This window comes from Lytechinus pictus, chromosome 14 (assembly GCF_037042905.1).
Source record: "Lytechinus pictus isolate F3 Inbred chromosome 14, Lp3.0, whole genome shotgun sequence".
In the NCBI taxonomy this organism is placed as follows: Eukaryota; Metazoa; Echinodermata; class Echinoidea; order Temnopleuroida; family Toxopneustidae; genus Lytechinus; species Lytechinus pictus.
The window spans coordinates 25215352-25287440 of record NC_087258.1 but is presented as its reverse complement, the minus strand read 5'-3'; the positions used below and the strand labels follow the sequence as shown (position 1 = coordinate 25287440).

General features: G+C 37.8%; 2 protein-coding genes across 2 annotated transcripts; one reads left to right on the top strand and one right to left on the bottom strand.

Annotated features, from left to right (window-relative positions):
* Positions 1 to 7336: 7336 nt before the first annotated feature.
* On the bottom strand, positions 7337 to 10126 carry LOC129276873 (toll-like receptor 3). The gene has a single exon (XM_054913271.2). It carries the CDS (start codon positions 10124 to 10126, stop codon positions 7376 to 7378), a length of 2751 nt encoding a protein of 916 aa, XP_054769246.2. The 3' UTR covers positions 7337 to 7375.
* Positions 10127 to 15949: 5823 nt separating this feature from the next.
* LOC129276874 (procollagen-lysine,2-oxoglutarate 5-dioxygenase 1-like) lies at positions 15950 to 49092 on the top strand. The gene is made up of 18 exons (XM_064109432.1): positions 15950 to 16166; positions 18216 to 18316; positions 20885 to 21021; positions 21445 to 21559; positions 22697 to 22852; positions 23928 to 23991; positions 24936 to 25033; positions 27998 to 28099; positions 28855 to 28986; positions 33827 to 33948; positions 35658 to 35759; positions 36258 to 36383; positions 37266 to 37401; positions 40841 to 40957; positions 42414 to 42485; positions 42873 to 42977; positions 44884 to 45030; positions 45773 to 49092. Exons 1-18 carry the CDS (start codon positions 16070 to 16072, stop codon positions 45986 to 45988), a joined length of 2145 nt encoding a protein of 714 aa, XP_063965502.1. The 5' UTR covers positions 15950 to 16069; the 3' UTR covers positions 45989 to 49092.
* Positions 49093 to 72089: the final 22997 nt, after the last annotated feature.

The following is a 72089-nucleotide window of genomic DNA, read 5'->3' as shown; positions in this document are numbered from 1 at the left end:
TCTTTAAAAGGATGAGGTGTTCATTTAGTTGATTTACGAATAAATTGTAAATTGTGTATGAATGAGAAAAAAAATATAATCACATATAGGATTCGTATATACTATAGTGAAAGTCAGCCTCTTTCTTTCATGTTATCTAATTTAAGCCAGTATTTGGATTTGGTAACGTTACAAAATGACATTTCCAATATATTTCTCTAAGGTTGGTTGATAGGAAGAAGATATAATATATATACTTTCAACTACTTAATAGTTCCATGAAGCTGCAGATCAAGATTTTCCTTGGATTTATTCATTCATCCATAATTATGAAAGGGAGGTGATGAAAATGGTGTCATTCCTCCCTAATTTCCTTTCGTTTTCCTTCCCCATTCAGTGAGTGGCCTCCTCTTCAATAGAAAAGAGGTATAGAGGTAAAGTATAAGTACTCAAAGTGATGGTGGACTTCATTTTTTGTTTACAGATATACTATTTCGTCCCCACCTTTTCTTATAAAAATTAAGGATCCGCCTGAAAAATTGTTCTCATAATAGTCGCTGAAGATGTCAAGGCATTTTTTTATCGGAGCATAGGAATTTTAACTGAAGTATAACGCCCCAGCTCATTCAAACACTGTACTTTGTGGATATCTCTTAGTGAAATACAATGTAGCTATGTCCAGTGGCATAATGAGCAATGTATATATATATATATATATATTTGGGGGTGCTGCTTTTTTTTTTTTTTGGGGGGGGGATAACCCCCACCAGCTCGCCAGTGACTTTATCTAGCCGACTCTGGTGTTCACCGAGTATTAGTATTCCGCTTTCAAAACTTAGCGAGCGAGCAAAAATGCTTTCTCATGCACTTGTGGTATTTTATTTATCTATATATGCGGCTAAATGTTCAGTTGCTTTAACAGTACGATTGAAATACGGGGCATCTGGTCACCCTGATGTCAATCCCATGGGCATGCTGTCAGCTTTTCCCAAAGATTCACAAGACATTATTAATATTGTCGGTTTCGTGGGCTGTCGCTCTCGTGGGCCGTCGGTCTGCTATGGGCTGTGCTTCTGCTAAGATGTCCCATAAAATATGGGAGAATCAGGGCCGGAGAATCACTCACTGGGAGGAATGTCAGAAGATTTTTGAGGGAAATGATATTGGAGGAAGATATATAGGGGGACAGAGAGATAGGGTACATACAGGGGCGGATCCCTAGCGGCGTTCCGTGCTTGCACGGACAGAGAGGAGTCTGAGGGGGGATGTGCCCTCCTGGAGAAGCTGAAGAAAAATCGAATGTTCAAACTCAATTCGTGCGATTTGGTGTATACTTTTTGCCAGGATATCATTTAAATTCTGTGACTTTTTCCAGCATAACATAATGATCAGCCTTGGATTTCTAGGAGGAAAAGACTGTAAAGACAAAAAGCGGAGCGTACATTGGCGCGTGGTCCGCCCCGGAAGCTCAGGGGTTTTAGCAGGCCAGGGGCGGTGGAGCGTCATTCAAAGTGGGCGGGGGGGGGGGGGGGGGGGATGAGCACCGGCTCGATGTAAAAATGGCAGAGGTAAAAATGGCAGAGGTAATAATGGCAGAGGTGAAAATGGCAAAGGTAAAAATGGCAGGGGTAAAAATGGCAGAGGTAAAAATGGCAGAGGTAAAAATGGCAGAGGTAAAAATGGCAGAGGTAAAAATGGCAAAGGTAAAAATGGCAGAGGTAAAAATGGCAGAGGTAATAATGGCAGAGGTAAAAAATGACAGGTATAAATGGCCAGTCTTAAACCCCTATGCCAAAAACCCTAATAGCCCCTCCATGTAGAGTAGATTAAATAAGAAAGGTTCTGAGAATAGAGAGAATAGAATGGGTAACATTTTTTTAATCATAGGCCTACGTAGATTTTCTGCACCAAATTGATAACACCTAAGTTGGTTTTTCTTAATATATCCCTGCATGGACTTTAATACATGCACAGCCTTCTCATGTCAAATCGCTCTTCTAATATTCAAATTTGAAGCACACTTTGGATCCCAAGTATTGTACTTAGTTCATTAAAGGGGAAATTCACCCTGACATAAAGTTTATTGTAAAAATAGCAGGAAATAATTAAAATGATATTGGTTAGGGCTTAAGGGAATCCATCAAAGATTTAAAAAGCTATTAGAATTTTATATTTTAATGGTGACGTTATTTTCTAGCCGTATTTTCCAAATCTGGTGTAATACAATATATCAATGAATTGTCATTAAAAAAATGAAAATGGTTTTTATTGTATTTTAATTTCTTTCAATTTCAATTTCAATTTATTTCATTTTCAACAGAACAAAGTAAAGTGGTCGAAATAATTACAATGAACTTATACATACAATATAAAGTGAGGCATGTACAATATATGATATTTTTCCATAAGTAAAACACTGAAAACAAAGTACTATATATTAGCAAAACATCATTATAAAATAAAATTCTGGGAAAATGGAGGGATCCACTAAACACAGTGCTTGTATTGTGTGGACGCCTCTAAATAATTATTGTTGTATATCAACATACAAATCATTTTACATCCGCTCCTGAAAGACTTTTTTAGCAATCAGGAACCACTGATTAAAAATTTGAAAAGTAATACGTGACAGCTGCTCGTATTATTACGTCACAGATCAAAAATTCAAACTTCTAATAAATTTTTTAATATTTGATGGCTGGGTTTTCCGTAAACCTTTACCAATATTTTTTTCAGCTATTTTTACAATAAATAAATTTTAAATAAAATCCTTGATTCACTACACATTTCAAAATCCATGCGGTAACCGTAACCATAGAAACTAGTTTAGGAACCTGACATCCACTTGGACTACATGTATATAGCTGCAATGAGGTATTTCTCTGAATAACTGAACGCTAATTGCTATTATTATATCATTTACACTGAACTATATACGTATCATATCAATGTCTATTCGGATCCATATATGATGTTGAAATATGAAAATTACTTTTATTACAGAACGTTTTGTTATTTTTTTGTTATCAAAGTAATGCAAGTGGTTCGAAGAAATCCCGAACTTGTTCAGTGTGTTAATGGTATAGCGCACATTATTGTGGTGTTTACATTAAAATTCGTTTGGTATGTATGTGATTAACTGCTACTCTACTCTACAAAATGGCCAAGATAAATAATTTCATCACTCACTAATTGAAATCATTTTGGCATGAAAACGTTTGAGTTTAATCATATCAACGATAAAGTATAGAGCTGACCTAAAATGAATAAAAAATCTAAATAATATCTTTTCAGTTCATAATGCTCATTGCGTCGATAGGAGTCCCTTCAAGGCCAATAATTATACCGATATTAACTGAAAAGGCTAGCATGCCATGATCTACACCTCTGTTATTTTTGCCTCTGCCATTTTTACCTCTGCCATTTTTACCTCTGCCAATTTTACCTCTGCCATTTTTACCTCTGCCATTTTTACCTCTGCCATTATTACCTCTGCCATTTTTACCTCTGCCATTTTTACCTCTGCCATTATTACCTCTGCCATTATTACCTCTGCCATTTTTACCTCTGCCATTTTTACCTTTGCCATTATTACCTCTGCCATTATTACCTCTGCCATTTTTACCTGGCACCGGAGCACCAACAATAAAGGGCACCCTCCGGGAAAAGGGGGCACCTACAAAGGGAAACCAAAGCGAAAATATACAATTTTTTCGGCATTGGTATATACCCCTACATTGAAGTACATTATCAGGGATTACATTACCGTCTAAACATGGCTAGAGGCTTGTCAGACATAGCAGCAAGTAATGTATGCAAACTGGATTCCTCCATTATTTAATGGAATGCCTCGTTACTAGGTCCCCAGGAAAGAAACATCCATGAATTTGAATAACTTTGTAAACAGGTCTATTGACCCCGACTAAGCCCCGACTAAGCACGCTTTGGCAATGAATATGAAAACGGTGTAAGTAACTTATAAAAACAAAAAACAAAACAGAACGCTATCTGAGGAACCTCCACAAACCCTTCATAAACGAACTTTATGATAAAGTATGTATATCAAATTAAATTTTAAAAAAAATAAACTTTAGCAGTAATTTCACCTGGTAATTGTCGGTAGAGGGGGGCGGGTTGTCCTCGGGGGTGGTGGTCCATGGAGGGGGCGGGGATTTTCCTGGGGGGGGGGGGCTAATCTTCCAGGGGGTCATTATCCTGTGGGTATTTTTCTGAGGGGGGGGGGGTAACTGCCCTGGGGGTGGTTGTTCATGGGGTAGGAGGAATTTCCCAGGGGGTAATTGTCCTTGAGTGTAGTTTTCCTGGTCGGAGTTGTTGTCCATGGGGGGAGTTGTTGTCCATGGAGGGGGGGGGGTAATTGTCATCGGGGGTGGTTGTCCATTGTGGGGGGGGGGGTTAATTTTCCGGGGCCAATATCTTCCAGGGGGTAATTGTTCTTGTGGGGGGGTAATTTGTCGGGGGTGATTGTCCAGGGGGTTATTGTCCTCGAATCCTTTTTTATGTATAGGAATATGGAACAAAAATATACTGTAACTTTGTACATACTTTGTACGTATTTTGTGTGCACTCTTTTGTGCAAAAAGTCGAGAAGACGAGATTTGGAATCAGCTCGCCTTCTCACCTTCTCATACCCGAGAAGTCGAGAAGACGAGATTCGGAATCTCGCTTTCTCATCTTCACATACCCGAGAAGACGGGAAGACGAGATTTGGAATCTCGCTTTCTCATCTGCTCATACCCGAGAAGTCGGGAAGACGAGGTTTGGAATCTCGCTTTATCGCCTTCTCGTATCCGAGAAGTCGAGAAGACGAGATTTGAAATTTCACCGTCTCGCCTTATTGGACAAAAAAAGGCTGAGAAGACGAGATACCGGATCACGCCTTCTCGCCTTCTCGGACCAAAAAAGTCGAGAAGACGAGGAATTATCTCGTCATCTCGGTGGCACTTTTAAGCTTCCGTACATACGAGCTACGCATGTTGGGGATGATCTTTTACATATAATTCTAATTCCCCGAGTTTCGTAATTTTGTCAAAATAATGAGGTAGAAATTATATCTAACAGAACGAGTGACAATTTATCCCAGCCACGGCCACGTGAAGTTTATCGTCGGTAAATATCGTCTGCTGCTATTCGATGAGTTGATTTGCCTTCAGATTTGGATATATTCACTTGTTTGTAAGTACAGTAATATATCATTATTTTCCTTCTTTAGAGCCTTGACAGAGGGAAGAGACTCTGTATGGATGGTCAGGCTGGAATTTTCATGGATTTATTTTGGCCCGCGGTAGGCCTACGTGCAGCTAGCACTAGCAGCTGCATGAGTTGGTAGCGAATCGGCCCGCATGCAAGTTGAATTGTCCGACTCATTATCATAGACGTAATTCCCCTAATTTACCTCCATCCACGTCACTAGAGCTAGAAACTTCATCATCATTCTCTTCATCTTCAAAATCATCAATTTGAAAATCCAAAATCTAGATAAACTTCTGGGTTTTCTTTCATTTTGTGATCGAAGTATTCAGTAACAGTGTGGAGAAAACGAATCATCGCAACAGGTTTTGCATGCAAGTGGAGCTTAACGTGGGAGAGCCAATCACGTCTCTCGTACACTTATACACGTCATCAAATTCTAGTCAATTCAGAGACCGATGGGAGGCGTATTTCGGAGAGGCATTTTAGCACTTTTTAATTTGCGATTTCCACCTTATGTTGTACTCTCGTTATTTTTGAATGACCAAATGATAATCCCCACATCATGACCTTTCCACTGATATATAATAAGGCCATATTCATAATCAATATATTTCTCCTTTAATAATGCGAGTGCGAAGCGCGAGCAGAACATTTTTTTATATTCTGATCTGAAAATTATAATTTAAGCACGTTTTAAATAAGAACAATCTGCATATGCGTGCGCGTGTTTTCACTAATGCGAGAGCGAAGCGCGAGCTGAAAAAATTGATATTCTGATCTGAAGAGGGGTCAATTTAAGCATTATTTAAAGAAATGTGTAGAAAAATTGTGAAGTGGATGTGGATCGCACTAAATAAATAATGCGAGCGCGAGCTGATTTTTTAAAATATTATTTGGAGCAGGACCGGGACATTTTAAGGACATTTTGTCATCATATGAAAATTATAATATATTATATTATCTTCTTAGCTCGAGATGAAACTTGTCGACATTCCATTCTGAAAAAAGAAAATTTTAATATAAGGAATTCATGAATATGTTATCTTATCTATTAATCTAATATTAAGCCTAATGAAAGCGCAAACTTTGTTGAAACTAAGGCCTGAAAACTGGACATTTTTAGCACTTTTGTAATTATAGATAGGATGCAAGGGTTGATATATTTTAAACAGTTAATGCGAGCGCACAATTCGCAAGCCGAAATTTTTGATAAACTATCCTGAAAAGGGGATTTTAAGTGTAGTTTGTTGGAATTAATATAGAGGTATTATTACTCACCTGGATCCGCCTGCATCCGCCTATGAAAAAGGGTTTGCCATTTTCTTGTTTATTCCTGGGCAGAAAATTTGTTTATACCTATATACATATTGAAATTCTCGTGCAAATATACCTTAACAAAAGTTCCAATGGTAGATGGAATCATTTCCCGCGGTGTGCGAGAGGAGAAATACTAATTTTGCACTGTACTATAGATTGAGAAACCAAATTTATATTGTATTTGGTTACTTTGCCGATTTGTGAGTAACATTACAATTTCATTTTATTTTTGTACTTCCGAATTTATTGGGGGAGCTAAGCAGGGATCGACTCCTATGGTGATGAAGTAAATTTGAAAAGTAAAAAAAAAGGGGGGGGGGGTTCATTACAAAATGAAGGTCGTTTTGGTCCAAAGAAATCTGACAACCAAAAAAAATATATATTTATCTAATTTTGCACACCATACCAGAATTCCAGGTGCTGCCTATGGAAAATAATACACGCAGCACCCACTGGGAAAGTCTTGGGGGTGCTTCAACACCCCAAGCACCCCCGCTTCCCAGGTCCATGGAAATACGGGAACCACAAAGAAACACTGCTTTTATAGCGTGGACCCCCAAGCATGTTAAAGAATAATTATTGTAGAAAATTTTGATGATGATGATGAAATTTCGAATAGAATAATTTCAAATCACATTTAAGCAAAATTCTGTCAGCTTTGAATGGGTTCTCGCTCCCGATCACGTGTAAATCCCATGCTCCAGATCGCAGAAATCAGTTATAACTATAAGCGACCTCGTACATTAAACTTCGAACTCTCGGTCTCGAAATCCATCTTTTCGAATTTACATTAATGTTTTCGTTTTTAAAGGTGCACCTTATAACTATCTTGAATATTATTGTAATGAAATATCCTAAGGTTTTTCTCCTATGTTGGGAGAGTGTCATTTATTTGCTTGTTTGTCTTCATCAATTTGGCAAATTTGGCCCAGAAGAGGGCCTGCCAATCCATGTTATCGGACCACAGGAAATATGGTTTGTTCTTGCTGAGGAAGAGCCTCATCAGGTACGGCAGGTGATTGTCCGGAATATCTTCGACAAATATCAGCACCAGCTTTTCAAAACCTACCTCGTTCATGTGGTCGACGGCCATATGAAATTTGTTGATGAAGGAGTGATCAAAGATGGCTGTGTTAGTCACAATGAAAGCGACTTTGTAACTATTTTCCATCAAGTCAATGATAGCGTCCATGTAGAACATTCCGAAGGCAAGATCCCGATCACCATAGGCAATCCTTTGAAAATCTGGCAACGCCTCATCGATACCGGGTCGGAAGACGCGCTCGACCCACTCCTCGTCATCGTCATGAAATATGACGTTGAGGTCGCGCCGAAAATCCTGATGCTCGCGGGCGTCTTCAAACTGGTTGAAACCGAGCACTGCTAGTTTTAGGTGGAAAAGTTTGTAGTTAATCTTCCAGCGATAGTAATACGTTGCCACAAGGACGACCAGAAGCCCTAGGACGATCGCAGGGGCACAAGCCAAGATGATGATATGTGGGACACAGTCGCTACTGTCGGGACGGGAGCTGAAAAGTCGTTTTCCGATAAATCTCTGAATAGAACTTGGAGAACAGATCGTATTGTTTGGATTCACCAAGATGAGATTATTTGTAGGGTTATCAACGTATGACATAAACCACTGCATCTCACAAACACAAGACAGAGGATTATTCGAGATATCAAGCATCACGGTGGGTAAGACTGTTCCCTCATGGACAACTGATATGAGATTGTATGGAAAGTACACGTAGGAAATTTTAGGAGTATGCTTGAAAAGATCAACTTCAATTTCTTTAATGGCATTGTTGTCCAGCAGAAGTGTTCCTAAGGAGTGTAACCCGAAGAAATGGGAGGCGGATAAAACTTTAATGTTGTTGCGTGTCAGGTAGAGATACCTCAGTGATACCAGGTTTTCGAACAATCCTACAGGTAGCTGGAAAATTCCGCATTTCTCCAGAAGCAGTCTAGTCAACGAAGTCAGATTCTGAAATGACCCTGGTATCAAACCATTCAAAGTATTTGAGCTCAGTGATAGATATTCTAATCCAAACAACGTGTCAAGTACTGAAGCGTTTCGAAAATTGTCCCAGAGTTTGAGAGGTGTCAGTAAGGTCTTTCGTAGTTTGAGTGTCTTTAGAAATACCAGACCTTTAAAGAAGTTCGTAGATGGATTCATATTTGATCCGGAAAGATCAAGGGATATCAATTGGACAAGATTCCGAAAAGGTCGACCTGAGCCGCTCCCAATGGTTGTCAGTGATTGCATAGTAAGTGTTTGCAAATTTTCTACCCCACTAAAGGCATTATTCTTTATCACATTGATTGGATTCGATGATATTGTCAGCTCGGTTAGATTTGACAGCCCATAGAAGTTCCCGTCGTTGATACGAAAAATCAAATTGCTTGTGAGATCCAGAGTCAGCAAAGAAGGAATGTCCCAGGTTGTTCCGATCTTGGCGATTCGATTATTGGTAAAATCCAAAACTTTGAGTGATCTCAGGTCCTGGAAAGCTGTTGTAGGAAGGTATCCAAACTTATTTTTGGCCAGGATGAGTGTATGGAGTCGGGTTATTAGTTCGAACATTTCTCGCCTCAAAGTAGCGAGTCGATTAGAACTCAGATCAAGGATCTCGAGAGCCAACATTCCAGCGAAAGAATCGTTCTCAATTGATTTTAGTTTTCCCTTGCCAAGATCGAGACGTGTGACGCTACCCATTCCAACAAAAGCTCGCGACGGCAGAGTAAACAGATGATGCCCCGAGAGAATAACGTGTTTCAAAGGGGGTAGATCTGCACGTGGAGTGGTGTCATTGAAAGGGTAAACGCTTTCCAATGGATTCGATGATAAACTCAAGTTTATTAGTGATTCCATACCAAGAAATGGATACAGGCTGAAATTTTGTAGACCATTATGAGAAAGAACGAGGTCCTTTGTCATATGGAGTTGGCCAAACACACCGTCTGGCAGAGACGTCAATTTGTTGTAATTAAGTCGGAACGATTTAGTGCTGATATTCTTAAACGGTGAGAACTGATTCTTACGGACACTCGTGATGTTATTGCTTGATAAGTCAATGACTTCAACGTCTTGACTTTTGAACCCGGTAAAGTTGACACTGTTAATCCTGTTCTTTATCAGTATTACACTTTCCAAGTTGGTAGCGCCACGGAGTGCCAAAATAGGAACGGAGCAGAAGAGGTTTAGGGTAAAATCTACAAGTTCCAATTTCTGGTTCTTCTGAAATATAGTTGTGGGTAGTTCCGCAAGGCTGTTCTGAGACAAAGAAAGTTCCCGAAGCAACGGCAAGCTATCGAAAGTCCCTTCGTTGATTGAAGCCAATTTGTTCCGGTGCAGATTCAGTTTGTGCAGGAGTGGGAGATGCGAAAACGAAGATCGATTTAGATTTTGTATTCGATTGCCCTCAATGTTCAATTTGGTGACGCCACCTGGAAGTTCAAGAGGAACACTCTGTAACCCAAGCCAGGAACAATCTGCCTCTAATCCATCGCTGGTGACCGACAGCCGACAACGTGGCGATCGAATTTGACTAGGAATGAATTCACTATCCAAGACAGATACAGCGCTTAGTATCAAGTATGAAAGAAAGAACGACATCTCGACTGCCAGCGGAGAACAGTGATACCACAGAGAATGCGCTGAATCTGCTTTGGATTATTAATCGCCGAGTTTTCCACCTTGGATAATAGAGAGGATTAAAAAAATGTATTTACGTCTTATCATGTCAAACATGTGTAAGTAAATGCAGCAAAATACTTTACCTTCACCACCACCGGGTCTATAAAAGGCAGGAGTTTTAAAAAGACAAGCATACTGTATCAGGAATGACACCAGGGCCCCGTCTTGCAAACAGTTGTAATTGATCTAATCTACCTCAATTATACGGAAATCCATCAATGTCATAATTCAGAAGACAACGATGAAAGTATGATATACATTAAATCTAGAAAACTATTGCTCAGAGGCCGCGGAACCGGGGGGGGGGGGGGGGGCTTCAGCCCCACCACACATTTTTCCAAAACCGTGTACAAAAACGTAAAAGTAATTTTGGAACAAGCGTTAATAAATCGGTTTGTCGCGATTAGTTAATCTGGCTTTCTTTTACATTTTAGAATGGAATTTTCATCTTTGTTTTGTAGCAAGCATCGGGCAAGTGTTTCATGGAGCAATTAGTCAGTGAATTTCACACACGAATGTTATAAGCTACTGGAAATACTCGAATCTGATTAGCTGAGAGCAATTTTAGTCAGTGAAAATCACTGACACAACTCTCCATGAAATGTTCCCTAGAACTTTTATCGATGATAACATCCTCTTCCACTATTATAAGAATCGTATACCAAATATGCATTTTCAAAGGATGCAACTGGCGATAATTACAATCATTCACGAAAAGATCATGCAAAAACATGGGCTATAATATAAAAAAAAATATACTTACGAGAATCTCGAAAACAGGTGGAAAATCCCATCTACGTTGACAAAATGAATCAAATATTAGAAAATTAGAAGAGGACCTGTGATGGTTTCTTTAGTCATGATATCGCAGGAAATCATGGTATACACTCCATTTCCTTAAATATACATCCGTTATCAGACGTGCCCAGCTCAAACTCCATTATGCTAGAAACATTATCTTTGTCTCAATATAAAGATCAAAATAAACAAAGTAATGGTTTCTTTCAGTTATTTCAATAGATCTTACTTCCTATTTAAGATAATAATAATAATAATAATAGTTGGATTTATAAAGCGCTTTTTGCCAGAGGATACAAAGCGCTGCTATTATTACCCCGGCTTTAGCTCGAGCTACCATCACCGGCGCTCAGTGCATGCAAGGAATTACTCCTGCCGGGTACCCATTCACCTCACCTGGGTCGAGTGCAGCACAGTGTGGATAAATTTCTTGCTGAAGGAAAATACGCCATGGCTACGATTCGAACACACGACCCTCTGTTTCAAAGGCGAGAGTCAGAACCACTAGACCACGACGCACCCACAAATGTGCTGTCATTAAATCCTACAGGTTTGGTAAATTCCACAAATGCGTAATTTCTTTTATTCCATTTTTCATTACAAGATTATGTGAGGCCTGTGGCCTAAAATAGTTGTGATTTGGAGGAAATGAAGTTTACATAAGTTTGTATAATAAAATATCTGTGTCTTTTGTTTTTCTTCCTTTTTGAAATAAAACCGATTCCGAAGCAGGGGACTTCTTTAGACGTGCCCTGATCAAACTTCACATGAAACATGTCTTTACATAAAGATAAAAATAAAGAATATACTGCGATGATTTCTCTCGGTTATTATCATACTTCCTATTCATGTGCCGGGGAAACAGGGGGGGGGGGGGTGGCTGGGTGTACAAAAACGTAAAAATAACCTTCTGATGGTGATTTTTTGCATGGTCTGCGTCCCCCCCCCACTTTTGGCTCAGCCCCCCCCCCCCCAACTTTCAAAACCCTTCCCCGGCCCCTGCTATATAAGATGTGCTGCAATTAGAGCCTGTCTTTAGTTTTGGTATAACCCGCCCCCCCCCTCCAAAAAAAAAAAAATGGATAATACAATAAGGATTCATCATTATATAGTTTATATCGAATGTGTATCCTCTAAGACAGTTGTGATGTAAAGCTTATGAAATGAAAATCGCTTTACAAGATAACTTTTGCGATCTTAAAATGAGTATATTTTTCTTTTATCGGAAGCCCGATCAAAATGAAAGTATCTGCGTCTTTTTTCTTCTTTAATAAAAAAAAAACCCCGATTCCAAAGAATGGGCTCAAAATGTCAGAATATTTTCTTTGTCGGCAGCTTTCTGATATCGAATCACCAGGTTTGTCAGATAAATGATCCAACATGTCCAATGAGCATTGTTATATGAAAATAAAACATTAACGGGAGGGGTGCTATATAGAAATGATATACTAGTAAAGCCCAACTTAAATATTAACGGCTGAACATACATTCCATGGCCAATATTGGAATGTAGTGCATGGACAATACTGCATGGAGTATGATTTACATTACGGGTCCTTTATCAAAACTTTAGACAGGTTTTAAGCTACTGCTTTTAGATACTTGTATATGGTGATTGATTGATTGATTGATAACGAATTTATTTCATTCCAAAATTTCAACAAGGTTACAAAGTAAAGCAAAATATAATATAACATTATGAAATGAAATATAAACCTTCTGAAAAGCAAAGCTTGTTATTGAAGGTTACCTTCAATAAATAAGACGAATTAATGCAAAAATACAAAGTTCAATAAATATATAAAATATACAAATCATATCTTTCTTGTAGAAGTTCAAAATATATATAATACACAAGTCGTCATATCTTTCTTGTAGAAATGAAATGTAAATCCTTGTTAAATATATTTTTTTACATATTCTCCCTGGTGCAAAAGCCTAGCCCATTTTTTTTTGTTCTTTTTTTAAGACGTGAAATATTTGTGTTGCATTAGATAGATAATTGGTTGGAACTTGTCTCAAACACGTATTTTTATTGGACTATTAACAGAGGAACAACCTCAACCACTCAAAAATTTCTAGCGCCCTCTTAAGTTGTATTCATTTTATTTTTTACTCACAATTTATCTGAGCATTGCCTTTTTGTTTTATTTAAAGGGATGGTCCGGGCTGAAAGTATTTATAGCTTAATAAATAGAGTAGAATTCGCTGAGCAAAATGCCGAAAATTTCATCGAAATCGGATAACAAATAACAAAGTTATTGAATTTTAAAGTTTAGCAATATTTTGGGAAAACAGTCATCATGAATATTCATTAGGTGGGTTGATGATGTCACATCTCCACTTTCCGTTTTCTTATGTTATTACATAAAATCATAATTTTTTCATTATTTCATACTTGTGCGAATAATATGTTTCCCTTATAGTGAAATAAGTTGCAGCAATAAATATCTAATGCACTAAATCAGTTGTCAATCCAATTTTTCTAGTTCTTGGAGGAAAAAAATTGAATAAACCTAATTTCATATAATAAAATACAAAAGAACAAGTGGAGATGTGACATCATCAGCCCACATAATGAATATTCATGATGACTGTTTTCCCACAATATTGCTAAACTTTAAAATTCAATAACTTTGTTATTTGTTATCCGATTTCGATGAAATTTTCGGCATTTTGCTTAGCGAATTCTACTCTATTTATTAAGCTATAAATACTTTCAGCCCGGACCATCCCTTTAAGGTTAGTATTTCGATTATCGGTTCCACGTCATTTGCTCCGGCGACAACTGCTACGATGGGAAATCTGCACGTTAAGCCAAACTTAAGACCTAATCTCCAAAACTAAATAAACCATAATCCTTACATTTATATTATCATGAACGAAAAACTGTATTATAGCTCTAACCCTAATATGCCCTCTGAGCTAATTAAGACCGGGTGGGTGTTTCATAAGGCTGTTAAGACTTAAGAGCAACTTCAAGAACGACGGGTGAACCTTTCTTACGGGCTGAATAATTACTAATGAACATTAATGGTGAATCGAAGTTACTCTTAAAATGCGAACAGCTAATGAAACGGCCCTTAGAGCAAATGTCGCAGGAGCATATGCCGTGCCACCGGATTATCAGGATATGCATGGGACAGTGTTTGTTACTTATTTACCTCAAAATCATTCTGTTCACCCTCTTTCTGAAACAGAGAAAGTATCAAGACGGTTTGCATTGCGAAGAAAGTTCCATGAATATATCCCTCGTGCAAGCGCAAAGGCAATTGAACATTCGCATCGCTTTATGATGCACAAGTAAACAAACAGGGGCGTTTTCAAGAGTCCCTTAGATACGAGCGCCCCGATTGGATAAAAGTTTTGACTCTGCGCAGATGTCATTGTGATGTCACGGCAGAAAGTTCGTTGACTTCGTATTTTTGACCAATTACGATTGACGTGCCCCAGTATTATAATAGTCTTGTTTTACCTTTCTACATTTACATTTACGTTATTTTTGATGGTGAGGATGGGATTACGTTGGAGAAGAGAGAATGGGAGACGGGAAGAGGGGGGGGGGGGTTCCTTGACGCCACCCGCTTTTCAAGAAAGAAATAATTTGTTAACGGTTAAGTCAGATTTTTAATTTGCAAACTTCTCTCGCTCAGTCTCGCCTCTCGCCTCCCAGCGCATATTATCCTTGAAGGTCAAGTCCACCCCAGAGAAATATTGATTTGAATAGATAGAGGAAATCAAACTAGCACAACACTGAAAATTTCATCAAAATCGGAAGTAAAATTAGAAAGTTATGACATTTCAAAGTTTCGCTTAGTTTTCACAAAATAGTGATATGCACAACTCAGTGACATGCAAATGAGACAGTCGATGATGTCCCTCACTCACTATTTCTTTTGTTTGTTATTGTTTGAATTATACAATATTTCATTTTTTACAGATTTGACAATAAGTACCAACGTGACTGAATTAACCATATGGTATTAAACAATGCTAATTGGACATGTTCAGGGAGGAATTAATCATCATTTCACTTGATATAATAAAATACAAAAGAAATAGTGAGTGGATGATGTCATCAGTCTCCTCATTTGCATACCGACCAGGATGTGAATATAACTATTTTGTGAATTTAAGTGAAACTTTAAAATGTCATAACTTTCTTATTTTACATCCGATTTTGATAACATTTTCAATGTTGTGTTTGTTGGATTTTTCTCTTTTTATTCAACTTAACGTTTTGTTGGGGTGGACTTGTCCTTTAATTTTATTTCGCCACTGAAGGATCCTTTGTATAGACTTGTTATAGTGCGGACACTGTAGATTTATCATGAGTCAAATTTATGAATTGTATTTTTTTTTTTTTTTGGGGGGGGGGTATAATTCTAACAAATTTCAAATATTGTTTGGTTAAAACTTTGATCATAAAGCAATCAATGTTCAGTATGATCTACTGGTATAAATGGGAAGGGAGTCTGGGCGTGCGCCTGGGCGTTGTGGCGTGCGCCTGTAATCCAAGCTGTGGGGAAGTTACAAATTGATGCAGAGGTTCGGTTCGAGCCCTGGTCACGTCTTTCGGATGGTGACGTTAAAGGTCGGTCCCAGACGTAAATAATCATATCTGATTGATACACGTCTGACAAAACTCAAAAACACACACACGTACAGATGGGGGGGGGGGGGAGGGGGGGGGGGGCTGGAGCCATGGGGGCCATGATGGCCCCAATAAACTTTCTAGACTCATGACCAAAACAAGCCAAAGCCCAAAGGAGAGATTAAACTGGTCAATATATTCCATTAAAACTTCCAATATCAATATTTTCCTTCCTTTCCGAAATTTTCGTAACGATTTTTTTCTATTTTATACGAAATCTTTCTTAGGTTCCATCACTTGATTGACTCTGGCTTAGTCAGTGAAGTCCAGCGATCTCTTTCGACCATTTCCGGAACTTGGTCAAGTGTAAAAACAACAACAAACCGGTGTCAGCAGCATTTTTGCATGCATGCGCTACACACACGATCGCAGTTTCGAAACCAGTCCTCATCTCAAGCTGGCATATCAAGATGGCGCGGACTTGCCACGTAGCACTAACTTCCGCGGTGATTTTCATCACTTTACTGTCCTTTGTCTCCATTGCTTTCTCGCAGTCTGAAGGAGAAGGTAATTGTATTAATGTAGTGTTATTTGTGGACTGCATACATATCTGAAATTCCTCAAAACATTATGCATTCTGTCAGTGCAACCAGGCTACTTTTTTATTAATCTCAGCGTAAATGATGTGACGTTTGCGCCGTAACTGCTGGCGTAGGCCATTGAATTCGCCCCGAAATGCACGTAGCCCACGGGGCGCACAGGCACAGGCACAGCTCAGCAAGCTAGCGCCTCAATTCAAATACCGGTATTCATTCATTGAAATTGAAAAGTGACTCGAGACTCGGTGTTTTCTCTAACAATTCCATGGTTTAGTGGAGATGTAGGCTAGATTAACAACGGGTTTTGTAATGCCATTCCGGTATGTATACCGGCGGTAGACCAAAAGCTTCGGTCTCTGTTATGTTATGACTTATGTTGGTTGTTCCGCTGAACTACATTGGCTCCACTCACCAAATACAGAGTCAGAGACCGAAGTTCTAGCGCGATCTGTACAGGGGACTCGATGGCCATATGTTTATTTACTTAAGCTCGGATAAAACGGGGAAGTGAAGTTGCCCGACAGCTGAAGTAAGTCACTGTTTTTCCCCTTTTTTATTTTTCCCCGTTTTGGTGCATTTCAGGCCAAAACGGAATAATAATCTCTATTTTGGTTCAATTCTTTTTCAATATTTTTATGAAATAAAGACAAAAATCGATGTGCCCCGTCGGGGGGATTTTGCATTGTTCACCCCCTAATGGTGGCTGCACGATAGCGAGCCGTCTGTACGAGGAGAAATTAAAAAAATAAAAAAATGTTGAAAAACTCCTCGAAACAGACGGCTGCCAGCTGTCTAGTATACCGGTAACCCAGAGAGCTCCCGCCCGCGCAGCGGGCGGGAGCCCAGAAGCTTACCGTGTATTTTACCATTGTCACCGGACTAGGGTGATTTATGGTCTAAATATTTCTCCAAATGAATTGTGAAAACGGAAAGTATACAATTACCACGATTATATGGATGAAGGTCTAACGAGTGGCAGATTCCTGACATCTGGGCACAGTCTGGAACCTCAAAAAAACGAAAAGTTCTCTCCTTCTACCCAGTCTCGATCGGCCATTTTGTTACGATTTTTAACAAAAATGGCCGATCGAGACGGGGTAGAAGGAGAGAACTTTTCGTTTTTTTGAGGTTCCAGACTGTGCCCAGATGTCAGGAATCTGCCACTCGTTAGACCTTCATCCATATAATCGTGGTAATTGTATACTTTCTGTTTTCACAATTCATTTGGAGAAATATTTAGACCATAAATCACCCTAGTCCGGTGACAATGGTAAAATACACGGTAAGCTTCTGGGCTCCCGCCCGCGCTCTCTGGGTTAGTATACCGGTAGATGCAAGCAGCAAAGCAAGTTTTTTTTTTTTTTGGGGGGGGGGCATGCATGTCTGTGCACCTAACTAACTTGTTAGTTTAAATTCCTTTTTATTTCACAAAAAACAAGAGACATCTGTTGATGTCGATGACATTCCTTCTTATTTCACAAAAATGGAGAGACATCAGATGATGTTGATGACATTCCTTATTCTTATCAGTTCATGTGCTAAAATTCTCTTGATAACTTGACTTAACTAAAGTCTTGAGAGAAATAAATGATTTTCTTTGAAAAAACCTTGTCCTTGCTTGGCAGCCATGGCCAGTCATTTTCAGATTGGAAAAAAAAATTGTGCCCCATTTCTTTGCACCCAATGACTTTACACACGACTTGGTTTTTTTTTATGACAATAAGGTATATCGCTAATCAGAACCGCAATGAATTATGGGATTGCAAAAGGGGCCGCTGCGCACTAGCGGACAGTCCGCAGTGCAATCTGACTGCAATCTGATTTCATCAAACAAACTCCAATCATTTTGAAATCTTGGACCCGAAATCTGTGCCTCAAGATAAATATAATGCATTTATTGCAAGTATTATTTTTTCCCCATGTTTCACTGGAGACCATTTCTCTGATGAAAATGAATTGATTTCTAAATTTATTTATAAAAGTAGATCACTGATAATTGTGATGGCTTCTTTTTCAGGCAAATATGGAAAGCTTCTCGTGGTTACCATAGCAACTGAAGAAACTGATGGGTTCAGGAGGTACATGGATTCTGCCGAGGCATTTGGACTTAATGTGAAGGTACCATAATTAAAATTATATGATATTGATAATAATAACTACAACAACCACAATAGTAATAATAATAATAATAAAATACTACTTATTTCACAATACCTCGTTATTTACCAAGGGTAGCCACTCTCAGCTGTAAGTTGTTCTTCCAGCGGGCCCTGTGTAACAGCAATATCATTACCCTTCTCCGTTCTCATATATCTTTGTTAAATTAAAATAACTGTCAGTCATGGGGAATTGTATTGTATAGGGTTATAATTTTTCAGCCCTCGTCATCACAGATGAAAGTGTGATAGTATATAGTGTGGGGAGGAGATAATCTGCGTTGTTTTCCTCTAACCAGATTAAAAAAAAAATGAAAATGTAAATTTCATCTTCTTGTGCTCTTTTTGCTCTTGTTTGCTTTCAATTTTATTTTGTTTTGTTCTCTAGAAGTAATAGACAAATTGACAAATTTAACAGTCCCAGAGTCCATAAATTCCACTTTTATCCACTCAATTAGCCTTCAATTTCACTATAATGTACATTGTGACCAGAATCCAATCACAATGCAATCCTACCAGATTCTTTTATTAATATTCAAGTTTTGAAATTGAATCCTCCTTGTGAATCTGAATTGAAAGTTTGTTCCTGCTTATTCATGTTTCAGTCAGCCGCATCATCAAGACATTGACAATTATTCAGTCGAGCTATAATACAAGAGTCAGATATAAGATCAGGGCCCCATCTTACAAAGAATTACAATTGATCCGATCAATCACAACAATGGACGGCCAGCAACATCAACATCTATTTATTATGCATGTTTGTTCAAAATATCTTCTAAGTATAATGTATATTCAAGCATTCATTTTTTTCTTGAAAAATTCACTTTGCTTCTCTTTATTTACGAAGGACATTGTGCAAATTTCCTGTATAAAAAATTATGACACTGATGGATTTCCATAGATTTATGATTGATCGGATCAATCGTAACTCTTTGTAAGGCGGGGTTCAGGGGAACGACTGATAAAAGAGACTGAAGCTTTTGGTCTTTACCAGTACAGGGGGATACATGGGGGCTAGGGGCTATTTGCCCCCGAAATGTTTCAAAAGAGCCCTGAAAAATCCCAATACATGGCCGTGTTGAAGCTTATCCAATGTTGCAGGATTAGGCAGTGAGCTGTGAAAAGTGGCCCGCGAAAATAAAAGTAATAAATTTTAGTCTGACGAGTACTAAATATATTTCTTAAAAGACGTATTAATTGTATCGTACATTTGCATTGCTTCATTGAAGTAAGTTACCAGAATTATGAAAATGTATAATCTGTCAAAAAGCATCTTCTCTTCATCAGCTTCATTTAATTTATTGTGGATATACTCTATTTATTGAAGTATCAATGTCACACTATTTTTGTATTATTATGCAACCTTACTCCTGATTTTCTGATCTTTTTTTTCAATTTTATTTTACACTTTTGTTTTCTGTGTGATAGGATCCTTTATTTTACTTTATTTTCCATTCTACAACAGGAAAAGTGTAATCACTCGGGGAGTATTTCACAAATTGACCTGGTCCTTTTCACTGCCACATTTGCTTTCTCAGGCAGTTAGATGCCACTATTGTCAGTGGAAATGGCTGACCAATTGCTTTGTGAAAAGCCCCCCCCCCCCCTTGATTAACCAGGAAGTCACTGGGCAGGTGGATGGTTTTTATTGTCTTTTTTTAAAAGGAAGACAGACAAAAGATGACTGGTTGATTAACCGCAGACAGGAAGTTGTCTGGAGTTCATGTTCAATGTTAGTTTTGTAGTCTGTGAATGAAGAGGATTTGAGCCCTGATCTGTATACATCGGTGTTTTGGAGTGACTTGTTATCCATCACCACACTTTTTAACACATGTTTAGTGATTTACATGTACACGTACTACCAATATACTCAAATTATGAAATGGATACAGGTTAAACTTTTCTGTCCAGTTTGAGTTTGGAAAGATGAGTTTCTTTTCTTTAAAGACCTCTACCTTTTCCCCAAAAAAATTGGTTGCTCTGTCTTATTTCTTATATTTTGCTTCCACTTCCATTCCTTGTCTTCCCCTCTCACCCCCATTCCAATTATTGTTTACTCCCTACCCCATTTACTCCCCTCTCCCCATCCTTTTTCTTTCTCTCATTCATATCTCCCATCCCCTTTCTTCCTCTATCCCCTCCCCTCTCTCCCTACCCATATCCTCTTTCCACTCCTATCTCTCCTCTACCAATCTCTCCCCTCCCCTGTCCTATATCCCTCTCCTCCCATTTGCTCTTTCCCTTCCTTCTCTCTTTCCTCCCCTTCCTCCTCCTCTCACATCTCCGACTATATTCTCCTGTCTTCTCCCCTCCCTTCTCCCCTATTCCTATTATCCCCTCTCGTTTATCCCTCCCCTCTGCTTACATCTACCAATCCCCTTCTCTTTCCTCTCTCTTCTATCCCATCTCTTCATTCCCCTCTCCCCCTCCTTCCGCTTCTCTCCCCACCCATCTCCTCTTCACACTCCCGTCTATCCTCCCCCTTCCCTCTCCTCCTCTCCCCTCTCCACCCATCTCTTTGAACTAGGTGGTAGGAATGAACCAAGAATGGAAGGGCGGTGACATAGAACACTCTCCAGGTGGAGGCTTCAAGATCAACCTCCTAAAAGAAGCTCTAGCACAGTATGAAGATAATGAAGAACTTGTCATCATGTTTACTGATAGGTCAGTATTACTATAATTACTATCCGCTCAGTCATCATCATCATTCATTTCAGCACTTTCCCTCATTCATTTGCTAAGTAACATTAATCTAACCAGGTGTTGGGTCTTTTTTCAAGTAAAAAAATACTGTTCCCACTGGCCTATCCGTGTTGTTGTTGATCTTTGTGATCATTTTAAACTTAGATTTTATGATTTTACAGTGTGCGGTTTATTCAAATGTGTCAGATGTCGATCAGTGATGAAATGTTGACAAATAATCTTTACGTTAAAGAAATTGAATCATTGCTGCAAAGTACTTTGCTTTAAGATTAGCTGTGAGGTTCTATGTTTGACCTCATTTGCAGACTTACTTTTAGTTATGGAATCACGGATAATCATTGAGTTATAATTTGTTTTTTATCCGTTTTTATTGTTTCCTTTTAGCTATGATGTGATCTTCTTGGCTGATGCAGATGAGATTTTAAGGAAGTTCAAGGCATTCCAAGTGAATCTCCTCTTCTCGGCAGAGACCTACATCTGGCCGGACCAATCTCTCGCGGTAAAGTAGGAAAAGATCTTCATTGTTCTAATACTCAAAGCATGAACTCGTAGCAGCTCTATGACTGTCACATTGAAGTGCATGTGGTGCTAGTTTGGCAGCTTTGACCTAAGTAGGGTAAAGGGGAATTCCTTCTGGGGCCTGTTTCAAAAAGAGTTGAGATGAGTTGCAACTTCAAACATCAAACGCAACCTGATTTCAACCTAAAGTTTCAACCAATGAAATGCACATATTAGGGACTTGCACTTATTTTCGTTTAAGCACAACTCTTTCTGCAACAGGCCCCTTGACACACTGTTGATATAATAATGTGTAACATTTATATAGCACTTAACGTCTGATGGGTTATAATGAATGGATTATTACTTGCTGACCTAAGACTCTGTTGTGTAAAGCACTAGAAAGACATGCACATTGTATTTGTAACAGAGACACTTTGGTGAAAGCAAATCCTGTGTACCAGCGAGAAATTTATTCATTGGCCAAACAAACCTTCTTTGCCATGGGCAACTGTCAGTTTAGGGAAAGTGAGACAATGACTTTCACATAACCACAAGGCAATTTCCAGTGGCATTTCATAATGTCTGCTGATCATTAATCTTGTTCTTCTCTAGGTGATTTATGTCCGAATGGTGTCAAAAATCCCCCATGAAACCAGAATCCTGTTTCATAAAGACTTGTTATAATAGCAAATGTACAATCCCTATTACAAATTTTCTTTCGGCCAATCAGATTGAAGGATTTCAGTAGCTTTTTCACTGTTCTTGCAAACAAGTTTCATGAAATGGGCCCCAGATGACAATCTTCTTTTAATGCTACATGTATGTTTCTACCCACTTCATACTATTACCAGAAAGGCAGAAAATAAATTAAGAGAAAGATATTCATGTTCATGTATTTATGAAGGTTTATATAAAAAAATCTAAGAACAATATGATAGCTGCAGCTACATCTGTGTCCTGCAATAATGATTACATACATGTGTAAATTGCCACTTACAAAACAAAAATAGTTATAAAGTAATCATACAAATAATCCACACACTTACTTTCTTTTATCCTTCCCTTATTTCTCCTGATTTTTTTAAAATTTGAACTAATTCATTAAATCCACACCTCTCTCGCTTTCCTCTTTTAGGACGAGTATCCTCCAGTTGAGAATGGCTACCCGTATCTCTGCTCTGGTATCTACATGGGGTACGCCTCCTACATCTACAAAGCTCTTACCTACAAACCTGTGGAAGATTTGGACGATGATCAGCTTTTCTTCACACATCTCTTCCTAGATTACAGGGTGAGCAATTCACTTTATATTTGTTAGGTCTGCAAACAGTTGGTTTATTCTTGGAAAGTCTTATACCACATTGATTCATATTCACATGGTCAACATGCTGTTGGTCTACTTTTTTGGGTAGTCTCATACCCATTTGGTCTGCTAAGAATTTAGTCTAATTGTCAATTGGTCTACACTTCACTTGGTCTCATACCAACCTAGTATAATTCTCATTTAGTCTCTTGCCCAGTTGGTCTTAAGTAGTCTGAAAGCGGGTGATCTACCACGCAGAGAGTCTGGTACCGTATGGACTAAACCCATTTGATCTGCTATTGATCAGGTGTAATTGCTGCCTGGTCTGCATTACAATTGGTCTAATACTGACCTTGACCAATTCTTATTGAGTCACATGCACAGTAAGTCTCATTTGGTCAACAAGCAGGTGGTCTAATTCTCAGATAGTGTGATACCACATGGACTAAACCCATTTGGTCAACTATTAATTTGGTCTAATTGTCATTTGGTTTACATTAAACTCGGTCTAATACTGACCTAGTCTGATTCTCATTTAGTCTAATGCCCAGATGGTCTAATTTCCTCTTCACTTTTTCAACAAAAACTTGGTTCATCATAATTTCTTCTCATCATATTGATGAGGTGTTAGTTGAAAGGAGTATAGGCTCACTGAAAATTAGACAAATTGGTAAATAGGCTAAATGGCACTTAGACCAAATGGTCAGGAGACAAACTGAATATAGATAAACTAAGATTAGACCATGTATGATGAGAGGAATTGGAAAGTAGGCTTAGCCAATGTAGACCAATAAGCAATTTCCAGAATCTCTGTGATTTTTATCACTTCAGGGGCTCATTGGTCAAATTTTACAAAGAGAGAAACCAGACAACACAAAATCAGGTTAGATAAAAGAAGCATTGAATTCCCCTCTTTTAATGAAGGGACAGTCACCTTTCAGGGTATTGTAGATGGCATATTCCATTATTAAATGCTGTTTCAGTAAAATTTCTATCTATAGGAATTTATGTCACGCAATATATACCAATACATAGTGCACTGTGTTATTCTCCTCCTTTACAGGAAAGTTGGAATATAAAGCTAGACAATCCAGCTGTTATCTTTCAAAACATCAATGGGGCAAGAGGTATGTATCCCAAAAGCAGTATTGTGTATGTGCTGCAGCTCAGTTCCTATATAGTTCTAGTTGTAATCATACTTGCTTCTTAGCTTATATTGATTTTGTTTTTCTTGATTCTATTTTTAATATTGATTTTTGAATTATCTAAAGACTCGCAAACTGTGTATTCATGCTTTTAAAAACTGAAAAGAACTTTGTGACCTTACAATAAAAAAAATAACTAACTAAAGTTTAAAAAAAGAGAGAAATATTTGTGGTTTATTTTCTCTCTATGCAGATTTTAATGGTTGTCACCAAAATTGAAAAAAAAAATGGCTTGATTTTCATGTACATGTATATTGGCTTGGAAATTTGCATTATTTCTGAAAGAGTTTACAGTTTGAGACAATGAGATTGGTTTTCTCTATTCTGTTATTTGTAGTTCACCAAAAGTTGTTAATCTACATGTATGATCAAACAGTCGGGAGCCAACGTTACTAAAACTTTGTTTACATCTTGTATTTCAAATGTTTGTGTTCTTTTATGAAGAAAGCAACTGTAGTTTAGACTCATATTTTTAAAGTTTTGTGAGACTTTTGGAGCTCTTTTCTGTTATGGGGTCTTGTTTTGCTTCACATAATTCTGACGCCACTAACTAGCGTTCTTTTCATCTGCTTTACATAAGAATGACAATATTCTGCACCTATATATATCACTAACAAGAGCATTAATATCACATCAAAACAATATCTCTCAGGTTTTACAGATATATCATCAGCTATTCCCACTCAAGTCGATCGAATTGCTAAGCCACGGATGACATCCTTTATATATAATTATTAGGCCTTGTTTTTGTAGCAGCAATTATGTAGATGTTTTCTTCTCTTTATATGTGAAATTAAGTGAAAGTAAAGTGCATGTCAGCATCATTTTTTTATATTATATTTTTAATGACTATTTTCATGTACCAGGTGATATAAAGCTGAGATTTGAAGGGAAAAACAATCTCCTCCACAACACAAAGTATAACACAGTTCCCTGTGTCTTACATGGCAATGGCCAAAGTAAGGTAAGAATCAATAATTCATTTATATTTCATTTTCCAAAATCAGTTCCCCTTGCCCCCCCCCCCCAAAAAAAAGAAGAAAAATCACAAAAAATGGCATTGAATATCTCTATAAATGTCTATGCTACTTTCATAAATTTGGTATCAAACAACAGAGCTCCACTGTCTCTTTAATATAAATGTATCATACAGATACAAGTGAATGGCATTTAGAGTTTGATTAAAAGAAGAAATATATAACTAAAAATTTCTGAGATATATATATATTTCTTGTTAAAATCTTATGTCATGCTTTCACCCTTCGTAATTGGTGCCATATTCATGGAATGATTATGTCTGATGCAAATTTATTATGAGCAATTAGAAGCAATATTAACCACTTAGTAATACAGGTTTTAGAACATAAAAACAATAATCAGTTAGCGCCATGTGTTTGTGTCTATATGTATTGATATTCATTTCTTGATATCTTGTTGATGTTAGGATAATTGTTTATTGAATTTGGAAGGGCCACTTTTGACCTTTGTCAAATAAAGCCATTTAACCCTGATCCTTCCTCATTTAATAAACTTTTTATTCTGTTGAGGGCAAACAATTCCATCTATGGTATTACCAATATACAGTGCGTATCAAAAAAAAGTTTACACTTAGAAAAAATCCTGTAAAATTATATATTTGTAATATCCTGAAGATTTTTCCACATTTTAACATTGGTACAGGTCCATTTAAGCAAATGACGATATAACTGTCGAAAAACATTTCCGCTTGAGTGAGCACCACTTACTTTTGAAAAGTTAGTGAAAAATGATTTGCGCAGAACTTTGAAAAAGTTATGCGAATAAAAGTAGACCTTAATCATGAAGCACATTTGGGATTTAGCTAGTAAAATTGATTTGATGATATCTTTTACCTTTTTAACTTGTTTCCTTGCCCAAAACACTTCGAAGAGTGCATTGCGCCTCACCCCACTCCCCCACACACCAAGGCCATCGTGACGATATTTGCTTTACACTGAGCTGTGATGTACATGAAATGGCTTAGGCTTCATTTTCATTCTGTTAATCATTGTCAAGCTTGGGAAAAGTGTGGAGAAACAAGTATTACATGAAAAATGAAATGTAAACCCACTTTAAATGATACAAATTTAGTGGAAAAAATGCTGGAGATGTCTGATATAAACTTTTGTTCAGATTCAGTTATGTCCTCAGATCTATCTGGCACAAAAAAGGGTAAAGGTTGTGCGAACTAAGTGTTGAAATTTCAATTTGGGTGGAAAAATTGTTACAAAATGCTTGAATGTATCTGTTTTATTTCAATTGACTAAAAGTGCAAGGGAAATGGATGAGAAATGTTTTGCAGAGTAAGTTTGATTTCGCCCTTTCCCCTTTACACAGCGTGAAAACGAGCAATTCTGCGCAAACAGATTTCTGCGAGCTTTACAAAAATGGACGGAGCTCACTCAAGTGTAACATTCTGTCAAAACTTACTTTCATTAGATAGATGACACCCAAACCCAAGATTATATGCAGAGCTTCCAAGTCTCCCGGATCCTGCGGGAGAATACTGGATTACGATCCAATCTCCCGTTCTCCCGACCCCATGCCAAAATCTCCCGGATAATCAGGATTTTTAGCTGTTAAATTGTAAAATTCGTACAAACGACTGTTTAACGAGTCTAGCATGTTCAACTCCTTAACACCCACGTGGAACCTCCTTATCACATTTTCATTTTACCCAGTAACTGCTACCAGTTTTTGTATAATCGTACATTGATTTCGCATGTAAATAAAGATAATTTTACTGAACGACTGGTGAAGTAGTCTAACAAGCCATTTTATTTGCGGGTTCTGCATGTGTGTGTGATGAAAACTCTTCAGCGGTACTCCATGCACATGGCCCCCGATGCGCCCCGGCGCGGCTCCAGCCCGCCGCGCTGCGCCAGGAAGCTCCGAGAATTAAAGTTCACGAGCACTGCGAGGCATTTCTCGTAAGCTTGCGTGCGCCTTATTCGAGCTGAAACTGTGGATCAACGATGGGATTAACAAGTGGATTACTTTTTTACACCTCGACTTTCAATTTCAGGAATAATTTTATTGACAATCTTGAAGAATTAGAAGCAAAGTGGAGATTTTTTCGCCTACTTTCACTTGGGTTGATCGGATTCGAACATTTTCTCTTTCGAGTTTCGTGAGTGAGCTAGCCTGGCGCTGGCTGGCTGAGCTGTGCGAAGCACGCCCCGTCCCGATTCATCCACACTACAATCGCATCGCCAGTGACCATGGAGATCAATGGAGATGGAGTCATCCAAGACGACAAAATACTTGTCGAAGTATAAAGATAGTTTTCAAGCAGAATGGGACTGTGTGACAATTTTCACAGGAATCCCTCAGAGACTTTAAACAGTCCACATATAAAGCTCATTTACCATGTTTACCACTTCTGCAGCCCCTTCCCCCTCTGGCCAATTATAAAGGTATTTTCATGTTGAATTCATTCTTTTATGAATTATTAAAAAAATCTACTGTATTGCCTGAAGTGTATATTTAGTCAATGAAAATTCATGAATTCTCTCTAATGTGCATTTAATCTATCAGAATATTTTTTGATGGTTTAGACAGCTGTCGGTTACTATCAAATGTTGTTTCCTAATGTGTTTTGCTACCCAAAACTCCCATCCGTGGGACAACGTTCCGCCGCTCCCTCACAAAATCATACCTCCGCGAAATCTACTGGATTCTATCATCCCAATGTTGGCAGCTCTGTATATGTGAAAAAATTACCCACATGTTGTATATTTTTTAATTTACAGGGCTTTTTCAAAGTGTAAACTTTTTTTTGATACGCGCTGTATATGATTTATTTGTAGGTACTATCTAGACTGTACCTGATGAATAATTGACTTTTGAAATCATTTTATTTTGTATTGTATCTATCCCTTTCTTTTGTCGTAATATTTATCTATTTTAGATATACCTGAATCATCTGGCCAATTATCTCCCCAATAAATGGACCTTTGATGGAGGATGTCAAAACTGCGATTTAGAAAGGTTCAATCTTCAAGGGTTACAGGTAAGGATACTCTGCCCATGCCCCTAACACCTACACCAAAGAAGATGTTGATATGTATACAGATGAATCCCTTGACTTGGGCAGACCTGCCAACCAGTACGTTTTAGCCGTATTTAGTACGTTTTTGCAACCAAAATACGGCAGTACGTTTTTTCTTTAAAAAATATGTTTTTTGTAAAAAAAAAAAAAAAAAAATCATCTCTGTATGTCTCTATTTCATAAAACGTACACAAATATGGTTATTAGATCAATGTAATTTCAGGTAACTTGTTTTTTTTTTCAATCATTTTGTAAAAACCAGGGTGAGATATACACAAGTTTCAATGGTTTTTTTTTTCATCTGCAAGAGCAGTGCGCATTTTAGCTTGCATGCAGCTTGAGCGCCGTGATGGGCGAGTGTGCCAAGCATTTTATTATGAAATACACTTTTTTTGGGGAAAATACAGTTTTTTGTATCACAGAATACAGTTTTTCATTCCCAGAGGTTGGCAGGTCTGCTTGGGCGATTTTTATGACATCCCAGATCTAAAAATAGTGTCTCACTAAACTAGGCAAGTATCTGCCAAAAATCACTGCTACAAAAATGCCGAATAAAAAAGACATGCTCAATTTTTGTTGTCTTGTGCTTATCAAGAATGAAAAGGAAGCAAAATGAAACAATGCACAACATTATTTATTGTTACTATCATGTTGGTCACATGTGAATACACCTGTATGAAATATTGAAATATTTGTTCTCCTATTCCACATACCAGGTTGAAGAATATCCGACTGTAGTGATTGCTGTCTTCATTGGAGTCCCGACGCCATTCTTTGAAGAATTCTTAGATCGCCTCGCCAAACTGAACTACCCAAAGAACAAAATAGACATCTTTATTCATAACAGGGTAAGCATGACTATTGATTTCATTTAAATATGATATCACTGCTGGGGGAAAATCTTCATAACTAAAAACTATTCAAATGTTTAAAGGAGAATGAAACTCTTGGAGCAAGTTAGCTTTTGTGAAAGCAGAAAAATCAAAGAATAAGATCAACAAAAGTTTGAGTAAAATAGGACTAGCAATAGAAGAGTTATGAGCATTTGAATGTCGAGATCACTAATGCTATGGAGATCCTCCCATTGGCAATGCGACCAAGATCTATGATGTCACAGATGAACAACTCTCCCCTTTTGGACACTGAAAATATACCCCAAAACATCTCTTTTTGCTCATTCTAATCATATGACAAACGATTCATCAATGATATAATGTTGTGAAACCTCTGTACTTGTCCTCTCATAAAGAGAACACCTCACCTTGTGATAGACTCTATAAAAGTGAGAATATAAGTGAAATAAGTACTAAAGTAATGAGGGAGTTGTACGTGTGTGACATCACAGATCTTGGTCGCATTGCCAATGGAAGGATCTACATGGCATTAGTGATCACAATATTCAAATGCTCATAACTTTCTTATTATTCATTCAATCTTCCTCAAACTTTCACAATATGTTTCTTTGATTTTTCTCTTTGATATGGATTCAGCTGGTTTCAAGGGTTTCATTCTCCTTTAAGCATGACTGAATAATTATTTCCAGTTGAATAATTTACCCTTCATATCATATGTGTGCCTTCATTTCTTAGATAGAAAGGTCACCATTTTTTGTACAAAAATGTCCTGATTTTTTCCTGTTTTTTTTCATATCTTGCCTACTGACACAACATTTGTCTTGGGGAAAATATAATTCACACCACACATTTCAAGAACAGGAAATGTAAAATAAAGGGGTAAATCTGAAAATTTGTGTAGGAAACAAATGGAGAGTGGTCCACAAAATAAGCCATTTTGAAGCATGTTTACCAATTTGAGGATCCAGGATCTCTTTTTTCCCAAATTAATTTGCTCCTTGGGTTTTGTTCTATAAATTGAATGTAATGTTCCATAATAATATTCAACACTATTTCGACCCTGTCATTTTGATCTCCTTAAACCTTACTTGATCGCATGTCTTGAGCCTCCTGTACTCGTGTTATCTCCCCTCTCACATGTCCATTATCTATGTAAATCAGTAAATCAGTAAATCAGAGTTTCTTTTGTTATGGAAGAGGTGTGGCTGGCGACAGATTGTGGAGCCTACCTTTTGTTTTTACGACCCATGTGATTGACTTTCATGGTTCAAGTCTACCTGTTGCAATGAATAGCAAAGATTACCATTCAGAAGATGTATTCAGTTACCTTCTTGGGGGTGTTTCACGAAGCAAGTAGTCAGTGAGTTTCACTGGCTATTGTTAAAAGCTACCAAAATCCTTGCATCTGATTGGCTGAGACTAAACCAGTCAGTGAAAAATCACTGAAATAACTCTTCATGAAATGCTCCTCGCGGTCTCTCCATTTCAAAACAAAGTGATATATTGAAGATTCTTGAAGAGTTGTTTGACACCATTTTATCAGGCAAATCCACCCCCTGGTTATCTTCTGTTTTCTTATGGGCGTGTTCAGTATGGATGCTCTCATTCTTATCAGATAGTACACACATTTAACTTGATCTGTACAGACCGGCACTTCTATAGGTGGCCAAAATGCTAAATGCCATGGCTGCAGAAGCATTCATGGTTGTAATAATATACACCAGTTGGTGAGACATTTACATATCTACAAGGATGTCGGATTCCAGACTGATTACTTATTAGTTTTTTAATAAGTTATTAATAAAACTGTAGAAATCCTTGTATTAGAGACAAGATTTATCCAGATTGGGTGGTGAAGAGCAAGTTTTCTTTTGGATGATTCTTTATAGTATGTATCTGCAACTCCCTATATGTGGGACCCTCTGAAAATGGATTGTTTCTGTTTATTATTTCATATGAAAAGTTGAAATTCTATTTGCTCTTAAATCATAAATGATTTGAGCTTGAGCAGTTCATATAAAAGTTGAATAACATAAGAGAAAACCGAGGTTGGATGTACCATAGGTTTAGTGGTCTATGGATATGCCATTTTGTTTTAGTTTGTATTTTTTGTTTTCTTCATACATATTGTATAATCTGTTAATCCAATCATTGTATATTTTGTTTATAAACCAATCATCATATATTTTGTTATATTTACTGTGTTCTCTCCACAGGCAATGTTCCATTATCACATGCTAGAAAAGTTCAGAGCGGAGAAGGGCCCTTTATAACAACATTAAGATTATCTTTCCTGTAGAGGAATTAAATGAGACCAGTCTTCAAACCATTGGAACCAATCATTATATATATTTGATATAAACCAATTATTGAATATTTTGTTATATTTTCCACGTTCTCTCCACAGGCAATGTTCCATTATCACATGCTAGAAAAGTTCAGAGCGGAGAAGGGCCCTTTATAACAACATTAAGATTATCTTTCCTGTAGAGGAATTAAATGAGACCAGTCTTTAAACCATTGGAACCAATCATTATATATATTTGATATAAACCAATCATTGAATATTTTGTTATATTTTCCACGTTCTCTCCACAGGCAATGTTCCATTATCACATGCTAGAAAAGTTCAGAGCGGAGAAGGGCCCTTTATAACAACATCAAGATTATCTTTCCTGTAGAGGAATTAAATGAGACCAGTCTTCAAACCATTAGAACCGATCATTGTATATATTTGATATAAACCAATCATTGTATATTTTGTTATATTTACCATGTTCCCTTCATAGGCCATGTTCCATTATCACATGCTAGAAAAGTTCAGAGCAGAGAAGGGTCCTCTCTATAACGGCCTCAAGATCACCCTTCCTGCAAAAATGTTGAATGAGAACAGTCTTCAAACCATTGGAACTAATCATTATATATATTTTATGTAAACCAATCATTTTATATTTTATTATATTTTTCATGTTCTCTCCACAGGCAATGTTCCATTATCACATGCTAGAAAAGTTCAGAGCGGAGAAGGGTCCTCTCTATAACGGCATCAAGATCACCCTTCCTGCAAAAATGTTGAATGAGAACAGTCTTCAAACCATTGGAAACAATCATGGTATATATTTGATATAAACCAATCATTGTATATTTTGTTATATTTACCATGTTCTCCCCACAGGCAATGTTCCATTATCACATGCTAGAAAAGTTCAGAGAGGAGAAGGGTCCTCTCTATAACGGCATCAAGATCACCCTTCCTGTAAAAATGTTGAATGAGAACAGTCTTCAAACCATTGGAACTAATCATTATATATATTTGATTTAAACCAATCATTGTATATTTTGTTATATTTACCATGTTCTCCCCACAGGCAATGTTCCATTATCACATGCTAGAAAAGTTCAGAGCGGAGAAGGGTCCTCTCTATAACGGCATCAAGATCACCCTTCCTGCAAAAATGTTGAATGAGAACAGTCTTCAAACCATTGGAACCAATCATTGTATATTTCAATGTATTTTTCATGTTCTCCCCACAGGCAATGTTCCATTATCACATGCTAGAAAAGTTCAGAGCGGAGAAGGGTCCTCTCTATAACAGCATCAAGATTATCTTTCCTGTAGAGAAATTGAATGAGACCAGTCTTCAAACCATTGGAACCAATCATTATATAAATTTGATATAAACCAATCATTGAATATTTTGTTATATTTTCCATGTTCTCTCCTAAGGCAATGTTCCATTTTCACATGCTAGAAAAGTTCAGACCGGAGAACATCAAGATTATCTTTCCTGTAGAGAAATTGAATAAGACCAGTCTTCAAACCATTGGAAACAATCATGGTATATATTTGATATAAACCAATCATTGAATATTTTGTTATATTTACCATGTTCTCTCCACAGGCAATGTTCCATTATCACATGCTAGAAAAGTTCAGAGCGGAGAAGGGCCCTCTATAACAACATCAAGATTATTTTTCCTGTAGAGAAATTGAATGAGACCAGTCTTCAAACCATTAGAACCAATCATTATATATATTTGATATAAACCAATCATTGAATATTTTGTTATATTTACCATGTTCCCTTCATAGGCCATGTTCCATTTTCACATGCTAGAAAAGTTCAGAGCGGAGAAGGGTCCTCTCTATAACAACATCAAGATTATCTTTCCTGTAGAGAAATTAAATGAGACCAGTCTTCAAACCATTGGAAACAATCATGGTATATATTTGATATAAACCAATCATTGTATATTTTGTTATATTTTTCATGTTCTCTCCACAGGCAATGTTCCATTATCACATGCTAGAAAAGTTCAGAGCGGAGAAGGGTCCTCTATAACAACATCAAGATTATCTTTCCTGTAGAGAAATTGAATGAGACCAGTCTTCAAACCATTGGAACCAATCATGGTATATATTTGATATAAACCAATCATTGTATATTTTGTTATATTTACCATGTTCTCCCCACAGGCAATGTTCCATTATCGCATGCTAGAAAAGTTCAGAGCGGAGAAGGGTCCTCTCTATAACGGCATCAAGATCACCCTTCCTGCAAAAATGTTGAATGAGAACAGTCTTCAAACCATTGGAACCAATCATTGTATATTTCAATGTATTTTTCATGTTCTCCCCACAGGCAATGTTCCATTATCACATGCTAGAAAAGTTCAGAGCGGAGAAGGGCCCTCTATAACAACATCAAGATTATCTTTCCTGTAGAGAAATTGAATGAGACCCGTCTTCAAACCATTGGAACCAATCATTATATATATTTGATATAAACCAATCATTGAATATTTTGTGATATTTTCCATGTTCTCCCCACAGGCAATGTTCCATTATCACATGCTAGAAAAGTTCAGAGCGGAGAAGGGTCCTCTCTATAACAACATCAAGATTATCCTCCCTGCAGAATCCTTGAGTGATGCCGAAGGAAGAAATCGTGGAGTGTGAGTATACCCTGACTAATCGGTGACACGACATTTGCTCCTGCGACAATTGCTCCGGGCTTTATTTCGTCTAAGATGTAGGGTTAGGGTTGGAATAGGGCCTTATTTTAGGTTTAGGGTTAGGTTTACGATAGGGTATCGTGTTAAATCCAGGGTTGAAGTTGGCGATTCCATTAGTGTGTGGAATTCACAGCGGAGCAAGTATCGCCGGAGCAAATGTCAAGAAACCGACTTATCTTGATCCTAAGTAGGTCTCGGGGAGGGCTACCAGGCATGTCGAGACCCAATGGGTGATTTCAAGTACGGTGTTCGGTGTTGGTGTTGGTGTTGAGAGCGTGAAAAGGCTGCTGAACCGAGCTGAGTTCAGAGGAGCGATACCGATCGCGTTATCGATATCCTATGACGTCACGCCTCTGCGCTGCGCTGCTGATCATCTCAACTTTACGCGAGAAATTCTCGACGACGAAAGCGAAATCGGGAAGAAATTGCAGTAAAATTTTATCGTACAGAATGCAGAGGTTAAAAATCACTTCAATAATCAGAAAGCATAAATATTATTTTTCATTAAAATGTGTAAAACTCTAATGATTTGCGCTCATCTTAACTGTAATAGATAAATTTACGGGGGTGTTTCATCGTGTTCGCCTCCTGTTCGTGAACTACAGTTCATCAACACCAACACCGAACTTGAAATCACGATTTTCCCAATCCCTGGGGGTTGGTGTTGGTGAATAGGGAAATTGCACGTAGATCGTCAACACCAGCTGTAATGCTCGGTTCAGCAGACGACATTCAACACCAGAGCTCAACACAAACTGCCGGAAATACGTCATATTTTCCGAGGTCAACCCCAACACCAGCGTGATTTCAAGTACGGTGTTGTAGCTGGTGTTGGTGTTGTCCCAACACCAACACGAGATTTCAACACCGTACTTGAAATCACCCAATGTGTGACATCCGGGCCAGTACCACTGTTCGAAAAATATGCAACACTTTTAAAGTGCACATGTACGTGTATATCAGACCCAAAAGTGTTCCCAAAAATGTGGTTTCCTCTACAAATCCACTGCAAATTATGTTTCTTGCCAAGCTTAAAAAGTGTATAATTATGGTGTTTTTTTTACTTTTATGGTTTGAAATCCATTGATTTTTATGATTTTAATAGTGTTGACGGCCATTTTCACTAGTAGAATAATATACAAACAAAATTCAAATTCTTTTGAAGTATATTTTATAAGGATTTATCATATTTTCAAATACCATATACCATAACTGATTTTTGTCATTTGAATTTATAAGAGAAATTATCATGCCAACAAGCAACTTGAATCTGCACTGGTGATTTGAAATGAAAGTTGAATATTGATGACATTGTGTGGGTATTGTGACCCAGTGGATTAGTCTTGGGACTTGAAGCAGAGGGTCGTGGGTTCGAAATCCAAGCCATGGCGTAATTAAATTTCCTTCAGCAAGAATTTGATCCAAAATGCGCAGTACTCAACCCAGGTGAGGTAAATGGGTACTTGGCAAAAATGCATTCCTTGAAATGTTTGTGCATTGGAAAAGGGAGGCGGGCTGAAGCCAGCCGGGTAATATCCAAGTCCTTTGAAAGGGCATCATAATGATCATAATCATAATAATATCATAATGCGCTATGCAACAACTGTGTGTTGTTGTTATTTCTGTTACTATTTTTTTTTAATTTGCAGGGATTATGGTATAAGTAAGGAATGTCAGTATTATTTCTCTGTGGATTCTGATGTACAACTTACCAATCCCGATGTCCTAAGGCTTCTTATGGAAACTAACAAGTAAGTGAATATGATCCTTTAAAAGTTTGAGAATTCAATGTCAGGATATACTAGTCTTCGACTTTACAGTCAACTTTTATAGGGAGTGGATTATTATTTGCTGACACTAAACTTTGTGAAAAGCATTGGAAATATCTGTAAATGAGACTTCTTTGATGGAGATAGATGGAGAAAAAGATAGAAAGATACAGGATTATGTGCGAAATATGATACTATTTTCATATTTCATATTAATACATGTAAAATGAACAATAACAATATAATCATAATCATAACATAATTACAAATAAGTCTAAGAGAGAGAAGGTGGGGGGGGGGGGGGTGAAAACAAATCATTACAATAAATGGAAATTAGATTTTTATTTCAAGAAGTCCAAAATTGTGTATTTAAATAGGAGAAGCGTAATGCTGCTTGTTTCTAACTCGGGACTCTAAAACCACTCTTACGATTCTGGCATGGCATGAATCATAAATTTTCTTTTTTTCTTCCTTGAACAGGGGGATTGTAGCCCCACTGGTTTCCAAGCCAGGTAAGCTATGGTCAAACTTCTGGGGTGACCTGAACAACATGGGGTACTACGCTCGTTCAGACGACTATGTAGACTTAGTCAGGGGAGATAGGAGGTAAGGGTTTATTCTCTTCAAATTCTTACTCAAGTGCTCCGGATTTTCTCTGAAGTCATGCATTAAGCACAGGGAATAATTATTAATATTTCTTCTTTGAAATATTGTCTGATACTGTTTTCGATCAATTAATGAAATGTTGGTCGAAAGTTTCAATAATTACTTGTCTGGAAAAACAACCCATCCGGACAATATATGTGTATCATCAGGCGGGTATATGGTCATTAATAAACTTCTGGAGTACTATTTGTCACTAAGGTTTTTAGTAGAGTGCCATTTTCGCGTACACATCTGAACTATGTACATGTACTCCTTTTCTATTTTTTGTTCACATATTTAATATATGATATTATTAGTATATGTTATATAATTTTATGCAATTGTGAGAACTTTACATGTACAACAGCTTGGCAACTCTTGTATGTGAATATGTTGTGAAAGAAATGAACAGAGAGAACAAGAGTTGTTAAAGCTGTTTTACATGTAAAGTTCTCACATTTGCATAAATTGTTCCATACATGTATGGTATCTATTAAAGCACTTGCTTTGATCCAGCTGAGGCATGGCGGCTTGTCATTGTTCAAAACTCATCTACACCCGACAAAGGAAATTTGATTGGTGGGGTCGAAAATCTGTTTATCTGATGGTCAATCGGATTGGGGTCGCCCTAGCCACTAACCAGTCTCTGTGGTCGAGTGGTTAAGGCACCGGCAATCTAAGCTGGGGGCTCAAGTTCGATTCCTGGCAGAGACAGTTTTTTAGGCCTCGCCAATGTTTCCAAAGGGTTGATAGCTCTGGGGAACCAAGCTATGCCTACCATTGTTCTCTTCAGTCATTTCTTTCACAACTTACATAATTTTGTGTGTTTGTGATCATATAAAGGGGCATCTGGAATGTGCCATACATCAATAATATCTACTTGGTAAAAGGAGAACTTCTGCAGAAACATCATCCTAATTTCAAGGGAGAGGAGGATCTTGACACTGATATGGCTCTGGGCATCGATCTCAGGAGCAAGGTAAGGACCGTTATTATTTTTTGAAAATTATTATTTTTGTTATTATTACTATTGTTATTATTCTTAATTATCATTTATTAGTATTATTATTATCGTTAAAATACTAATAACTAGATTTTAATTCATCATGCGGACGAACTAGGTGGTCTGTCCTTATTCTCGCCATCATGATCACTATCACCATGTTCATGCAGATCAATATCATGATGACAACTGAATGTTCATTATGGATAGAACTTGTGAAAGATGCTAGATGATAAAGCACTGTGAAAAAGGTCTCTTTAATATGTGACAATACATGTGATATGAACAAAAAAAAGGAATTATAATCTGTTTTATCTTGCTATATTTTAACTTTTATACCCTTTAATTGTCATAAAGGATCATGTACGAGGTGGTAAAGAGAAAACAAAATTATCTTGTTCACCCCAAGACTCGAACCTGGGACCCCAAAGACGCAAGTCAAGTGCGTTATCCATTCAGCCACGATAATCCCCATAGAGATTACATGTTCCCGTAGAGATTACACGTAAGCAAATTTGAGAATTACAAATCCAATTTTGCAAGCGAAAAACGGGCATGATCCTGGCATCTGATAAAAAAATGGAGGGAACACTTGTGATAGCCCAGGATCTCAGCTACATCATACTTAAAGCTCCGCCAAAACCGACAATAAATTGTGGAGATATTGCTCACGAAATAGAGGAATGTAGAATCCAGTTTTGAGAAAAAGTCATCTCCCATAGAGATTACACGCAAAATGAACACAAATGACATGCCTTTATAATTTGTCATTTTTCAGTTTTATTTTGCTATATTTTAACTTTTATACGTTTTAATTGTCATAAAGGATCATGTATGAGGTGGTAAAAAGAAAAAAAAAGAAAAGAAAAATCATCTTGTTCACCCCAAGAATCGAACCTGGAACCCCAAAGACGCAAGTCAAGTGCGTTATCCATTCAGCCACGATATTCCACATAGAGATTACACGTTCCCGTAGAGATTACACGTAAGCAAATTTGAGAATTACAAATCCAATTTTGCAAGCGAAAAACGGGCATGATCCCGGCATCTGATAAAAAAATGGAGGGAATATTGTGATAGCCCAGGAGCTCAGCTACATCATACTCAAAGCTCAGCCAAAACCGACTATAAATTGTGGAGATATTGCTCACGAAATAGAGGAATGTAGAATCCAGTTTTGAGAAAGAGTCATCTCCCATAGAGATTACACACAAAATGAACACAAATGACATGCCTTTATAATTTGCCATTTTTCAGTTTTATTTTGCTATATTTTAACTTTTATACGTTTTAATTGTCATAAAGGATCATGTATGAGGTGGTAAAAAGAAAAAAAAAGAAAAGAAAAATCATCTTGTTCACCCCAAGAATCGAACCTGGAACCTCAAAGACGCAAGTCAAGTGCGTTATCCATTCAGCCACGATATTCCACATAGAGATTACATGTTCCCGTAGAGATTACACGTAAGCAAATTTGAGAATTACAAATCCAATTTTGCAAGCAAAAAACGGGCATGATCCTGGCATCTGATCAAAAAATGGAGGGAACACTTGTGATAGCCCAGGAGCTCAGCTACATCATACTTAAAGCTCAGCCAAAACCGACAATAAATTGTGGAGATATTGCTCAGGAAATAGAGGAATGTAGAATCCAGTTTTGAGAAAAAGTTATGTCCCATAGAGATTACACGCAAAATGAGTAAAAATGACATGCCTTTATTATTTGCAATTTTTCAGGATGATCCGTTTATTAAAATGAAAAATAAAGGCAATAATCCAGAAAGAGTAAGACCTAAGCTACAACATATCCAAAATTGGGCGAAAATTGACCAATATTCAAGGAGTTAGAGCCAAATTTGCAAATATTTTGACTTCCGACGCCATTTTGATGACGTCATAATATACTTTAGGGTCCAATGAGACATGAAATCATATGTATGATTCATACTCTATCGAAATATGAAAAAAAATTGGGGTCCCCGTTCGTTCTGAAGAGCTACAGTGAATTTTTAATAGGCATGTTTTTGCCCATATAGAGCCTATAGTGAGAGCTTGCGCGCACGCTTGCTGCAAACTTTAATGGGTGCTCATTCCCTCATTAATGATCGTAGAGAGCTGATCGAGGTATCAATTTGATCAGAATTATAACAATAATAGACACGCATAGAAAAAAGAGCAAATTTATGCTGCATAACACCGTTACGCACGAAAACGCGCAAAATGTTGAAATGCTTAAAATGACCTGAAACGTACCCAAAAATTTTTATAGGCCATTTTGAGAATTTTTTTAGCTTTGACCTTTACATGACCTTTGATGACTTTGACAGACGACTGTTGACCTAAAGTTTATTTGATGTAAATATGATTGATTATTGATGATCCGTTATGTTGATATGATCAAATTAAGAATTTTACAAAATGGCGCGTAGATGACGTCATCATGTCCAGATGACCTTGAAAAGCTTAGTATGCCGTCTCTATGATAGACTATATATGACAGAAAAATCAGCCAATTCGGAGAAAAGTTGGCGACAAACATAGGTGCTAAGAATAAATAAAGAAATAAATAATAAAGAAAATTCTGACGAAATTAAGAGGTGATCTGTCATAGACAGACCACCTAATGATAATGATAATATAGGTATATTTACCCAAGGAAGCCACTTCAGTTCTGAAAACTTCTCCCAGCGGGCCCTGCTATTATTCTTACCCCGGCTTTAGCTAGGCTGCCTAGGCGCTCAAGCATTCAAGGAATTTCTTCCTACCGGCTACCCGTCCACGTCACCTGGGTTGAGTGCAGCACAAAGTGGATTATTATTATTTTTCATGCATTCCAACCTAGCATACTTTAATTGAGACACCTTGATAAAAGTCAGAGCTACTTCTTAAGCAGGAATCCAGCTGTTCAAGGTGCTATGCATCTTTTCTCATTTGCATTTCACCGTTGTTTTGTATACGTTGAAATGTGAGGATTGGGAAAGAAAAGCCACTTGCAGGGTTCCTGACTTGAAAGACCACAAGTTTCCATAATCCTGATCATAGATATATTTCAGTTTATAAAAATTCTATTCATACAGACATGATTTTCATTTTAAAGTCATGAAGATTACTGTTCATACAATCTGATTAGATTTATAAAATAAATTAAGAATTAGAATAACTACTGCATCAATGGGGCAAGCAAATCTTCCAAATTTGACACAAACCCTATTTTAATGCCTGATGATGATAAGTCCATCCTATTTCAACTTGTCAATTTTATTCTCTCACAAAAATTGGATTCTTGATTTATTTATCTATATAACATTATTTCATTATGTTTTCTCTTCGAGTGCATGCCACAGATAATAAAATCACAACTACTATATGTTTTCCATTAAAAGTGTAATGAGATTGTTTTCTAACTACTTGACAGGGAGTCTTTATGTACCTGGTAAACATGGCGGAGGAGTACGGTCACATCATTACCTTGGATAACTACGAGACTACCCATCTACATAATGATATGTGGGAGATTTGGAACAATAAAGAGGTAACTGTCCTATTCATATATGTATTTTTTATCGAGGATGAATTTGGTTGAAATACCGATGAATCCAATGGTGATGGTTGTTGTGGCCGTGATAGTAGTGGTGATGGTTTTGAGGATGATGGTAGCAGTGGTGGTGGTGATAGTGGTGATGGTGGGGATGATTAGGACCGGGACTTTCGGGTATTTTTGTCTTCGGGTACCCGCTGTAATTTTCGGGCGGGTACCCGAAAATCATGTCGCATTAAAAAGACTGGTGGAACAACCCCCATAACACAGTGGTATAGGTAACGTCATCCAGCTACTGCCGCAAGCCAATTTATGAATGAAAATATAGTAAGCATGCGCAGTGCAAGCCTCCCGTGCCCCACGCAGTATTCCATCAAAACAAGTCTGCAATACTCTATCACCTTGTACCTAAATCGACCTAGAATTCCTTTTTGCTATTTTTTATATGAATTATGAAAGGTTTTCTCGGAGGATCTGTTTTCTCACTGATATCACACGGGTAAGCAATTTTGATTACTTCTTGCTTTTCCATCAAAATCTTACAAAGTAGCATCCTATTGCATCGTGTTCGGTAGTTTGTAGAATCTATCGCTACGTGCACAAAGTCAATTGATTTCCGGGTGTCGGAGCGTCGAATGTGCCAGCCAATCACGACCGTGTTACCATTTTCGGTTAATGATGAACTGAAAATGGTAACACGAACGTGATTGGCTGGCGCTTTGTATGCTCAAGCTGCAAAAGAAACATGGCGAAGATTGAACGATCTCGGTCACAACTCGAGAAACTTGTTGATTTATAGATATTCCGAGGGTAATTGGTGAGATTCAAAATGAGACTTGAGTACTTTTGTGATGAGTTACAATCATGTCATACACTAAGCAAAACAAATAATATACATTTACGTTATATTGGTGAGTAATTTCGGGTATCGGGTATTGATTTTTCTACCCGGGTACCCAAGGCTTCCGGGTGGAACCTGGGTACCCGGGTTTTAGTCCCAGCCCTAGTGATGATGATGTATTAGTGATGGTGGTGTGATGATGATGATGACGATGATGATGATGGTAATGATGACGATTTAAATGATGATGATGATGATAATGATGATGATGGTAATGATGATGATAATGATGATGATGATGATGATGATGATGATGATGATGATGATGATGATGATGATGATGATGGTGAAAATGATGATGATGATGATGATGATGACGATGTTAGTGTTGGTGACAATGATGATGATGATCATGATGGTAATGGTAATGATGATGATGATGATGATGATGACGATGTTAGTGTTGGTGACAATGATGATGATGGTAAAAATGATGATGATGAAAATGATGTTGAAGATAATATGATGATGATAAGGATGATGATGATGATGAAAATGATTTGATGTTTATGATTATTTTTATATCTTTATTCATTCTTACTATTACAGGATTGGGAAGCTAAGTACTTATCCCCTGAATATTTTGTAGTCAGAGAGATGGATAGAATGAACATGACTATGGTAGGTGGTGTATCTTTATATCATTTAAATTTAATGCAGTATTTCCCCTCTTTTTACCATTATATAGGGTTCCTTTATTGAATGTGAACATAATATGTTTTTTACACAACAATTGAACATCACCACAATTGTTGTTACAAAATTGATACATATAGAATAATTCATGAATTGCATTATCAATTGTGAATATTAACAGACTTTTAAGCAAACAGTTGGATTCTGAAATAATAATAATATGATCAGTTAATGCAGTAAAGTAAGACCGACAACCTTTTCATGAATTTCTTTTGTTTTAGATTTGTTTTTAAATATTTTCTTTCGACATCAGAATATTCTTTTAAAAAAATCTTATGTTTTCTATGTCAATTTCTATTTGACCTTTAATAGCCATGCACCGATGTATACACATTTCCACTCATGTCAAGAACGTGGGCCAGAGAACTTATAGAAGAAATGGAGAATTTTGGCCAGTGGTCAGGAGGTTCTAATCAGGTATATCACTATCAGTATTACTTCTTCTTCACAATAGATCAGTTTTTCAAATTTCACTTTCATGTTTTGTTTACTCTTTGCCCACCAGAGACACATCCCCTCCTCAGCCACATTATTTTTACAGCGCAGGCTTTAGAGGGGTTTTGCATGGACTATGCTAATTCAAGTCTCAGTCACTTTTGATTGTTTTTTTGCAAAGACGAGCTTTGTGTGTATGCTTTACAAAGCAATGCATGTACATTGTGCATGTGTGTATGCGCAACAGAAATTGTGAATGAAATGTGACTTGAGTTGAAGTTGGCAGCTTTCCGTTGACATTATAATACTCATTTATTGCAGTTCTTATAATGAAGGAAACATGATTGTCATTTTGACACAACTCATGTTCCTTAGGTATACATTATTATGTAAAGCTATTGGATGACATAATTATGTGTGAAAAATACTCATTTATTGCAGTACTTTAAATTTATGTAAATATGACTGTTAGATTCAATATACTAATCTGAAGTTGAAGTATCTAAATTTGAGTCATTAATTGAATACAATTTCGCAACAGTTCTTGTAATTCCGCTCCTTTGTAAAATTCTTTGGTGGGTGTGTTAATGTAAATGTATTCAGTCTGATGTTTATGAGTTGAAGACATTGGTTAAAAGTGATTTGACTTTAAAAGATGATTTTTCAGTCACAGATATGTTGAATGTATCTCTAAGAATATTTTTTTTTCCTTCCCGTGTGTTTGAATGTCAACAATATTAAAGGGGAATGAAACTTTTGAAACAAGTTGGCTTTTGTGGAAACAGAAAAATCAAAGAATAAGATCAAAGCAAGTTTCAGAAAAATCGGACAAATAATGAGAGAGTTATGAGCATTTATATATTGCGATCTCTAATGCTATGGAGATCCTCCCATTGGCAATGCGACAAATATTTGTGATGTCACATGTGAACAACTTTCCATTTAATGGACTATAAAATACCCCCAAAATGTCTATTGGTGCTCTTTCTTAGGGTGATACAAACTCTTATCCATAATGTATTCTTTGAAAATCCGTATTACATTCCCCCTTATAGAAAGAATACATGATCTACTGATAGATGTGATAAAAGAGGCATTTAAGTGAAATTTATAGAAAAGTAATGAGAAAGTTGTTCACATGTGACATCGCGCATCTTTGTCACATTGCCAATGGGAGGATCTTCATTACAATAATGACCTAAACTTCAAGTGCTCATAACTTTCTTATTATTCATTAAATTTTTCTCAAACTTTCGTTTATCTGTTTCTCATTTTCTGTTTTTGCACAAGCTATCCTGTTTCAAGGGTTGCATCTTCCTTTAAGTACAACACAAATCAAATATTGGGATCTTTTAATTATAATGTTAATGTCAACCTATGTCTTTAAGCAACTTTTGTAAATTTGTGTTTTATCCACACAGGATCTTTAATTCTTTATTTGAATATTCAGGTATTAAAGCTAAATGAACGTAGTTGCAGTAAAACACTGATTTCGTGAGAAAGTCTGTAAAACCAATGTAAAGTATTGATATATCATCGTGGATCGAGATCTGGTACAGTTACATAAACTGAACTTTGTGAAATCATAATATCTAGCTAAAAAGCAATCACACTGAAGATCGCCAACACAGATAGGCACACGTGGGACAGTGTATTATTATTGCTGGAATAAAGACCCAACGGAAGTGACCGAATCCGCGCTTATTTTGCTTATTTCTCAGCAATTACATAATTTCTTTCAGAATCCTTTGGCACATATTTTTTATTCGTACAAACAGACACTTTGGTGATCATTATATTAAATTCTGTAAAAAGTCATTTTGAGATCGTTCCCACAACTGGAATTTATCTTTAATCCTTTCTCTTGTTTTGATCATTGTACCTGCAGGATAAAAGATTAGCAGGCGGATACGAGAACGTACCTACGCGTGATATCCACATGAATCAAATCGGTTTTGAACAGCATTGGTTGTATTTTCTCAGAGAATATGTTGTACCAATCTGTGAAAATGTTTATCCGGGCTATTATTCAAAGGTGAGGCATTCAATAATATTGTTTAACGTTATGTACCTCTGTTTGTTTGACTTTATTTATTCACTGCTGTAAACGTGTGATATACTTAAACCCCATTGTCATTACAATCCTAAAACCAGTTTAGTGGAAACCGGTTCAGGAAACCAGTTTGGAAGATTCGCTTTGCTAGCATTCCATCTGATAACCCGAAAGTGGTTTTCAATACCACTTCATGTAAAGCGGTCTTGTTGCTTCGGGAATGCTGTTAGCACGGTGACATGTTTTACGCGAAGTTTGAAACCGCAGCGTAGATATTCTTCTCACAGTGTTTAGAGTAGCACGTCAAACATGTGCGGAGATCGCTTCCCGAAGAACGGTTGTGACTTCACCTTTGCTTAAACTAATTGAACGAGGTAAAGCGGTCTTGAAAACTACATCACGAGGTGGCTTTCCAAACTGGTTTGGAAGATTGCTTCCAAGACCGCTTCAAGCGTTCCTATAACATGTTAAACTGGTTTCCACTAAACTAATTTTAGGACTGGTTTTCAGATATGAAAGGAAACTATAGTGGAGGTGTGTCATAATGAAATACAATTAATATTTACAATAAATTATAACTTTTTGTACATGGCATGCAATAGACCTGCAGTTATGCTGAATTGTACAATTGATCGATTCTTTTCAGGTTACATGGTCTTGACTAGATGTGAGAGACTTCATGATTTCATTCTAATCTGTTTTCCCTTTGTCTCGTGTCCTCTAGGCATATGCAATAATGAATTTTGTGGTGCGGTACAAGCCGGAGGAGCAGCCTTTTTTACGACCCCATCACGATTCATCTACATACACCATTAATGTAGCACTCAATGAACGTGGGAAAGATTTTGAGGTAAGTCTGTTTTTTAACCCTGAAACTGCTACCCCTTACCGTTTTCTGCGACCATTCTGTGGCCTGAAGTTTTTTTTACCATGTTGCTAGCTGACTTTTTACTTTCTAGTCCTATGCATCTTTTGAGACCAAGCTTGATGAAAACAATAATTGATTATGGATTTTAGACATAACAGGCATTTCTTTGAGGGAAATGTTCAAATATGGCTAAAATATCAAATACGTCAACTTACATCACATCACCTTTCTTGTAGACAGCATTCAAGAAGTCACTCATATGTAGAACTAATAAGACATCTGCAGGGGCCCGTTTCATAAAGAGTTACAACTGTTGTAACTTTGCCATTATGGCAACTACCATGGTAACCTCGGTTTTGATTGGCTGCTGAGCCCTGTTGCCATGGTAGTTGTCATAATGGCAAAGTTACAACAGTTGTAAACTCTTTATGAAACGGGGCCCCTCACGCCCCTGATCATGTGACCTCATAAACAAAGTACTGTCCACATTGCATGGGGTGGGGGGGGGGGGCGATGCTTGCATGAATAAACCACAGCGTTGAGTAGATTGTGGTGATAGTTCCATGTCGTTTGCTCCTGTGGCGATTGCTCCTATTTAAAAAGAACAAATTACTCCAAACATAAACCTGAGATTTAAACCTTACCTTAACCTTTATCCTAATCATCACATGGTTCTGAACCAAATCCCCTTTCACAGCTCTAAACCTCCCCTTATATCTTCAGCGATATTACCAGAGGAGCAATTGATAGAAGAGCAAATGATGTATTGCTGTAGTGACATGTATGTGTCATTTGAAAATTCACCAGAAACTGTAAAGTATCGGATGATCTTTCGCATTGATGTTACATGGAAGTCAGAACTTGCATGCCAAGAATTATAGAAGAGGAAAATTTGCAGTGTGTGGCAGTAATATTATAATAATTGCATGCATTTTACCATCCTTTTTTGCCTCATATTGTAAGCCAGTATGCAGATTTTTTTTTCTACATTCTCTCTGCATACACATTGATGAATATAACCAGGGTTCCCACAGTCATGGAAAATCCTTCGAAAAATTTGTGGGCATGGAAAGTCAGGGAATTTGGAAAGTTTGTGAAAAGTCAGGGAATTGCATTTACCTCTTGGCTATGGCAGCTTTCCAGTTTGTCATGTCTCACAACTCTTATACTCTGCTATTATAATTGGTGTTCGTGATTTCCATTTTTCCCAGTTTTGTGACATCCCAAATTCAAAATAAAAACTGGGAAGTCATGGAAAGCAGCAATTTAGTCATGGAAAAGTCATGGAATTCTGTTTTCAAATTTCTGTGGGAACCCTGTATAACAGTGGGCAAGCTACTATAATTCACAAAAGCATGGATTTTTGTTCACTGGGCTGATAATCTTAGACAAGTTCTCACAATGTCACTTTGATGTGTACCACTGTCATTTTATTTTATTACTATCACCAAGGAATAGAATGTAATAAACCAAAATACTGAAAAACATGTGGATTATAATGAATGATTGATCAACGATGACTGCTATGATGGTCACCGTCGGGTCTGCTGCCCTCAGGCAGTCTCCAGAGGGAGCTATAACCCTTGGCAGTTGGTAATGAGGCATAGAACTGTCTTTGAGATGTTGCCCTTGAGAGTTTCATGGTCTTCAAAATAATAGTTCGAAGATAAATGATGCGATTGTGAGAGATACATGTATTTGGAAGACATTGGCCCGTATTCTGAACTCTGGTTTAAATTAAACCCTGGTTTAAAGTTGTGGTTCAACTATGGAGAGCCAATTGGGGTATATATCCCAAAGAGTACACATCCAATTTATTAACTCATATGAGACCCAAATTGTCCGGGAATGATAACTGAAGTATTTTTCTTCATTATGAAAGCAAAAGGAAATAAAATAGTAAACATAAGAAATATACAATATAAACAGAATTTTTGTCTCACCTGCATAGCAGAGTGAGACTATAGGCGCCGCTTTTCCGACGGCGACGGCGGCGGCGGCGGCGGCGTCAACACCAAATCTTAACCTGAGGTTAAGTTTTTGAAATGACAGCATAACTTAGAAAGTATATGGACCTAGTTCATGAAACTTGGCCATAAGGTTAATCAAGTATTACTGAACATCCTGCCTGAGTTTCATGTCACATGACCAAGGTCAAAGGTCATTTAGGGTCAATGAACTTAGACCATGTTGGGGGAATCAACATCAAAATCTTAACCTAAGGTTAAGTTTTTGAAATGTCATCATAACTTAGAAAATATATGGACCTAGTTCATGAAACTTATACATAAGGTTAATCAAGTATCACTGAACATCCTGCATGAGTTTCACATCACATGACCAAGGTCAAAGGTCATTTAGGGTCAATGAACTTTGGCCGAATTGGGGGTATCTGTTGAATTACCATCATAACTTTGAAAGTTTATGGATCTGATTCATGAAACTTGGACATAATTGTAATCAAGTATTACTGAACATCCTGTGCAAGTTTCAGGTCACATGATCAAGGTCAAAGGTCATTTAGGGTCAATGAACTTTGGCCAAATTGGGGTATTTGTTGAATTACAGCCATAAATTTGAAAGTGTGTTGGTCTAGTTCATAAAACTTGGACATAATAGTAATCAAGTATCACTGAACATCCTGTGCGAGTTTCAGGTCACATGATCAAGGTCAAAGGTCATGTAAGGTCAAAGAACTTTGGCCACGTTGGGGGTATTTGTTGAATTGCCATCATATCTCTATAAGTGTATTGGTCTAGTTCATAAAACGTGGAAATAAGAGTAACCAAGTATCACTGAACATCTTGTGCGAGTTATAGTAGTTTTCAAAATCAGCACTGCTGCTATATTGAATCGCGTGATGCAGGTGAGACGGCCAGAGGCATTCCACTTGTTGAATTTTTGGCTCCCCATAATTTTGGTACAGAGTTAGACCGTGGTCTAAGTTAAACCTGACTTAAGAATATTGGCCATAGAATTGACAGAGAAGAGTGGGCAAATTACTCTGTTGTTTGATAATATAACGGTAATGATAGGTCCATTAGCTCTTGATTTTTCAAAGGATGAGAATGTGACGTATATGACATAACTTGAATATATACAGAGTTTCAGTTAGTATTTGTGTATGTGTATCATTTTAAGAAATTCCAGCTACTTCGGCAAATTGTCTCAGAAAATTTGAAAAAAATTAGGATTAAAGTAAAAAATGGATAGGGGATTGTAAAAGGTTTTTGAAAAATGCTTTAAACTCAAGATCAGTGAATCGCAGTGGGCTTTAATACAAAGAGTTCCCTTGTTTGGTTCCTTTTTTTTGCCTCTATTTTCTTATCTCTGTTACTCTCTCCATCTTTCCCTTTCTCTCTCCCTTTTTCTCTCTTTCTTCCTTTCCACACCCCTTTCCCAATTATTTATGTGAATGTGTCTGTGATGTCTGACATGATTGAAAAAAAAAACGAAACAAATTTATAATGTATAATTTTTTTGTAGGGCTAAGGTATTTGATGCCACATTTGTACATGTACTTGTGCATTTAAATAATCTACATGTATGCATGTACATACACCACAGCAGAACACCTGAGGAACAACATTTAATGTGTGTGAGACGAATGCTTAATGACAATGGGTCCTACATGTAACTCTAAGTTTGTACTGTTAATATATGAGCCATGCATTGTAGGTGACATTTTATGAGCTGTGAGCACATGAAAGTATGACTAACATTATATAATGAGCTTTGGGAGGATATTGCCATAGACAATTGTTACCCTCTTGATTAATGCGGCATATATGCGGAGGCTCAGCTATTATTTTGATGAAATTGGCCGTGGCATGAAAGATTAGATATGTTCTCAAAATATGTTCACAGAGCAACTGTTGATAAACTATTGTAAAGATTGGGCATGTTTCTCACTCCCCCATGAAGTGAATAGAGTAAAAATGAATTAAATGAATGAAAAAAAGTTAATTAACATTGTTTCAATAATGTCAATATTAGGGTTGGTCTCAGGGTATTATTATTGGGAGGGGGGGTGGGGGGAAATATGACCTACATGCCAAAGTGACCTCATTTTTACTCAGTACAATGATAAGGTGATTATGGTGTTGCTTGACCCAGGACTCATTATTTTAGTCAATTTTTTTTATTTCCTTTTCTTCCTCTTCTTATCTCTTTCCTCTTTTACATTTTTTATTTCTCCATCAGAAATCATGGGGGGGGGGGTGGGACCTGCCCTTCTTGTAGTACTGCTCCTGGTCAATATTTCAAAAGATAGTAATGAAAACTTCACCAATAAGCACAATTTTTAACGTTTTTGTTGATACTGGAAGAAGAGACATGTCTAGTCTAATAAAGTTCTTCAAATTATGGATAGTGTTTCATTACTTTACAAAATGTTGAGCAAACCCCGTGATAATTATGTATATTTCACCCCTTCTCCTCCAGCCTCATTTTTCTCTTTCTTATTCTTTCTGTCCTGCCCCCCCCCCATCCTCTCTCTAAGTCACTGTCTGAGAGTCTTTATGTTTTTGCCTGTCTTCTTCCTTTCCATTCCTCCTCGTTTATCTGTATTTCTCTGCCCCCTCCCTCTCTTTCTCTCCCCCTTGTTCTCTTGTGTCACCCATTTCCTCCTCTCCTATCAAAATCTCTCTTCTCTTTCTTTCATTCCATCCCTCTTCTTCCTTTCTGCTTATTAGTTCTCTTGTGTCACTCATTTCCTTATCTCCCCTCTCCTCTTTCTAAACCCCCCCCCTTTTCTCTCTTCTTTTCCATCTCTCTTTCACTTCATCTCCCTCTTCTCCCCCTCTCTCATTATTAGTTTTCATGTGTCACTCATTTCCTTTAGATTTCTCTCCTTGTCTCTCCCAAACTCTCTTTTCTCTCTCTTTCCCATCTTCCCCTCTTTCACTTCATCTCTCTCTTCTCCTCCCTCTCCTTGTTAGTTCTCATGTGTCACTCATTTCCTTATCTCCCCTCTCCTCTCCAAACTTTCACCTGCCCTCTTTCTCTCTCTCTCTTTTTTCTTCTCTCTTTCACTTTATCTCTCTCTTCCCCCTCTCCTTGTTAGTTCTCATGTGTCACCCATTTCCTAATCTCTCCTCTCCTTGTCACTCCCAGTACCATGCCTTCACCCATTCCCCCCTCCCCCTCTCTCTCTCTCCCTTCCTCCATGACTCATCCCTCCCATCCATCATCACCTTCAGGTAAACCTTCTGGTAGCTCTGACCAATCTGGTCCACCCTTCCCCTGTAATTCCCCCAGTGCTCTGGGCTCCCACACCATCCCTCCACTACAGGTGGTTTCAAACCGCCTCGATCACAAGAATCCCTGTTAAATTACGAGAACTTTTTTCAGGCAAGTAAATACCCGTTAATTATTCCCACATTCACACTGCCCCGAAACATACCCTTCGGGATAAGTTCCTGATGTTAAGAGCATGTGCAGTATCCGGTCTGATAAGCAAGCAAGGCGCGACATTCAAAATCGCTAGCTCAGCAGCCACCCATGGCGCTCGTGCCCTACTACACGCTGTGCTAAAAGTTCCTGTAATTTGCTTTCACATTGCCAAAATACCTGCGACCTTGGAAAAATCCCCGCAAAAGTTCTTGTAATTTTGACAAGTACCTACTATTTAGCGGGTATTTTCTTTCGGGGAGATTACGCGTAATTTGCTTCCAGACTGCCCAAATTACCTGGTATTTTCTGATCAGGTAAATTTCCCGATCAGAAAATACCTGGAACTGACGAAGTTCGAGGCGGTCTGAAATCACCTAATGTTTCCCTCTACCAATTCTGCGGACCGTGATCTTCCCTTTCCTTCTCACTGACAGGCAGTCAAAGGGGCTATCCTCATCATCCTAAATTTTCTAAATACCTTGAAAATTAATAGTAAAATATTACTCAGATCAGCAGCAAAAATGCGCTGTGGGAGAGGGAAAATTAAATATAACCCCCATAAAAAAATGTCCCCCCCCCCTCGCGGCTCAGAACCTACTTGAGGTAATTTGTGTTGAAGATAATACAGGTATTTAATGGTCGAATATTGGTAAATATCAAATTAGCCACCTGATTCACAGGTTTTGATGAGGGTTGATTTACCTATGATAACATAGCACTACATGTTGTTCATATTACATATTACCCAGCCCTAAGTGTGCATAATGTACATTGTAGTGTACATAAAACATATCTATGTTCATTACATGTAACTCCTTTGACTGTCATTTAGTCCAAAGTAATAATTGTATTCTCATAAACTCACTTGTACTTCAATAACAACAGGTTTTTTTTATCGCTCAGACCCTTTTCCCAAGTAGGGTTGACTGTGCTAGAATCTTGAAATTGAACAACTCTGGCTGATAGAAACCCATCTTAGAAACAAGAAAAGTTGAGTCTATTTTCATCTGCCACATGCCCAGTGCCGCTCACAATGTGTGATGTCATTTTGCCGTTAATATCCGACACCCTGACGTAAGGGAAGATGGAGACCGATAAGGATCATCTTCAGGCTATCATATCAGATAAAAGCTCATCTCAACTTGAGTTGGCCCTCTCTGTGTCTCCTTTGTCCAATGTGATTCCTATGCTGGCTCGTGATCTATGGAAGGTCAAGGGTTTAAACCTCTCTCTCAAATATGCTTTTCAGAAAAAAATGTGTTGTGGATGGTAGGGCGGTCACATGACACTTGCTCGGGCGATGATTGCTTCGGGCTTTATAAGCCAGTTCGTAGTTCCTTTCTGCGCATGATCAAAAGATTCTACGCATGATCAGAGGAAGGTCATTTGTACTAAAGTGACATGGTGGTTTAAAATCTAATGAGATAAGCACCAACTTTGATGTCTTGATTATTCATATGTTCTTTTGAATTGTGGTTTTCATTTACATCCACAAAAAACAACAACGCGTCAACGAACGACTGGTTTTCACAGTTTGCCAAGTACATTGTGCAACATGCTATGATATGCATTCAAAGTAGGAATGCAACAAATACCTTCATAAAGTGTTCATTGGTGTGCTATTCTAGTCACCTGGTCTATTCAATTTCTTCATCCTGCTATGTAAGGCAAGCTTACGTAATATTTTGCTTTGAAAACTGCCTATCATAATGAAAGGTCATTTGACCGAAAATTGTCCGTGAGTAACTACGAACTGGTCTATTACACCTAAGGTATGGGGTAAGGGTTAGGGTTGCAATAGAGCTTTATGACACCGTTCTCACTACCTTCCTAAAATCAGTTTAATGGAAACTAGTTTAACGTGTAGTGAGAACGGGCGAAGCGATCTTCCAAACCGGTTCAGAAAACCATCTCGCGATGTAGTTTTAAAGATCGCTTTGCCTCGTTAAACTGGTTTTAGCGAAAGTGAGGACACAATCGTTCTTCGGGAAGCGATCTTCGCACATTTTGAGCGCGCTACTCCACATGACAGGTGTAGAATGCCTACGCTGCGGTTTCAAATGTCGTATGAAACATGTCACCCCACTGAGAGCGTTTCCATAGCAACAAGATCGCTTTACGTGAAGTGATTTTGAAAACCAGTTTCGTGTGATCAAGTGGGAACGCTAGCAAAGCGATCTTCCAAACTGGTTTCCTGAATCGGTTTCCAGTAAACTAGTTTTAGAAAGCGTTATGAGAACGGCCTCTATGTTAGGTTTAGTGTTGGGTTTAGGATAAAGTATAGATAGTGTTAAATCAAGGGTTGAAGTCGGTCAATCCATTAGTGTGTAGAATTTCCAGTGGAGCAATGGTTGCCGGAGCAAATATCATGGAATTGGTAGGGTGGGGGTGGGGGAGGGACTAAAAATTCTTTTGGAGAAAGAAAATATGTACAGTGTGTCTTCAAGTCGATCTCTCAGAATAACACAGAGTGATTTTCTCATCAAAGTAAGTGAACTGGTACATTAATGACTGGTTAGAAGTATCTCCTAGTTACGGAAGCACACATAGTTGCCATCATATTTCTCTACAATAATTTCAGCAGCACCTTTAATTTTTCACAACATCAATACACTTGTACATGTACCTGTGTACGCTGATCTTCACCCACTAGTCATAATTATGAATCACTATTTTGGCTGTGGTTTTGTTTTTGACAGACATCCACTCAAACAAGAGAGAGAGAGATTAGTCCCTTCCCTGGGGGGGGGGGGTGTTACATCAAACAAAAAGTCAGTGATTTTCACTGACAAATTAGCTCTTAGCCAATGAGATGCAAGGATTTTGGTAGCTTATAACAATAGTCTGACTGACTATTTGTGTCATGAAATGCTTCCCTGCACGTGACTGACTGATTGTCAATGCTCACTGCTTCCTCTTCCAAATTTCTGTAATTTTTTTTAATCAAACATCGCATCGTATTATGGTGATGTAAAAAGGAGTTTCTTTGGCTGTAATCTGTAACAAGCGTTTCTAAATATGACTTGGCTGACATTTTACAGGTGCAAGCTGCCAGAAGCTGACAAGAATGTCATGCGACAATTCAAATTGGCATTTAGTGTTTTGCTTTGTGTTTGTTTGGGTTTTAAAGGGACTTTACACAAATTGTGTGACCCTTTATTGTGCTAAATTAGATATCCCAAGTTTCCCTGTTCTGACATACATGTAATCAGAGTGCATTTACGATAACCTAATCAAATTTTGAAAAGTATTGAATTTTCCACTCTGATGCTTGCAAACAATGACAATTTTCATCTACAAAGAAATAATTTCAGCAGTAGCTGATGGGAATGAAAAAAACCCCCATTGTATTCCATAGGGGGGGGGGCGTCGTGGTCTAGTGGTTACGACTCTCATCTTTCAATCAGAAGGACGTTGGTTCGAATCCAAGCCATGGCGTGTTTTCCTTCAGCAAGAAATTTACCCACATTGTGCTGTACTCAACCCAGGTGAGGTGAATGGTTACCCGTTAGGATTTATTCCTTGAATGCTTTAGCGCCTTTTTGGCGGCTCAGCTACAGCCGGGTTAATAATATGATACCAAGTATCAAGTGCAGTAGAGTATATGCAATTATAGTAGCTGCTCTATATAAATGGACCATATTATTATTATTATTATTATAGGGCGTGAAAGTTAATATGTGAAAATTTAAAATTTAAATATTTATGTATTGAAATTAATTGCATCTTAATAGTTTAGATTTTCAATACCATTTTGAATCGGCGCACTGGGTCCTGATCGGAGGGACGCTGTCGGGATCTGGTCTGCGAATACATTGTGATAACCCACTACTACCTGTTAAATTGGTCCCTATTATTACAACTACAATCAATAATGGCTTTGTAATACTATGTCTATGTCTTCTCAGGGGCTACTCAGGGCTCCACACTAACCTTTTTTTTCTACTGGTCCAACCTGTGTACATGTATGTCCGACCAGTAGATACCCAGTTTTTCAATTTTTTACTGGTCCGAACCTAAAATTTACTGGCCCCCCAAAATAAAGCAAAACATAAAAAAGTCTTGAGTTTATTTTGCCGTCTTTTATTGCTTATATTGCCCCCCCCCCCAAAAAAAAAAACAGTACACACAACATAATTCATGAGAGCCAATTCTCAATTTTGGATAGCCATTTTTTAAGATAGCAGAGCCATTTTCATAATTTACAAAATAGGAGAAAATATCACTTAGATCTATATCAGTTAGATATATTATTACTGGTCATGTCAGACCAGTAAATCTGGCCATTTCTGCAAAGTTACTGACCCGACAGCAATTTTTACTGGTCTGGGACCGTCGGACCAGTGCCAGTGTCGCGCGCTGGGCTACTTTTCACAATCAGCTGCCTAAATCTGCTTCATTGGATAAGCTTTAACATTGTAGTATTAAATGGGGATTTTTCAGGGCTCCCTCTTTAATTTACATGTCTCGTTTGAGCATTTCAGGGGCAAAATCACCCCCAATTAAGCCCCCTTGTAATTTTTTCCCCTGGACTCTATGGTAAGCCATTCTTTTGGTGATGTCACAAAGGAATAAGCTTTTTAGCCAAAACGAGGTGTGTATGCACTGATCAGTCATCAGCCAGGGAAGACAACACCTTCTCCTAATTAATTCCATCTCAATTTAATTGTCGGAAAGACGATCTCACTCCCGGTTGTCCGGGGGTTCATTTTGGGCTTGTGTTCTTTATTTTAACAAGCTCCTTCATTAGAGAGAGAGAGAGAGTGTGTGGACGACATTATAATGGCTTAAAGTAAATAGACTGGCAAATTTTTATAAATACAAACTTATCTATCTTAGTTTGCAATAACTGTAAACAGCAAAAGGTGATACTGATGTAAGGAGGGTTACTATCATTATTATGATTTTTCAATCTTTGAGGATTTCTTGTTTTTTCTGTAAAATCTGTGACAGAGGGGCATTAGAGTACTTAAACAGTGTAGGGGCAATTATTCTACATGTTTACAACATTTTTGAGGTAAATCATTAATGTTTCCGATGGCAGATCTACATGAGTATCATCAACCACACGGTCGCCTCGATTTCCCTTCATCAAATGTCATCTGGCTATGAATGGAGCCAGGCGAGGAGAATCAACGGATCATTCATCGCATGGTCAGGAATAGCTCGGCCAACACCTATCCCCCTTGCTCTTCTCACATTTATCATGAAGACAATCTGAACTCCCCGTGGTCCCTGCCCTCCAAGCAGCACAGCCTGAAAACAGTCGCCTTTCTCCTTGGAAACCGTAGAAGATTCGTTGATTGCAGAGTCCAGCTGGGTTGTACATGTTTGAGATTTGTTTATGTGTGCGGTGTAAGATAGTGGATCATGCAAGCCTAATTTCTCAGCTGGATGTTTGGATTTATGGAAGACAGAATTCATAGAGTTCTGTTCTCTCAAATGATTGCTTTGTGATTGTTAAAAAAATTCTTATTCTTATTTTCTATTAGAACTTGTTGCATTTTTTGTCGGCTTTTTTTTAAACAGATTTTTGTCAAAGACATGGAATTTTTAATAGATTCCTATTCATTTGAAAGATTTGATTTGATTTGATTTTCTTTCTTTTATGTTTGTTTGTTATGTTTTAACTCCAATTTGCCCAAATTTGCCATCAGATAATTTACCCTTTCTTTAATATATTTACCTTTCTTTTTATTCTTCTTTTTGAGTTCCTCTACACCAGCCCCCCACCATCTCCACCCTCTCACTATCATTTAACCCTTTGAACCTGAAAAGCCGGAATACCCGCTTTAAAGAGAAATTCCAGTAGTTGCAGTAAACACTGATTTCATGAGAAAGTCTGTAAAACCAGGCTTAATTGTCAGTATATCATCGAGGATCTAGATCTGGTACAGTTACATAAACTGAACTTTGTGAAATCTTGAAATCTACGCTGAAAAATGTTCAGACTGAACTTCCCCAACACAGATAAGCGCACGTGGGACAGTGTATAATTATTGCTTTGAGCGTCGGGCCCGACGCTCTACCCGAATCCTGTGCTTATTTGCTGATTTCTCAGCAATTACACAATTTCTTCCAGAATCCTTTGGCACATGCGTTTTATTTATACAAACAGACACTTTGGTGGTCATTTCATTGGATTCTGTACGAACTCATTTTGATATCGTTACCAAAACTAGCATTTACCTTTAAGTCATGTGATAAAAAAACAAGGGTTTTAGTTATCAGGTGACCTGTAAACATGATAGAGATATTCAGTTGATAATTTCAGTTTATAATTTTGTTGACGATTGGCTTCCATTTATAAGGTTTTAGCATAAAAAGTGACCAAAATGTTCTACCCTACCAAGAAGGCTAGTGTGATAATAAAACGGTGAGTCGTATACTGACTATGCGTAAGCTATTGTTGAATTTTACTTCGTCAAAGCAGTGATTTTGAGGCAAATTTGAGATTATCGTCAGTACGGGAAGCTAAACAACATTGGCCGGGTCAGGCCGGGTACAAGCTGAGTCAGGTGCCGCTGACATAGTTGGACTCGAATCATGAGAATGGGAGATAATTTATTTCAAATGTCCTGTATTCCTTCATTTTGCCGATAATCTTGATATCAGCAAATAATTCAGGATGAGGGTCATGATCGTCCCAATTAATTCAGGGTTCAAAGGGTTAATAATGTTTCACTATTGTCTCCAGAGTTCATACAAAGTTCACCCCTCCCTTCCTCCTAATCTCATGACAAGGCATTAATAAGTGGTATGATCCTCTGCTAAACATAGTCAACTTCTATCTATCCAATGATTAGTATGATGAATGCTGGACCCTTTCAGATAAGTTAAGTTATTAAGCATGATCCTCAGCTAAACATAGTCAACTTCTATCTATCTGATGGTTATTATGACGAATGCTGGACCCTTTCAGACAAGTAAAGTTATTAAGCATGATCCACGGCTAAACATAGTCAACTTCTATGTAATTATTATTTTGATGAATCCTAGCCCCTTTCAGATACTTGAAGATATTAATTAGTAGTGTGATCCTTAGCTAAAAGTAGTCAACTTCTATCTAATAATTACACATGATGAATCCCTGACCCTTTTAGACAAGTGAAGGTATTGATAAGTAGCATGATCCTCAACTTAACATACATGCAGTCAACATTATCTAATGATATCCTGGACCTTTCTTACGAGTATTTTATTGACATTTTATTGCAAATTAATGACAATACGCCCCAAGTGGCGTAGTGTATTCTCCCCTTGAACAATAGAGTGAACCCGGGGAAAGGTATATCTTATGGGGCATTGCAAGAAACTTGCAATCAATCGCAAGTCCATGTATGGTCAAAGTATCGATCACAAGTCTGGTAATTAATGGCTGGTCTATGTGCAACAACAAGTGAAATCAATTTGCTCTTGTTACAATTGATATCAATTGTAAATTTGTATGAAAAATGTGCAATTGATTTAAGATATTTTCTTGCAACACCTCCTTAGTAGTGAATACCCTGAGGTATTGCGTAGTCATACTGATGGGTCAATTCACACCAAGAACCATACTGAAACCATTTAAAGTTTGAATCATAGAGATGATGAAGGGTTGGATGTCCTCTTCAGGTGAGGGGGGGTGAACCCTTTTATCATATTTGTCTCATTTCATAGCAACAATATTTTTCAACAGCTTTTCATGGGATTGCTTTGAGATTTGGGAAAATGGTTTAGTTGACCCTAAGCTGCCTGAGACAGGACTTACGGAGTGCCATTTGCCACTTTATCATCAAGAACAAATAGTTCAAAAACATAAGTTCAAAAAATAATTTGCTCTTAGGTGAGAATATAATATGTTAAATTTCAATTCAATAATATAATTTGTGCATTATCTTTGCTATTGAAGAAGGGAGATGAAACATAACATTTTATAGAGGTAAGCCTACATGTATATATGGACTAAAAGTTCCTGTTTGGTCTTGAGATAAATGTGGCTCAAATTATTATGATATCAACTACCCGATGTCTGTGAAAACTGTTTCTACTGGGGTAAAGTTACATGTAGAGGAAAATGAAACCTTTAGAACAAGAAAACTTGTGTGAAAACAGAAAAATCAAAGAAACAGATCAACGAAAGTTTGAGAAAAATTGGACCAATAAGGAGAGAGTTATGAGCATTTGAATACTGCGATCACTAATGCTATGGAGATCCTCACATTGGCAATGCAACTAAGATGTGTGATGTCACTTGTGAACAACTCTCCCATTACTTTAGTATATATTTCACTTAAACTGCCCTTTTTATCACATCTATCGGTAGATCATATATTCTTTCTATAGGAGGGCAAGTACTACAGATTTTCAAAGAATATATTATGGATAAAGTGTTTGTATACTTTGTATCACCATGAGAAAGAGCAAAAAGAGACATTGTTGGGGCATTTTATGGTCCATCAAAGGGAAAGTTGTTCACATGTGACATCACACATCTTTGTCGCATCTCTCATTGGTCCAATTTTTCTCAAACTTTCTCTGTTCTTCTTCTTTGATTTTTCTGTTTCCCCACAAGCCCACTTGTTCCAAAGGTTTCATTCTCCTTTAAGGTGGCTGAATGAAGCCCAACGTTCCTATGTTTCCTTCACAGCGACCAAGCTGACTTCTATAGTATATACCATCCATCACTCAATGCCAAATTACAGACATGCGGTGTAAATCTTTCTGCTACTCATTATCACACTAAACAATATGGTTGTCATAACATTCCAATGATAACTAATAATAGATTGAGTTCTGTTTTATATTGTGAACACACTGTGGTGAAATTTAGTCAATTGCATACATGTACATGTAGCTTTGATAACTAAAATACTGAAACTAACAAAAGAAAAACAAATTGATGCTTCTAAACTTAAAGGTAAAAGAATTTAGTTGGAGCCAACAATCATTTGATGATAAGGTTAAATTCCACCATATTATCGTTGATCTTGTTCTGGTACATTGAAATAATCTCATCTTTGTGAAATCATGAATCTTAGCTGAAAACCGATAATTCTGATGGTCACTAACACAAAAAGGCATATTATGTGGGAGATTGTATTAATATTGTTTGGAAAAATACCTGACATTTCATGGAATTCCATGCTTATTTTGCTAATTTTTTAGCAATTACACATTTTTTCCCCAGAGCTATTTGGTACATATTTTTTGTTTTTACATACACACACTTGGATGGTCATTTTATTGGATTCTATTCGAACTCATTTTGAGATTGTTACCACAACTGGTATTCATCTTTAAGTTTGGTGATAAGTTGATGCCTAAACTGTGGATCTTCAATCATTGAAGAGCATGCCTCAGATGCAGTATACACGTAGCAGCTTTGTTGAGTGATACGTGCATATTCTACCCAAATTAATCCACTCTTCATTTGCACAATTTAAACTTTGGTTTTTCCAATGCGATGCCAGTTCTATTTATATTTTCCATCCATTTTAGCATCCATAAATGAGGCTAAAAAAGGTTCGGGATTACCTAGCGTATGATGGCTTGTCAATGAATAATTCAAGACCTTGGAATAAATCTGAGGAGGGGGACATGTTACCTGTTTTGATGTGTTTGATAAACCCTTTTAGGTTACTTACAAGAAAGGTGGATGAAGAGATCAAATTGTCGGGGAAAATGTCAGCCATTTTGTTTGACAGGTTCTGCAATGTGTAAAGATCTTATTTTTGGCTGTCATGCTTTTGTTTTCATTTTATTCTGTTGTAATTGTGTAAAATGCCATTCTTTATTACTCTCTGTAGAACTCGTTTAAATTCCTGAATTATCAAAATATAGTATGTTCACTTTTACATTGTGCTTGAATGATACACCATTCCTTTATAAGTGCTTATAAAGTTATCGTATATATTACCCTGGCAGTCTTTGGATTTTGACTTGCCTGAGCACAGTGTATGTACTTTCTCCACTCCCTGGGGAGCATTTTAGCGAGAGATTTCAAGCTCGAATGGTACAATTTTTTTTACATCCTACCAGATGCCAAATTAACTGAGTGGAGAGTGGTAAAGTGTAGATTGCCACCTTGTCATGGACGCTAGGCCATGGTGTAATTTGAACCAGTGATCCCGTGTCTACATGTCAAGAGTCAGAACCACTACACCACAACACTTCTACTTCTATGATCGTTTCACGAGGCGGTGCTGCACCAGCCCGAGTTTGCTTAACCTCAAGATTTTAGCCCGATCAGCCCGCTTCATGATTAATATTGAGAATCAACAAACCCCAACTCTTACCATCGCAAGAAGAGCAATTCGTATTCGAGCAAGGCATCAATGCGTTATGGTCTGACGCCGTGAATAAATATCCCGAGTGCGTCTGCACCTGCGAATTAGCAGGATGATTCATAAATGGCGTGCTATTTTGCAAATAATCTTAAGTTAACTTAAGATTGCAAGCTTGAGATTAATCCAGCGAACTGTCTCCATTGTTCAGATCGGGATAATTTGCCTGATCAGAACAAATAGCGTGATTATTTGAAAACTTGGGCTGGTGCAGATGGCCCTTACATGTAGGACACCTAGCCTATATCTAAATGATCTTAAGTTTAATGCAGTAAACTTTAGCAAAGATTCCGTGCACCCTCTTGTTATATTGAGCTGAAAGAAAAAAAGAAAACAAACTAAGAACAGAGTAGGGTGTGTCTTTGCTCTTACAATTCATAATTTTTTCATATATATTAGTTCTTGCTTATCTTGCGATATTGTCAGCTCCTTTTACGTGTACCTTCTCATTGCCAACATTTTTTCTCTTGTTAGTTTTTGAGAAGCGCAGAATCCGCAGATCCTCAGCCGAAGACATCCGTGGGGTTGTGTGGTGCACCAGGAACCGATCAGAATTACCTGCCAGACTAACCTAATTCCCTGAATGATAAAACAATAGCATCATCCAAAATAGAGGATATTTCCATTCCAAATCTAGATTGCAAAACCCTGATAAAGGATTTCCCATGAGATGAGTCTGATGTGCGTGCATCTATTCCAGATACAATTGCAGGTTGTCCATCAGCGAGGGTTTCCAGGAGTGGAAATTGGATTGCTAATATTAATGTTTTTATGGCTATCAGCGCTGTCTTGTCTGTAACTTGAACTTGGGGTTATTTTGGAGGGGTTTCTCCTGTTTCGGTTTGGGTTTCCAGAGTTGGTTTCCGAGACTAGAGGGGCTGGGTTTCGTGTTCACATCGGGTGGTTTACAATGTTTTAACGTTTCAGTTTGTGCACTTCTGACTTGTTCTCAAGGGACTCACGAATGTTTTTTGAAGATTATGCAAATGACGCGTATGTAAAAAAGGCATGTTCCAACATTCACATTTTATGTGGCAAAAATGTGCCAAACATGTGCAAAAGGTTTGTTAACCCTGTGGAAACTTGGAAATACCACTGAATGGAATACATGACTCCAAAACAAAACAGGGGTCATAGACAATGACAAAAAGAAAGGGATATTGACCATTTAATGTCCTGATGCCTGTTGAAACTTGTTTGAATGTAACACGCCAAAATCTGACTCAAGCCCTTAGTCCATGTACGTGTATCTGATCAAGTCGCTTTCCATGTCCATGAGTTTGTGTTCACACACGTTGTATGAAAACGTGCCCCAGCTGTAGTGTGAACAGATGTAAAACAAGCCATAGTGATGTCACTTGGTTATGGCTTTGTCTAATGTTTTGGGGGTTGCTGCGTGAAGGGGAAGGGGTATAGCTAGGAGGAAACTCTGGAAAGGAAACAAAGTTTGATTGATGATGCATTGTGCTTCATTTATCTCCTGTTGAAAGAGATCATACCTGGGCTTCATCTTACGAAATTACGATTGAGTTACAATTGATTGAGTGACGATTGATCCAATCAATCGCAACAATGGAAAGTCAGCAAAGTCAACTTATATAAATGTCTATCCATAAATTCGTTGATTTCGTGACAATTTGGTGTGTTCTCCTTTGTTTACAAAGGACAGTTTGCAAATTTTGTGTAGAAAAAATTATGGCATGGATGGATTTCCATAGAGTTACGATTGATTGGATCTATAGTAACTCTTTGTAAGACTTCATAGTAATGCAATCTGAATCTCTGATTTGACACTCAAGACACATTCAGACCGATTGGACCACCAGAATACCTGTAAATTTCATATGAGAAATTGTCAAGGGGAGCCTTTCCAAAGGACTTGTTGCCGTTGTTGGACACTTTATCTAACAAAGTCTGTTTTATCTGACAGTTCTCATAGTGACAATGCTTCTCAGCTAATCAAAATCAAGAAAAGTCATCAGATTTGATATCTTGTCCAACTATGATTTTGTTGAAACCCTCCCCGGGTCTCAGCATACCTGATAACTATTTTCTGCATTCATACCAACCCGAAGAAAACCCTTTCGGGCAACGTTCTTGAAGTTCAGAGCATACGCAAAACGGTCTGATTAGCGGGTGAGGCACATGATTTGAAGTCATCAGCTTAGCAGCCCATCGTGCACATTCCAAACTACACACTGGGTTGAAAAAATTCTCGTAATTTGCTTTCACATTGCAAGAATACCTGCGACCTTGGAAAATCCCTGTGAAAGTTCTCATAATTTTGCCAAGTACCTACAGTGGGTATTTTCTTTGGGGGATATTTCAAGTAATTTGCTTTTACATTGGCAAAAATACCTGGTATTTTACGATAAGGGCATATTTCCCAATCAGAGAATACATGGTATTCTCAAACTCTTTAGTTTGTCTCTTTTCAAACTCTTGAGTTTGTCTCAATACTCCATGAAATGTTTATTGCACTCTTTTTTCTTAATAACTCCATGTACTATCAGCAAATGAATAGTACAGGTGTATATTCTGAAATATGTAGGGTAATCATTTATTACTCATGAATTGGGAATTGCCTTGTTGCTTCAAAGGCCTTCTTTCCAGCGAAGGGAGAATGGCCGGAGGGCAGTGTCCAGTAAGGCTGTTATTAATTAGGATAACCCCAATTGCTCATTATTGCTAATAGCTCGGAAGGTTTCCTGACCATTCAATAAGTATTAGGATCAAATATGAAACAAAGACACTGCGAGGGTCGTTCTCATTGCTCCACGAAAAGATGTTCTGCTTAAGTTACCTTTGATGACATCATTGGGTTCAACTGGACAAGGGGCTAATACTTTGTACTATACATTGTAGAGGGTAAGGGGAAACTGCAGCCAGAGAGTTCCAATATTTAGTTCTGAAGTCAGAAAATGTGTGACAAGGATGAAATAGGTCTTTATGAATTATTCAGTTTATGAATATTCTTCAAACAGATTTAAGACACCCAATAAAGAGACTTGATGTTGCAGTCTTGTATTGATAAGTAGGTTGAGAAGTTGTTTGTGATTATCCATGTTTTTTTAATTTCAATGGACCCCCTTTATTGCAAGCTTCACCCCTTGTATGAAAAAGAGATCTATGCATGAATCAAGATACCATATGAATTTAACCAGCTCTCTTTTTAGCTGCTCTCAAAATCCTCAAACCACATTTTCATTGTCAGATTCTTTGAAATGTAAACCAAAGAATTTCAACAGTATACATTTACATGAGACCCCTTTTTATAACACCTTTTTATATTCTGCCTGTGACTCCAACATCGTTAAAAACTTATGAGCGTGACGATTAGCACTCATCGTTTGGACTATATGACTTTCCATGGAAATCTTTTTAGTGATAATTTCAGTCACATTTCTATCCCGCGAAGATATATGACATCCATGAAAACAATATACTCTGCAATGGGGCAATTCCATAAGATATGTAAGTCCCCCTATATGTGGGACCTTCATGAAATTTTCTGTCTCTGATTTCTGGTTATTTTGACCGTCTGTAATGTTCTCAAAAGACCATGACTGGGTCAGTTAATGAAGTGAAGTAAGAATTGAGAAAAATGGGGGTCGGACGTACAAAAAGGTTGATCATTTTATGGAATTGCCCAATGGTGAGACACCGGGCTGAGTGTTCATTCGTATTCCCTCGGGATCCTATAGTGCAGGTGACTAAAGGAATTGACATTAACCTAGTTTCTTCTTCATTAATCATCCTTGCCTTCATCAGAATGAATTTGGTGATCTCGCCCGCTATTGCTGATCAGGGCCCCGTCTTACAAAAAGCTATGATTGATCCGATCAATCTCAACTGTATGGAAATCCATGGATACCATAAAAAAGAATTTCTACAGGAAATTAACTAAATTTCCTTGGTTAACAAAGAGAATCACACTGAGTCTTCAAGAGAATGATGAATGTATGAATAAACAATCTAGTAAAATTTTGACCAAAATTGCATTTTAGATGTTGACGCTCCTGGCCATCCATGGTTGATCAGGTCAGTCGCAACTCTTTGCAAGACGGGGCCCTGGTGAACTAGCCCAATAAAAGAATATCTGGCTTACTTTTCTGCTTTATCCCGCCGTTTTGCTCAAAATTTCAGCCGTAATGTACTATCTTGGACAGAAGAGCCCGCTAACCTGCGGATTAGCCTTCTATTTGCTGGGTGTCTTCACCAGACCAAAGTTATGCCTGATCCCATGATGCCCATGCCTCGCATGGAATTACATAGATATGAAGCACAAGCATGATGCCTCTGCCCAAGGGTGCCGAAATCGGGCTTGAGCTTGAAGTTAATACTTGAAGTCTGACTGCGATCTGGCTTCATACCGATGAGCTGATGCAAACTGAAGCTTTTATCAGCTGATCTACATTGAATGCTCAGGCAAGAGCAACCACTACAAGGTGTGGTGCATACTGAAGTTTGTTTCAGCTAATTCACCCTGAAGCAGGCTAGTACAACAAATTCTTTGTCCTGATGAAGATCCACTAATATGCTTTTCACATTGCATTTCCTTAACCCCATACTATCCATAACCCGAACTATCCTTAACCCCATACTATCTTTTTTTGATTCCCACTGTTTTTCTTAACCCCATACTATCTGCTTAGCCGGGGTTAACGCCTTAACCCCGGACTATCCCACAGCTCATGAATATTGATGACTTTACCATACAGAGCGTGATTAACGTGCGATTTCGACTTCTGTGATTGGCTATTGCTTAGCCCCACTTTTCCTTAGCCCAGTTTCGTTTCACACTGCATCTCTTAGCACCGCAATTGTGGTGCTAGCACCACAATAAGCCGGCTAACCCCGCTTTTTTGCAGGGCCAGATAGTACCGTACTATTTACCGTGCTAGCCCACTACGCTAAAACGTAGTGTGAAAACGAAGTGGGCTAAGCTTAACCTTGGGAAATTGGTGGGGCTAAGACCCCCCCTTAGCCCCACCAATTTCCCGGGGTTAAGGAAAAAAGTACAGTGTGAAAAGCATAATAGTAAGACAAAGATCTGCTCCTAATGAGTTTGTTGAGCTAATTGTATGACAGGCAATGGTTTTCATTGACCTTCCTTGATGCTCTAGAGGTTCGACCCCAGGTCTTCTCTACATGTACAGTACGTGCAGGACCTTTGAGTAGTATTCCATGACTTGCTTCCATTGACAGTGGCAGAGTGACTCCACTGACTCAACGCCGCTTGAGACCTGGGGCCCGTGGCATAAAATTTGCTATTACGGTAACTTTCCATCCAATGGTAACTTCCCCGGAATCCTTGATTCTGATTGGCTTTTGGCCATCGTTACCATGGTAGTTACCATTGGATGACAAAGTTACCATGATAGTAACTTTTATGCAACAGCCCCCCCCCCCCCCACTGGTTTCCTGCAGTGGATGTTGACTCTAGTGTTTACAGTAATACGTACTGCAGTAGTTCATCAGTGGATCTTAATGTACATGTCTACATGTATGCATTCCAAACCTTAATGATTGCATTATGTGGATCATGAGAGAAATCTATGAAGGACATAAGCCTACTTTTTGATTTGTTTCAAAGTGCCCCTCTTGCACTTCAAATGTAGTTTCTTTAATAGTAAATAGTAATACATGATAACTATTTATGTCAAAATCTTGTTCTTAAAGAACAGTGGAGCGCTTCATGAAAGGACCTGTCAGACGATTAATCCGACAACTCCAATGTTATCCGACAGTTACCATAGTAAAAGTGCGTCTCGGCCAATCATAATCAAGGAAAGATGTCAGATCTGACAACTTGTCGGACAAAAAAGTTGATGAAACGCTCCCCAGATTCACCAAGCCGAAGTTGCCTTCATTCCTCAAGAACATGTCACTTTGCAAAAAGGCATTCTTGTGCCAGAATTCAGTGGTTAACCGCTTTTGGCAGAGGAAAATTGGTTAAAGGAAGTTTTATGCTCCCAACTCAGTGCCAGAAAGTCCTTATACCACAGTCACACCAACTACCTTCATGCACCAACAAATCGACTCTGTCATAAAGATTAATGTAAATACCAGTTCTGGTAACAATCTCAAAATGAGTTCAAACACATTCCAATAAAATTACCACCCAAACGTTTGTATGTATGAATAAATATATGTGCCAAATGGCTCTGGATAAAAATGTGTAATTGCTGAGTTCTAATGAGCAAAAGAAGCACGGGATTCCATCAAATGTCGGGTAATTTTCCAAACAATATCAATACACTGTCCCACACATGCCTTTTTGTGCTAGTGATAATCAGAATTATCGGTTTCCAGCTACAATTTCATGATTTCACAAAGATAAGTTTATTTCAATGTCCCAGATCTAGATCTGTCATTATATGGTGGCATTTAACCTTGATTTTATAGACTTTCTCATGAAATAACTTTTTGCTGTTACTACTTTCCTTTACCTTTAAAGTGGCATATCATTGATTGGTTCCTGGAGGGTGTTTCATAAAGCTGTTCGTAAGTTAAGAGCGACTTTAAGAACGACTGTTGAACCTTTCTTACACGCTAAGCTATCACCAATGAACATTGATTGGTGCATATTTACCACAAGAAAGGATCACCAGTCGTTCTTAAAGTCGCTCCTCACTTTTGAACAGCTTTATGAAACACCCACCTGGGATAGGAGTCTGTTTCGTTGGTGTGACTGCATTATTGCAGTGACTAAAAAAGTATTCATCGTCCTTCTTGCTTTGATAGCATGCCACGGTATACTTGATGCATCATTCTTAGCTTAGCTCTCCCACTCAGTATCAATTACAATTAGAATGAAGATGGTGGTTAGAACTGTCTAATAATGAGAGCTAAGTCATTTCATTCAATCTGCACCTTATCTCAAGGATGAAAAATGGAGCAGATTGGATGAAGGGGATTTCACACTATTGCCACGTTTTAAGCACTATGAATGTGATCTTTACCACTAATGATGGCACTGAAGATGTCATATATGAAGCTGTTCACGATCATCATGGCCCTTGCCTGATTGGAAACACCCGTGTCAGGATGTAGGTAGGCCTACCTGCTTGAGGACTTTGTACATTCAGAGGATTTTAATTTTGAGACTTCTTATACCTCCAGTATAATAAGCTTAAGATGAACTCCAATTATATTTCTAATTCAGAGGTAGGCCTACATATTTAACATACTGAAAATTTAATCAATTTATACCCCAAAAAATGATAACCCCCCCCCTCCTAAAATTAAGCTGTCCAACATAATACAGTACAATTAAAGAGCAATTCATCACCAAGATGCTGAGACTGTAAAACAGAGTGCAGTTCTGGACCAAGTTCGATGGATTAGTCCACCCTGTATTGTCTCTGGGAGGGCGAGTGTGAATCGGGTCTTAGTTCCAAGCTCAATGCTGTATCCACCAACTTGAAATGTGAGAAATTATCACTACCTTGACATTTAGTTCATTCCAAGGTTTCCAGTTCCACTGGTTTAATCTCATAAATGCAATATTCCAGCTATTTTTCAATAAAATTTTTAAATCCGACAAACTATGATTCTCTGAGCAAGTGAGAACGTGGCCTAATGTTTACATCAACATCGGCCTCTCCTGTTAGGCGCTCAGGGCCAGGACTCTATTCTGCCAACAATCTGGTTCTTTGCCCGCTTTTATGTTGTCAAAACCAATGCAATCAGAGCAGATCGGGGCTGAGAGGTAAAATGTCTCTTGAGGCTGTGTTGGGAAGAAATGATTGATTGCAAGATGAGCCTTAAAGTGAAAGCCATTTTTTAAAGCACCTGTAATCTTGCTTTTGGATCCTTAATAATAATAATAATATGCAACATCCTAAATACATAATATGCAACATTTATATAACGCTTAATACACATGTTTTTAAGTGCTGCATACTATTACCCCGGCTTTGTTAGGAATTCCTTCCTACTGGGTACCCATTTACTACACCTGGGTGGAGAGTGGCAAATGTAGATAAACGCCTTGCCAAAGGACCTTGTGGTTCAAAGTCCGGATCCTTACCCAGAATGCATCATTTTTATAATCAAATCTACTTGAAATACACGCCTACTAGAATGATTAATCTTTTCTGTTACTCGTTATGCGGTTTTCATACCACAATATTTGCCTAGACTAGAGTAATATGCTACATTTTAGTGTTAATTCAATGTTTCTAAGCACCGCATACTATGACCTGACTTTCTAATAGCATGGACCCATTTACTACACCGGGTGGGTGTTTCATAAAGCTGTTCGTCAGTTAAGAGCAACTTTAAGAACGACTGGTGAACCTTTCTTACGCGCTAAATAACCACCAATGAATATTTCAATGGTGAATATCATACCACAAGAAAGGATCACCATTTGTCGTTCTTAAAGTCACGATCAGCTTTATGAAACGGACCCCTGGGTGGAGAGTGGAAAATAACGGCCTTGCCAAGGGACGAAAGTATTGCTCTGGGGTTTGAACCCCAATCCTCGGGGTTCAAGTTCTCCTATTCATCAATCGCTATAAAGCTTTGTGTTACAGGCCTCTAGTGTCTGTTTAAATTAATAAAGGATTAATAATCACTTTGGGGGATATTAAGAGGTTGAATCATTGAAAAGCAATAAAAAGATTATAGCCCTGCTTCAGGCACTGTTGTTTTAATCTAGGCCTACATGTATGTGTCAAAATTACATTGGGAATATGATGAGTGCCTTTGACTCCCGAGTATATTTAGATTGGTGCCGAGAAGGGAAGAACAATTAGGGCAGTTGAGTGAAGGTCATTTGGGGGAAATAGATGTATGATTATGAAAATAACTAGGAAGTTGAAATTAGTAGATAATCATAGGAAAAGACAAAAGGACAATGGGTTTTTCATTAAGCTTTTAGGAAAAAGGGGGAATTTTTTTCTTTAAAATCACAACAGTACAAAAAGTGAATGAACTTTACAATGTTGAGGTTTAATACATGTTTCCTTTGAGATCTGTTCCCTCTGTTTGAATTTTTTGTAATAATAATGACTTTAAATATCTCCAATTATTTTGAATAGACAACATTTATTGTGAGATTTAGAGGCCCTTATTCTGGGCTTAATTTAAACTCTGATCTGAAGTTGGGGTCTAACTATGGATTGCCAATGGTGACATAAATCTCTTAACCCTTTGAACCCTGAATTAATTGGGACCCTCATGACCCTCGCCCTGAATTATTTGGGCATTATCGGCAAAATGAAAGAACATAACTTTTGAACTAAATGATCTCCTACATGTATTCTCATGGTTCGAGCCCAGCCACATCAGCGGCACCTCACTCCGCTGGTACCCGGCCTGGCCCGGCTGATGTTGTTTAGCTTCCCGTACTAACGACAATCTCAAATTTTGTCTCAAAATCACTGCTTTGACGGAATTAAAATTCAACAATAGCTCACGCATGGCCCGTATATGCCTCGCCGTGTATTATCGCACGAGCCTCCTCGTCGACGAAATTATAAACTGAAGTTATCAACTGAATATCTCTAAAATGACGTCATTTTCAAAGGTCACCTGATATCTTAAACCCTTGCTTTTCAAATCACATGACTTGAAGCCGGTATTTTGGCTTTTGGGGTATCTGCGCGTCCAAGATGAAGCCATTCAGGCTTTTCGGGTTCAAAGGTTTAACACTAGAGGTTCAATGGATAAGCTCATTTGACTCTCAAATCATTCTTAACTGTCTGGGAAGGATAAATAAGATATTTGTTTTCACCTCTTAAGAATCGTGAAAGAGCACAATAAACATAAGCATACATTGTAAACAACATTTTGATATTTTTTGCCTCCCATAGTTCTAGCATATAGTTTTTTTTAAATATCTGAAAATAGAAATACTCCCAAAATCTGTCTTGTCCAATTGATCGTGGCCCTGCATGCAGCCACTGTGCAGCACCAGATCGATGTTGCTCTATTCCTAAATCGTTGAACGCCAAACAGGGTAGCAGCGACTCCCATCTTTTATCGTCTTTTGGACTGATGCGGCGGGGGTTTGAACTCTTGGTTGCGAGACAGACGCTCTGTCAGCTAAGCCAGCACATCAGTCAGTTCAATGAATGAAGTACATTTATTACCAACGATACAAGCATCAATACATTTCATGAACTTGAACAAGACAATGGAGGTTGCAACTCAGAAAGCACAGCTTGTGATGAGTGCACCGTGACATAAACAATGAATACATTGTACATGAAAAAACTTATCTAAACAGAGTACAATACAAAACAAGGGGTCTAAGTTTAAGTCGACTTCTGAATACGGGCCAGAGTGGAGAACGCAGAACTTGTTCCACTGACTGGTCAACCACGTACACGATGAGGCTGCAATCCTGTCAGAGCTCAGAAAGGGGGACGTTATCTTTCTTGATCCAGACGGTTATTGATGTAGAAGCGAGGCCTGGGAGTCGTTCTGCTCTGACTCAT

Bases quoted from the DNA above. Each gene is read 5' to 3' on its own strand.
- LOC129276873 (XM_054913271.2), bottom strand. From the start codon at position 10,126: ATGTCGTTCTTTCTTTCATACTTGATACTAAGCGCTGTATCTGTCTTG.
- LOC129276874 (XM_064109432.1), top strand. From the start codon at position 16,070: ATGGCGCGGACTTGCCACGTAGCACTAACTTCCGCGGTGATTTTCATC. The intron at 36,384-37,265 runs GTAAGGGTTTAT...GATCATATAAAG, and splicing joins TTAGTCAGGGGAGATAGGAG to GGGCATCTGGAATGTGCCAT. The intron at 40,958-42,413 runs GTAACTGTCCTA...TTACTATTACAG, and splicing joins AGATTTGGAACAATAAAGAG to GATTGGGAAGCTAAGTACTT.